At 36.2% G+C, this 72,089-nt stretch overlaps 1 protein-coding gene across 3 annotated transcripts; it reads right to left on the bottom strand.

Annotated features, from left to right (window-relative positions):
- Positions 1-44,441: 44,441 nt before the first annotated feature.
- Positions 44,442-71,053, bottom strand: LOC131682111 (zinc finger protein 260-like). Of its 3 annotated transcripts, none has more exons than XM_058963333.1 (4): positions 70,938-71,053; positions 63,919-64,016; positions 62,752-63,853; positions 44,442-45,474 (listed from the first exon to the last, which is right to left on the bottom strand). In XM_058963333.1, the coding sequence occupies exons 2-4, from the start codon at positions 63,948-63,950 to the stop codon at positions 44,584-44,586; spliced, it is 2,025 nt and encodes a 674-aa protein (XP_058819316.1). In that variant the 5' UTR covers positions 63,951-64,016; positions 70,938-71,053; the 3' UTR covers positions 44,442-44,583. The 3 variants fall into 3 exon arrangements, with proteins under 3 accessions (XP_058819316.1, XP_058819318.1, XP_058819317.1); XM_058963335.1 differs by lacking the exon at positions 70,938-71,053 and adding an exon at positions 70,563-70,735; XM_058963334.1 differs by lacking the exon at positions 70,938-71,053 and adding an exon at positions 64,080-64,173.
- Between the last annotated feature and the right edge of the window lie 1,036 nt (positions 71,054-72,089).

Below are 72,089 nucleotides of genomic sequence, written 5' to 3'. Positions count from 1 at the left end.
GAGTGACATCAACCTTTTAAGCAAAGTCACTCCCAACGTTTTATTATAACCCCCTACAAACTGAAACGGTCGGTACGGTTGTCCTCGTTTCTTCCTCATTCAAGTTTCAAAAACGATTCGTTGCTTGAATTGTTCATTAAATGATTAATTCAATTGCCGTATAATATTGAAACATCTTCAAACTCAACTCTGCACAGTAGGCCTGGCCGTTTTAATGTTTGAGACATATTATAATATGCTTCAAATATTAATATTGACAAGAAAGACACTAAAGAATAACTGCAGTGTTTTCCAGGATGCTTTTCAATACTGGCTGTGTAAGGGTTAGAATAGACAGAAATAGTCGCGATGTTACAACGCAGAAACAATCGAAACTGAAATCAGGTAAAAAATATGATCGGTAAAATATCGGCGAAAATCTCTCTACATCCACAATTCTGCACTCAATAACGACTAATTTTCTTCAAAAAGTTGAAAAATTTAAGAATGGTTTCATGAAATAGAACTTTTTCTAAAAGTCAACAATTCAGAAACAATTTTTTCGTGAAGTTCAGCTTACTTTTAATTTTATATATATATATATATATATATATATATATATATATATATATATATATATATATATATATATATATATATATATATATATATATATATATATATATATATATATATATATATATATATGTATATATATATATATATATATATATATATATATATATATATATATATATATATATATATATATATATATATATATATATATATATATATATATATATATATATATATATATATATATATATATATATATATATATATATATATATATATATATATATATATATATATATATATTGCAGCAATTTGTCGAAATGTCAAAAGTTGGATTACATAACTTTTCAATAATTTCTACACTACCAAATCGAGAAAAACTATTATGGTATCAATAGAACAGAACAAAAATGTCCTTCTGGTGTACAAGCCCGCGGAGTGTGTCTTTATTAAATTGTAATCAACTGAATAAACTGACACTCATCAAAATTTATTAAAAACGTTAATTTTTACCGAACATACCTCACCCCGCCAAATAATTATTTTACCAATAGCTGTTAATTTTTTTCCAAAAAGTTATTTAATCAATTCCAGCTTTAACCTCATGAAGCATTATAATTTTAATATACTATCGTTTATAATGGCGAATTTCAAACTTCAAGTTTTCCAAAAAGCTTTCCTGAAGTGATACCCTGTATTTTTTTTGAAAATGGTAATACAATAACCATTAAAATATTAATTTGTCAAATTTTATTGGAATTACACTTGATACTATCAAAATCAAACTTTTACTAAAACATTGCATGGCAGAGGTTTTTATTTTGAGTAGAATGTCAAATTTCTTGCTAATCTTGCGTTCTGAACCACTGTGCACCGTGATTACCGTGCTAGCCTAGAGAATTTGTTGTCCTCATAGTTGGCAGATTACGTTATATTTAGTGAAACGTGTATACGTTGATATTTTTATACGGCTGACACAGTTATGTAAGCCTTCCAAGACGAGTCGAGCCGCGAAAATCTAAAACACGAGCGACAGGCTAATTCCCTAGTCGGCTGACTTTACGATTCGCATGCGCACACATTCAAACACATAGAACGTGTACTTATTACGGTTTGAAATTTAGTTCAATATCAACGTGGTTTTGAAATTTCATCCTCCCCTCTCATCACCACCACGGTTCGTTAGCGCCGTTCGCGGTTATGAATTTATCTAGGTGAAGCATATCTTCTTCGTCTGAAAAGTAGAGCAGTAGATATGTGCGGAGAAGAAAAAAAAATAAGGTGCCAACAAAACAGGCAGAGACGATAAACGATGACCTGTTTCGGCGTCCGTCTATACATCCTTCCATCCATCCATCCATCGTTGGCGGATCGGTTACTCGCTTGATGTTTGGAGTACGCGTGCGAATTTGGGAGCACGCGGGAACCATTCGTGTGAAGGCCATTGCCGACTGCCGTTGGGTTTTCGGTACATACTATGCTGCATTGCACAAGGAGTAGAGTTAATCGCTTTGTGGCGAAACGAAACAACCGGTGGAAAATTAATTTAGGCCAGCGGAGGAGTTTTCGTAACAGGAAGAAGAAAAGCGATGTTTATTCAGTTCGTAACGATTAGGCAATTTGATGTTTTTGGTGTGACATTGAACTTTTAAAATGTTAAGTAAGTGTATATGAGGCGTTCTACGCAAAATTTACGACCGCAATTTCTTTTCCATATGAAACTTTTTTTTCGGTTTCGCATATTTTAAACTCTATTATGGAGGATGCCGCACTATTTTATTAATTACACTAAAATCGATGGAATGCGTAAAGATGCATAAAGGCAGCAGAACCGTGCTTCGTTTCTAAGAATCAATTTAATTGCCCCAATCATCGCACTACCAGTTGATCCAATGTATTGAACAAAAATGGCAAACACTGCTCTACGGCCTCAAGTGGATAGGGGGAAAACAAAAACGGAGGGAAAATAGGCTCATTATCATATTTGCTTCAAATATAGTAGGCGGAATGCTCGAAATATTTTGTCAGCATGCATGAGCATGAGTATGAGCAAATCGTAGCTGCTACTCCGTCATTAAGCAGAACCAGCAAAATTGCACAGACGATCAACGAAAGGGGCCTGGGAGTAGCTATCCATCCTCAATATACACGTTTCGAGAGTTCTATTCTTTCAACGGCCAATAACGACACCGGCCACTTCTTTACAGTCATCGGGGAATGGAAGGAATGTTAGTGGACATTATCTCTAATACACCCAGCACTCGATGGTCACCCATATCTCATGGTCGTACTGAGCAACAGAGAGTATCAGCAGTTTGTATGGAGCAAACTGCAAGACTTTAGGCTGACTACGCAAACTATAGAAAATCTTATTCTCAGCTGCAACACATCGTTATCACACGTCATTAGTGTTTCAAGATATACGGATACATCGACAACCGCGTAGCATAGTGGTACAGTAGTGTATAATATTATTTTAAGAAACAAAAATGGATTTTCGTTTCTCTTTCAAATTGAAAGGTTTGGACCGCTCAGGACCTCTAAAAAAACTAACCGTGAAACGGAAGTGGATGCACTGAAAATATGAATTAGTAAATAGAATGAAAACGATCGTGCAATACCCGAGTCATTCGGGTCATTCGTCGTTTTCTGCATTGAAGTATTTTCGTGTACAATAAATAGTACACCGAGCAAAATTTACATTGAAGGTGCCCATTTATGAAAATTGCTGACATTTATAAGCAGAAAACATAGTAGAAACAACGATTTCTATAGAACAGTCTTATGAAATTCATCACAATTGTCGAATGAATGCCACAAGTTTTCTATTTATGGATAATATTGTGCATTTATAAAAAAATAGAACATGGCTGACATTTCTCGAGCATTCTTAGTAGACAAAAAATCAACCTTGAGAGGATATTAGGTTTTACGCCATCCGACATAACCCCACAAAATGAGCCGGATGAACTTCGTTTGACAATTCTCGGTGGTTTGTTTACATGGGAGTTGCGTGAGTTTGAATGTAACAGATAGGCACCCGTTGCACTCGAACTCACGCAACTGGTGAAGTGGACAAACCACTGAGAATTGTCAAACATGAACGTCATTCATCATGAGTTCATTCGTGCGGTCGTCTTGTAGAACTCAATTCGGGACAAATTAACCTCCAAGTGTAGATCCCTTCAGAGCATTGAAGAGAAAACTCTCATTAAATATTAAAATTTGTACACATTTCGTCAATATTTCCTGGGAAACTGGGCTTAGACAACTGGGAAACTGGAATTGACGACTGAATGATGATTGTTACTTCTCAAATGATTTTGATAATTATAAAATACGCGTCAGACACTAATTATATGCACAACTTAATTAATTTCAAATAATCGGATATCTTCTGTAATAATCATAAACATGTAAAATGATTTAATGCTCACAGTAGTTTATTAAATAACATAAAAAAAATTAAAATTTTGTTGCAATTTGACTAAAAATCTCACTTCTTTTGTTTCAAACAGCGAGTAATCAAAAGGTGCTGGCCTGAAACTATTAGCTCCTGGTTGGCCGTCCAGGCCAGTACTGAATTCAAAAGAAACAATTATCAACTTTTCACAAAGATGACGTTTATAAAAAAACAAAATACAATTTTATAGAATCAATAACAGATCTCATATGGGTTTCATTAGAAAAACTTATGAAATTCTTAAACGCATGTATTGGAGCGAAGTCATAAGACTTTTTCATGAAATACATTTTTTGTACGTCTATGGAGTGCATGAATAAAGATAAATGAATTCATAAGCCTGCCTATGACATTCTAAAGCGTTCAATGGCATCGTCAGAAGGCTGGTTCATATTCCGAGATTTATGAAATTCTCAGATGCTTTTTGCTCGGTTTAATACTACACCGAGCAAAAAGCATCTGAGAATTTCATAAGTCTCGGCATATGAACCAGCCTTCTGACGATGCCATTGAACGCTTTAGAATGTCATAGGCAGGCTTATGAATTCATTTATCTTTATTCATGCACTCCATAGACGTACAAATAATGTATTTCATAAAACAGTCTTATGACTTCGCTCCAATATATGCGTTTAAGAATTTCATAAGTTTTTCTTATGAAACCCATATGAAATTTGTTATTGATTCCATAAAATTGTATTTTGTTTTTCGTAAACGTCACTTTTGTGAAAAGTTCATAATTGTTTCTTATGAATTCAGTACTGGCCTGCACGGCCAACCAGGAGCTAATAGTTTCAGGTCAGCACTTTTTGATTACCGCTGTTTGAAACAAAAGAAGTGAGATTTTTGTCAAATTGCTACAAAATTTTAAATAATTGTTTTTTATGTTATTGAATAAATTACTATGAGCATTAAATCAGTTTACATGGTTATGATTTTTACAGAAAATATCCGATTATTTGAAATGAAATAAGTTGTGCATATAATTAGTGTCTGACGCGTATTTTATGATTATCAAAATCATTTGAGAAGTAACAATCATTATCATTCAGTTGTCTAAGCCCAGTTTCCCACGAAATATTGATGAAGCGTTGCTCATTATGTATAAATTTTAGTATTTAATGAGTTTTCTCTTCAATCTTCTGAAGGGATCTACACTTGGCGGTTCATTTGTCCCGAATTTAGTTCAACAAGATGAACTCATTATGAATGGCGTTCATGTTTTACAATTCTCGGTGGTTTGTGTACTTTGCCAGTTGCGTGAGTTCGAGTGCAACGGGTGCCCATATGTTAATTTCAAACTCACGTACTCCCATGTAAACAAACCACCGAAAATTATCAAACGAAGTTTATCCGGCTCATTTTGGGGTTATGTCGGTTGGTGTAAAACCTAATATCCTCTAAAGGCTGATTTTTACTGTTGATTTTTTATCTACTGAAAACGCTCGAGAAATGTCAGCCATGTTCTATTTTTTATATAAATGTACAATAATATCCATAAAAAAACTTATGACATTCATTCGAACATTGTAATGAATTTCATAAGACTGTTCTATGGAAATTATTATTTCTACTATATTTTCTGCTTATAAATATCAGCAATTTTCATAAATGGGCAACTATGGCGTTCATTCGGACATTTTCATAAATTTCATAAGACTGTCTTATGAAAATAATAAGAGATGGATTTGGAAAATTTCCCCTCCAAACCATAAGACAAACTTATAAAATCCATTTAAAATCCTTATGTCTGAAAGTCATAAGACGTTTTTATGGAAATTCAAAGTAAATTTTGCTCAGTGTAGCATAACCTAAACGAATACGCGTCTTTCCCCCACCATCCATTTAGTGCGCAGTGTTGCCAAATGCATTTTAAGCTTTTCATCAACAAAATTTCAATAATATTTTCAAAGAATGTTGCAGATTTGAAAAGAAGAAAAATAGTTGATGATGGAAAAGAATTCCCAATTTGAATTTTTAATTTCTCAACCATAATTATCATAATGAATCATTTAAAAAATTTCCATTCAAGCGTGATTAGGTTCAATAGCATTAGATTTGAATTAACGCCCCTAAGTGTAGTCACGACACTCTGGTTATGTCGCAGATATTACCCACAGTTTATAAAGAACAGTTGCGCAAAGACTGAAGCAAATCTACTTATCCAACACTCAAAATGTCTACCTATCGGACACGAAGAATGAAATGCTCGAGTGGGGATTATCGTTAATATGTGATTATAATTTCGAGAAAAAAAATTCGATTATGTAATTTTAACATTATTTCAAACCAGGAATATTTCGATTAAAGATAAAATGATTAAAAAATATATGTGCACTGATATTTAAATTTGGCACTATTCCAAACACCGGAACAGCGCTCGGTAGTGTTAATAATCTTCCACTGACTGTGGAAATATAAATGTATAGTTAAAGTGCAGCTAAAATTTTCACAAATTTGTGTTTGCATCCCACTTATATATACAGGCCATATTCGATTATCCGTAGTCTCGATTATCCGTAAACTCGATTATCCGTAGAAAATGATTCGATTATCCGTACCCGACCACCCGAAGAAATTGTTTTGATTATCCGCACATTATTTTTTCTCAAACTACATTACAAATCCATAATTTTCTATTTGATACCAAATACAGTTTCTGAAAGAATAAATATTTTCTAAAAAATAATGAAAACTTCGTAGAAATACAGAAATTTTACTTATTTAGCATATAATTTTGAATTCGATGCAACACATATTTTCACACACCAATCAATTACAATTGATACTAACTACAGTTTCTGGAAGACCAGAATTTTATGTTCTCAAAATATATTCACAAAAATACGTATAAATACAGAAATTTAACATTTGTAGCAAAAAACAGCTTTTTTCTACCCCAATATTTAAATACAAAAATCGATAGAAATTGATATCAAGTACAATTCCTGAAAGCACAGTGCTCTTAAGCTCTCGTAAAAATTACAATAGTTTGGAAAAATAAAGAAATTTCATTTAATCAACAAATATTTTAATTCAATGCAGTTTCCTATAAAGTTCTATACACCTATTCGATGGGCTACAAACTATAATTTCCTGTTGACGCCATCCATACTGGAATACAAGGACCGATTTTGGCAGCTCCATTATGCATTGAAGACTGATAAAAACTGAACATTCTTGTTTCATATTGATTGGGACTATCTGAAGTATGACATAAAACTCTACACAACTCTTCGGAGTCGGTCTATTATCGTATCAGTTTAAAAAAATCGAAACTTTTTAATCACTTTAAGAACAGTCTATTTTAAGACATTTTGAATTCTTAACACACTTTAGCAAACGGCTTTTATTTTAATTCCTTCATGTAAGATAAGAGAAATTAATGAGAAGGAATTGTTTTAAATTTGACTGGAAAAACGGGGTTTTGACCTGACAAAATTTGTTGTAGAAAAATAGTCAGTACATTGCACTGCTCTGAAAAGAACAGCGCAAATAATTCTTTACGAAGTAGATGCACTGAACAGCGTTTTAGACCAACGTTAGTCTTTTGTTGTACTAACGTTGAGCGACGCCCAGCAGACCGTTCAGCAGGTGTCTATTATTGGACTTGTGTTGCTTGGTTTTGAAACAAACTTTTGGGATTCTCAGTGGAATCTAGCGTGTAGATTTTCTTAGAGGATACCTGAAGTTTTGTTGTTACATACAAACCAGTGGTGTGTAATCTTAAATTCAGTTGTTTTTTTTTGCCTGAATTTACCAAAACCAGCATTAAGTTGCCTGAAGTTTCACGCAAAGAATTTAGTTTTATGCGTCTTGATTATTAGGCCAAAGTATATTAATCCAATTTAATCGAACACAATGATTTAAAATAAAATAAGTTGGCTGCATAACTTTTTTATCTTGCGCGTCTTACTATCACTTTATAGAACATAAGCTGATCGATATTCGTTTCACTTCTTTGAACGAACAAAAAAAGTTCCATAAGTCAAACATTGATGCATGTACCTTAGATCCTGTTTTTCAAAATATAACAAATATATTTAATGAAGATAAAAAATTGTTTTGGTTCGATTATCCGGATGATTCGATTATCCGAAGCGAAATTTTTCTATGCTATATTTCACCCCAAGGAGGAAAATTTGGTAAAAACCAAAATTAAGTTAGTGTCGGTTTCTGATGAGGCGAAGCCGAAACGCAACAGAGTATGAAATAAGGATTTGTGCCCTCCTGTACAAAGGCTGGTTTTTACCAACAAATTTTCACCCTAATGAGAAATTTTGGTTTTTACCAAATTTTCCTCCTTAGGGTGAAATATAGCATAGTGCTTTCGCATAGGCCTGCTAAGCCAAGACAAGTTTCGGCTTCACTGTGTCTCATCGACATAAACAGAACTGCTGCTCGAACGGGACATCACGTTTGATCAGTCGTTCTATTGAAACACAAAGTGTGTTTTAGTTTTAAGGGATTTGCGTCAAGCCGGCGCTAATGTATTCCGACAATAAGTTAGTGTCGGTTTCTGATGAGGCGAAGCCGAAACGCAACAGAGTATGAAATTTTTCTGCACCCATCGGATAATCGAATCTGGTCTGTATGTACTTATTTAAATTTATCTTACGCTGCTGTTTTTTGTCACTGCCCAATCAGACGGCAAGCGGCAAAAATCAATCCATTTCGTTCTTAGTTGCGGATCAGTTGAGAACCGGAAAAAGCTTAAATTCTTTATACGATATTATTGATCGTACCGATTGTAACAAAATAAAACTAAACACTTCATTTTAAACTTTTAAACGCACCAAATTAACTTCTAACTGCGGGTGAAGTCATTTAATTAAAAATAAAAGGTTGCCAAAATTTAAAAAAATCTAATGATTAATCCAATGTTGTCAATCTTCTTTGCGCAACTCTACCATTAAAAACTCTAACATTACCTACCCATATATTTTTTAAAGCTAGAAATGAGAATTTTTCGGAAATTTGTGATCGAATAAATATCGGTTTTTGTTTTGCAAATAGAGAAAAAGATGGGTAGATAATGTCAACGACATAATCGAAATGAAGTAGCATACATTTTAAGCTATTAATACGAATGCTGCAATTTTTACTAATTTCAGAAAGGTTTTATTGAAATAAGTTATTTCGGTGTTTCTAATGGAAATAGCGAAATAACGGTACAAGTATATCCGATTCTCTGCTGTTGCCAAATGAATTGTTTCACTCTCATAAAATGCTCTTTTCAAGGTTACCATATGAGGGTAAATATGTTCGAATATTTTAGGTTTCGATGTACGTGTACCGATATTTCGGTATTTTCATTAGAAATAACGAAATAGCTGGTTTTAATACAACTTATCAGAAGCTAGTCAAAATTGTAGCATTAAGAGGTTATATATGTTGAGAAGCGGGAAAAAAGGGAAAAGTTTGAATTTTTATAAAGGTATGTAGCCATATTTTTATGAAATACTTGTTATACGTTTAGCGTAGTACAATGTCCAATTTGCAAAATCCACTTGAGAAAATAAATAAATATTAATAATTTGCCGAAGCTATAGCAATTTCCGCAAAACGCGTTTTTTTTCAAAGAGGTTTACCGTGACTAAGATTCCAGTCCAACAGCTCAACAAAAACCATCAATTTAAAAAAAAATCATTGATATATGTTCCTGTGGTGTTCTTGAACGATCGATTAAAAAAAATCTTCTTTTTGGAAACGGGGACGATTTTTCCAAAAAAATCACTATTTTCACCTGAAAAAAATTATTAAAAAATTCATAACAATACAGGTCGGACTCGATTATCCGGGGATTCGATTATCCGGGGATTCGATTATCCGTGATTCGATTATCCGGGGAAAATGATTCGATTATCCGGGTGTTTTGAAAAAAAATCAAATTTCAACTATTATGTCTAATTATAGTGCTAATTCGATCATTGCAGTCAATAGAACGTTTTTTTCGGGCAATTGGGGGGTCTAGGGTTAACCTCCTCTCAAATATTAACCTACCTCAAAAATAGCTTATATATGAGTTATTCCGCGTAAAGTGACCTAAAAAAACAAAACTTGGAATCGACCATCATGGATTGGAACCAGTTTTGAAGAAATTGTCCATTTAGAGATAATATATAATAACCTAAATTGTTGTGTCGTTTAAACAGCCCCTCAGTCCATGGGAACACTCTTAACCGTTATGTGTCCGACGCGGTACCCGGATACCTTTTTAGGTTACAAATAATGATATTCCGATGTTTTATCCGTAGCTGAATATTGAAACTTTGTGACATCTTAGAACTTCACTAAGTCAAGCTTTTGGGGATAATAATGTTTTTGATATAGTAAGAAGGGAGTGATGAGGGGCTCCGAATTTTTTACTATGTCACAGGCCGACGTGGATACCCGGATACCCCCAAAACTGAAATGCCAATAACTAAGGTGATTTTCAACCGATTTTGATGCTTTTGGGTGTTTTGGATTCAAGAACTCATCCACTTTTAGACTTCGTCAAAATGAATCGGGTTATTCCAACCGGTTCCCGGGAATCCGGATGTCCGGAAGCATGTTCCAGTGCTTGGCTACTATTTGTGAATTTCAATGGAATACTAGCAATGTGGGTATCAAAATTCTTGGCATAGCATCAATAGGCTGTACCTCGTGGTATTGGAACCATTTGGTGATTTCACCCCGAAACAGACATTCCGGAGCAGGCTCCCGTAGGGCCGTGAATTGCCATTCCATTCCAATTCCATTTTTCAAACTACCATAGGATCCCGTAACAATAAATAACAGACTTCCGAGACAATTTGAAGAGTTTTGATACTCTTTTTGCTAGGGCATTATTTAAATTTACAAATCATATCCTAGTACTGGAACATTACTCCGGAAAATCCGGATTACCAAGAACCAGATTCATTCATTGGGTTCAATGTTACAGAATCCACGAGTGGACGAGTTCCTGAATCTAAAACATCTAAAAGTGTCAAAATCGGTTGAAGGAAGCCATAGTTATGAGCATTTTAATTTGTGGGTAGCCTGGTACGCTCGTTGGCCTGTTATAGGTGTTTTTTATGTTGGACACATAACGGTTAATTAATTTCAACAAATTGTTTAAAAAAAATGTTTTTCTTCGGATTATATCTCTGGTACTATTTGCACTAGAATCAATCCGCAAGATATTTTTTTTAAGATTTGTTTAGTGATTCCAAAAAAAAAATGAAAAGTTTTTAATGCCAATATTTTTAATTTTACACTAAAAGTACATTTTTCTCGTAATACATCGGTTACTGTAGGCCACATAAAACGCCATTATACCTACATTGCTCGGTCGGTTTCTGGCTATCTCTTGGGATAATGATGACATGCTTCTCAGGATTCTGTTTGGGATACTTTTCAAGATTCTGATCGAAGTTTTCTTAGCATCCCAATGGAATCTATTTCAGAACTTCGATTCAATATTTATCCGTATTTCTACGGTTTTTTCTCTAAATTTTGATGCAGGATTTTAGAGAAAAGCATCTTAAATGTCTAGTGGAATCTTTTTCGAGATAGAATTCCGCTGAAGATTATGCTTTATTCCAGATACTGACAGAATCATGGTCCTATTATCATTGGAATCCGGTGTAATGTTCTGATAAATATCCTGCTTTGAGTTCCAGTGGACTTTGACACAAACAATATTGCTCTTCTCCCATTATCCCCTTCAATAAGTGATTTCTGCTCAGAATTCCAATAGAATCTTTAACCCGTTCGTGCCCTTCTGGTTGATGAACAACCATGTTTCTATATGACTATAACTTTTGGTTTACACAACGTCAAGTAAGGCGAATAACTGCGACTAAGATCTTTCATTTGAGCGCTAAAAGTTATAAATATTAGCATTAGAACAGAAGTTATTACAATTAATCTGATTGGGTTCCGCTGAAGCAGTGCTGCCAGGAATAATTGCTGTTAATTGCTAAAATGACATTTTGGAATATTTTCTTAGCCTGGGAATATTATTGAAAACTGCTAAAACTTTCTAATTTAGATTGCCCTCAATTACCTTTTTTATTCAATTGCACTAGATCGGAAGGTAAATATTGAGCAGCTGCAAAAGAAGCACCTATCTCTCTTAAAACAGGTTTTTCGTGTTTCTTGACGCCAACAGTTTTAATGAAAAATAATTTTGGGACCCTATACGTGGTAGAAAAAGTTGGTCAAGAAACGGTTAACGAGATTCTGAAAAGAGACCCGGCCGTCACTGGAGGTGATTTCAATTCTAGGGTAGCTCAAGCAAAGATGGATGATAGGCTTTGTAAAGAGGGCGCCAGCAGTACTTCTCGCTGAGGCGCCCGGGAACCTGGTAGTCCTTCGCTAGTGACTAGTGAAGTATGAGTGGGACAGTTTGCGAAGACTACACGCGTAGTTATTACCTGACAATCCAGTATTGGTCAACTAAATGATGCTACAAGGACAAGGATCTCTTTGTGGGTGCGAAACACGCACTCTTCTAATTAGAATGACTAGACATGTTAGCTGTGATATGTGTCACTCCACGTAAATTAAACTGGAGCCAAGAAACAGACGACCCCCAGTTTACTTACTGACTTTATGTTTTCTGGTATTGGAGTAATCGAATCAGTTACCTCGGAAAATCTAAGCCCTGGGTAATCGAGTTTGACTTGTATTGCAAAAGACACACCTTATTAAAAAGTTTATCTTAGAATTCTTGTACAAATAGCTATAAACAACTGATACATATCGTTAAGTCGTTACCAATATGAATAATAAATGAAAACCAACTGAAAATGCAAATCACACCCTGAAAGTCTGAAAAATCGACTAGGGCCAAAATAGGTACATTTACCATAATAGGAAAATTTGCCCTGGTCATTTTATTTCCAATTTCTCCACGAATGAAGCTTAAATTCATGAAATAACGCAAAAAAAAGTTTGATTCGATTATCCGGGGTGAGATTTTTTTAAAATCCCCGGATAATCGAGTCCGACCTGTAATATGAAAATTTTGACGAAAAAATGGAATCGTTCATGGACACGACAGTTAAATTACGAACAAGTTGAAAAAAAAAGTTTTGAGATCTTTTGAAAACTTCTCCGGCAATCGTAGTCACCGCAAAGACGCTTTTGGGAAACTTGAGGTAACATTCTTAAGAACCTAAGCTTTACGATCGAAGAATAAAAAAAATTTCGATTTTTTGGTCGACCTCAACATATATAACCCCTTAACAAACTAAAATGTATTCTACTTCACTCCGGTTATGTCTCCGACAGCACCCACCAATCTTTTTTATTATATATAAACCTGAAAACCTTCAATCTGGGTACTTTTAGAATAGAGATGGTGCCATCTTGGATTTCAAAATGGCATCAGACATCGATTTTTGGCATCGACTCATAAAAACCTTGTCGAAAATATTCATATTGATTGGGATATAGATGATGTCAAAAATCAATCTCTGGCATCTACTCGTCAAGCCCGTTCCGAAAATAATCATATTGATTGAGTTATATTGAATTCAGAATTTGCCACAAAAATGAGGTGCCGACAACCAACCATGTTTGAGTGACAACAACCGATTTTAGTAACCTTTTTCAAAACTGAACAGAAAAATTGTGACGAATATTTCGTCGCCATTCAATTTTGAACCACAATATAGAATAAATTCACTTAGTCTATATTCAGTGCGCATATTTTTTCGATCGATTTACTTGTTTTTATAACACTAAGGAAATGTTAAAAAACTTTTGAGTAGATTTTAACTTGTTCAAAAAATATTTTGGTTGTAGAACAGAACATACGAAACTGTTTGCTTCAGCTATTGGCTCAAAAATAACATGCGAATATAACACACAAATAAAATTTGTCAGTATGACCATATTTTATTTCTGTCAAATGTTACATAGCGATACCGGCAACCGACCACTATTTTTTGTTCGTGACATTTACGAAAAATGTTTTTGAAAGTTCGATGCGGTCTTGTAGAAATTATTTTTTGTGAAAAAATATTGTGGGAATTTTTTGGCAAAAACCGTGAAGAGCGTAAAACAAATTTCATCGATTTCGCAAGAATTTTTTAATAAAATTCTTACACGATTATTAAAAATGACATTACTGCTCAATACATTGCTTATGTCTTGTGAAGGGTATCGATGTTTTAATCCATGGGTGATAAAATCGATTTTTCGAGGAACTATAAATGAATTCTGTGATCGACTAGATTCGATTCGATAGAAATCCGATTGGATAGCGGCTAGTTTGTTACATTTGTGAGCAGAAGGGAATGGGAGTGTGCAATCATAATTCATGCTATGCAGCTTTCTAAGTGCCTTCAGTGATCAGGTTCGAGATAATGACACTTATTGGGTTGTGGTGCAAAAAAGCTGCATAGTATGACGCGCACATCCCTATCGAACTCCTTTCTTCCCTCCTTCTCCTCCTTTTCGGATATTACGGCAAGGAAGGCGATCCACGGGTGGGGCATGGACAAACTGCGGGGAGGCCCTGGAGCTCATAACAAAAACGACGGGGACCCACGCTCGAGAACTTTATTATCAGTTGAAATATTGGCATTGCTCCGGCAGAATATGGAACGAGCTCGGGTTCTTTGTGGATTAGCCCGGAAGAGAGAAAACGCAAACTTATTCAGATCAAAACCATCGAGCAATTTGTGAACCCGATCGAGTCCGCGCTGCACCGAACTCTGAATCAACTGGAAGCGAAAGAGGTTCAAGAAATGTTCCTGAAATCGGCGGACACGGACGATGTTACTGACTATTTCACCATCGTGATGATCAACAATTATCTGACGCACAACAACAAAGACACTATATTCTACCTCTATTGAAGCTCTTTTGAAGTTGTTTTTATTTTCATTGGTTATATTATGAAAGGTGCTCGTAAATATTAAAAAGATTTTCGTATAGTTCATCGACTAATTCGTTTGCCTAATGAAACTGATTCGTAATAAGCCAACGAAAGTCATTTCGTGGTTTTTATGAAAAATTCGTAATGAAAATAAAAGTGCTTCAATAGAACTACGAATGATTCATCTTATGTAGGAAAAATTCGTATATTTTACATAAATTTTCTGTACGAAACTAATTCCTATCGATTTACCAATATATTTTCACAGTGCCTAACCTCTTAACCATTCAATACTATTTTTAGAAAAAGAGACAATGGTATAAAATGGTGTAATGGTTTTAATATTTAAACGTTTTCAAAGTGATCATCAATCATGTCGAAAGTCCCATTCCAAGCAAAACAAGCACAACCTTTTACCTGCTCGTCAGTTTTACAATAAATCTCCCGCATGGCCACATTATTCAAATTTCTCTACCACTCCGGAAAAAAGGGGCGATCACTCGAAAGTGGGACACAAAACATGACTTTTATGGTAATATTATCCGCTGCTCCACTGCCTAAAAGCAGCAACAAAAGGGAAAAATAAACAATTCCATAATCATTCTGTAATAACATTAGTGGTAAAATGAGAGAATTGGTGAAGGCAAAGCGGATTTTTGTAATTGGCGAACCGTCCGCCTCTCCCACCGTTTGACTCTCTCTCTCTCTCTCTCTCTATCTCCACACTACCAATCTGACATAACGCGTTGGCTGATTCGTGTTTATTGCAGCAGGCTATAATGATGCTTTCTCTCTAGCAATGCGCTGCGTAGGTAACCGCACATGGCGGTTTATTTCTGATCCAATATCAATGGCTGACATTAACCGCTACCATGGTCGCTGTGCGTTGGCCGTGATGATTGTTTTTTTTTTGAGGTCAAAGCTAGCGGAAGGCGAAACGCGTATGAAGAAGAAAACAAACAAAACAACAATCCCAACCGAGCTTGCTTTGCTTCATGCACATTTGGGCTCACCCGAAACCGGCGAGGCTTGGTGCGAAATTACACCATCAAAATTAACGCACATTCCCAGCGTGAAAGAGAGAGAGAGAGAGAGAGGTAGACGTTGACCCAGTGTGATTGACCTACAAAGGAGGGTAAAAGATTAAGCGGTGTGCGATCCGAGTAGCTAAGGCGGGTCAAGTTTCAATGTAATCTATTATATCTATGTTTATTTTATATGATGCTGTAATAAATTTCTTATTCGATTGTACTCTCGGTCCAAACCTGTATTTATATCAAATTGAGAATTTTTGGACGTCATTTATATCTTAATAATATTTTTGAAACCGCTTACCCATTAAACCTAATTATAACCAATTTATGCTATAGTTTAGCATCGAGAACCACCCGAGCTTCGCACATAAATGCTGAAATAGAGCATCAAATAAATAATTTACCATACACACACTTGACCCAATTCCGCGTCTTTCGGTCTGCTTCTCTTTCTCTTTGGCTGGTGTTGTTGATGTTATTTTTGTTCGAGTCGGAAAACCGCTCGACCCAGACCGTGATGCCGACGATGACGGATTCGCTTCGTGCGCTCGGGTACTGTTTTTCCCCCCGTCCGGTATACATCGTCGGTATTAGCACGGCATCGCATCGCCGGCAGGCGCTTTTCCCCCCATCAACCGATCCCTCACGATCTATGTTGCCTTATGTGCTGGCCGTGGCACAGCAATGATAGTGAATGGGTGGCGTTGTTTTCTCTTATTATGTACGCCATGTACGCCAACGTCATCGTCATTAGCCCAGTCATTATCTGTGTTGAGATAACTTTCACGGTCCCCTGGTTGGCGCGTACTTTTGCCGTAATCGTAACCAATCCGCAGCACTTTCTCTTCTGCCTCTGTGGGGTTGGAAAATAGGTTATGATATGTAAGCACGGGAGATGCGGTTTTGTAATTTGATTCTTTGCTTCTGACCTATTTTTATCTCGGATTTACTGGGAACTTAGACCTCTGAATTATTTTGTGTCTCAGGAGCTTTCAAATGCACCGCCACTGATTGTAGGATACTCAATTTATTGTATAAAGTGTATTTTATGAAGGTTTTTTGTGTGATTAATAGTAATACAAAGTAGAATTTTTTGTACTAATTGGATTATAGCACTAGTCCTAAAATTCTCCTGTGCACTAGTCGGTTGCAAATTTTGTCGGATTTTTGGTTTGCTGTGAGATTTAAATAAATCATAAACACTTCATTGGCGATGGTTATAGATGAAATAAGCCGAAGTCTAATAATGTTCCATTGTCCTTGGTTCTTAACCGATATGTGTGTCCGATAGGGTCGCTGGGTACCTTTTCGGATTTCAATCCTTGTAATTCCAGGGTTCTTCTTCAAGCTGGAGCTTGGTATTTAGTGACATCTTAGAACCTCACTAAGCATAGCTTTTGGGGAATAAAATTGATGATGCGGTAAACGGGGCCCTGAGGAATGGCTTCAGATTTTGTTTAGCCCTAACAGGCCGAGTACCTGCATTTTAACCAAATTGTGCATTTTTTGATGATTTGGATTTAGGAACTCATCCACTTTTAAACTATTTGAAAGTGAACCGGAAAAATTTATCTGGTTTCCCAGGGGAATTCGAATTTCCAGAAGTAAATTCCAGTATTGGAAAATTACTAAATTTGAGTGGAATACTGGTTATATGGGTATCAAAATTGTTGGAAATGACTCAGAAGACTGCATTTTTGGCCTTAGGACCATTTGGTGGTTTGATCCCGGAACGGACATTGCAGAGTAGGTTTCCGTGATTGGCCGTTCCGAGATCAATGTGGTCCCGTAACGATAAATAACAGACTTCTGAGACAAATTTTTAAATTTTGCTTCCTATATAATTAGGACGCTGACGCCGGTTCCAAGCTCGTCTCATATCCCTCTTCATTCTTTCAAGCTCAGCCTTCCGCCAAGGGGTTCCCCTAGTCGATTTAGCAGTACGAAGTAGACAATCTTCTTCGTAGGATAATACTATGAATGAGTTTGTCGTATCCATGACGTCATTTAAGGGGTTATATACATAGTTGTGGCGAAAAAGTGAGCCAAGTTCGTGATTTTTTTTAAGTGTATAATGCAAATTTTATTTAAAAAAGCGGAAAACAGCTCGTTAGTAGTACTATCAAAATTCGAAAAAAAACAGGTTGAAGTAAAAAAAAATATTCAAGGTTGGTGGAGTTATGGCCTATCCCCCCAAGTGTGTTTTTTGGCAGAGGTTTACGCTCTCCAAGCCAAACCGCTCAACAGAAATAAAAAAAAAGATTATTGAAGAAAAATGTATTGTGATGTACTTGAACGGATCGGTTTCCCAATAAAAAAAAAATTCCTGCAAAAAAAAACATGTTGACCAAAAAATTGAGTTTTTTGGTGTTCAAAATTTTAAACAAATATTCATTGTGAAGAATCGAAAATTTTTGGTTGAAAAAGGGACCGTTGAAGTGCACGAGAATATAAAAACAAACAATTAAAAAAAATTATGAAGATCGGATGAATAGTTTTTGAGATATCACGTTCACCGCAACGGTACTTTTCAAAAAACTTAGTTCCGAAATAATTGGGTTTAAAATTTGTGTTAACTTCATTCGCGGAAGAACCTGCGCGCTGCGAACGGCTGCAGTTTGAAATATGGCGCTCCGATCTGGATGAAATTTCGCCCAGATATTTTCAAAATTATGTACTTTCAAAATATTCAACAAATTTTTTTCGATTTTTTGAGTTCCAACTTTGTATATAACCCCTTAAGTCGTCTAGGTGACTAATTGTTGGAAAAAAATCTATGAGGTCACAGTTTGTAGATTTAGGATTACGATATGTTACCACATTGAGGGTGACATCAACATGAGCGAAAAATATTCATTTATTTAATTATATATTTATGATCGAGGATCGTGCCATTTGGGCCAATGCATTCTTGATTTCTAATGTAGTGCCGATATTCGTCGGATTTAATTGTTTATATCATGTGATTAATATTCCTCTCTTAGTTACAGATAGTTAAATTTGTATTCACGAATTTTGTAAAATTATTATTTCTCTTCTAAATAATTGAATGTCATGCTAGATGTAGAACAAATATAAAGATTTTGTATAGACTTTAATGACCAAATAGAGCACAAATAAAAACTATAGCTTTCATTCAAAATCAAATTCATCAACCAATTTCGAATAATCAGTAAATGGAATTTACCATTTCGACAAATTTCAGGCAGTACCGTCTTTACACATGGGCACACTGGGCCCAGACCAGAGGCCCCGCGATTTTGGGAGCCCCGCGATTAGGACAGGCGTTAAAATCATATTGACTGTCTGTACTACTGGCGCTATGAAAATATAAAAAAGAAAAGAGAGCCGTCTAATATTTGTTTGATGAGCATTTTTGGATTAATATACCGATCACAAGTAGAATATTCTTCAGCAGCTGATTTCAGTTTCGGTTAAACCAAAAAAGTTCAACCGCAAAGATAAACTATGGTCACGGTGACGTATACTCGGCAACGAAAGAGTCGTTATTCCTTATCCTGCAACAAGAAACGCGAGGCTTGAAAAAGAATCATCCTGATTCTAAAACTTTTGAAAGAGACTCGCCGACACAGTATTGATTGATTGCAAAGCCTTCTGTTCGCGAAAAGGAAGTTTATTGTAAAACTAAATAGGGCTTTTCTCAGGCCACATTATATCCAGTTTCATCACATCAGGAACGTGGTACTGCTCTGGTTCAATATGTTAAGAATAATTGTTTTGTTAGCCCCGTAGTTTAAAAATAGGGATTGATTGATTGATCGTTTAAAGACATCTTCGTGTTGAAATCGTAACCAATGCACAATTTAACAGTTGAGTTTTATTGCCATATTGTTACTTGGTTTTCGTAGATTGTCATAATGTAACATCAGCGCTATTTTAATGCATGCTCAAACGAAACAGTCAAACGAATCCTCGGTACATGCACTTCTGGTTTCAAATAGCTCAGAAAAACGCGTCAAACTTAGTAGTATTGATGTAGTTTATATCGTGTGTATTCTAGTATATCTATATATATATATATATATATATATATATATATATATATATATATATATATATATATATATATATATATATATATATATATATATATATATATATATATATATATATATATATATATATATATAAAAATAAAATGTTTGCCTTGTGTTATCGTATAACTCAAGAACGACACGAAGGATTTATTTGATTTTTGCTTTATTTTGTAGGTCATTCTCTGTGGAAGGTTCTTTGGTATAAAAACAAAATATTGGAAATTGTTTAACCCACCTATCAGTGCAATTGTGCTTTTCTCATATATGCACTTTTTGCTGGATATTTCTATATTCAGTTAAGACCCGTTTTTATCAGCCCCTTGGTGAATTTTAGACTGATAAAACGAGGACATTGACAAAATCGGAACATATATTTTTCTTTCTTTTTAATGGTTCAGTGTATTCCTACCGATTAGTTGTTTAAATAAATCGCTCCAACTATTTTTACTTTTTGACGAGTTTTGTGAAGTTTTTATCGTTGTTTGTCGTGTTAATCGACTCAGTATTTTGTTTTTAACATTGTTATTGTGCAGTGTGAAAGTGTCTCCTGTTTGATTTTGTGTTGCGAAAAAATCAGCGAAGAACGTAATTGAGTGAACTTCTGTGACTTAACCACCAAACTTTCCACCGACCGCAGCGCCATCTATATTTCATTGTTCGCATTCTCAGATCGGCACGCATTATTGCAAGTGCATGTGATCACTGCGCGAAAACCGTCAAATCGGATGACGACTTTATTGAATGCATGGGTTTTTGCAAAAATGTGGTACATATGCAATGTGGGAAACAACTTAACAAGCCGTTTTTGAAAAAACTTGCGGAAAACCCAAACTTATTTTGGATGTGCAATGAATGTGTCAAGCTGTTGAAGTTTGCTCGCTTTCGCGACACCGTTTCTTCACTTGGATGTGTTATCGCTGCTATCGCTGGGAAAACGGATGACGTCTGTGCTGAGCTAAAGGCCGAGTTATCCAAAAATAACCAGCAAATTTCGCGCCTGGCTAGAAAGGTTTCAACAGCTACTCCAGTCCGGCCAAACTCCGGTACCTCTCGACCACCTCAGAAACGTCGTCGCGAGGATGGCCCTGATCCGAGCAATATTCTTGTTGGTAGTCGAAAGCTAGTCGATAATAGCAACATTTTTACGGTTCCACCTCCCGCGCCGTTGCTCTGGATGTATCTTTCGCGCTTTCATCCTAGCGTTAGCAAAGAGACTGTCGAAAAAATGTCTAAAGAAGGACTAAATTGTAACGAGGAGATAAAGGTTATTCCGCTTGTTAAAAAAGGCATAGACGTCAGTACTTTGAACTTCATATCCTTCAAAGTTGGAGTTCACCCAAAGTACCGTGATGCAGCTCTTAATCCTGACACATGGCCGCAAGGCATACTGTTCAGGGAATTTGAAGACAGCCGTACCCAGAACATTTGGAGTCCGCCGACTGATTTTCCACCGCCTCCAGAAGAAGCATGTACCTCTCTAATGCAACCCGGCCCATCAATGGTCCTGCAGAGGACTCCGCAACGATTAGCCATGCCACTATACCAAGCCACCCCGCCCTTGTGAAGGAGTATCGATGCCGATCGCATACTGGGATGCAACGCAGTTGGTACTATGGAAGCCCTCGATCCCCCCGCTACAGTCGAGCCCTTGCCGCCAGCGTTCATCAGTCGTCCCGGTCCTGTATGTGTGGGTGGGGAAAGGGTCTTCCAAGCCGCCTTTCTCGGCAAGTATAATAAAAATTGTAACGATACAACGGTTGAACCGATTCACGCTTCTAGCTCATCGTACGAATCTCGCCGCAAGCTGCTACCACCCCGTTCCTGCTCTCCGCATTCCGCCATCGGGTTCCAACGCATACTGGGACGCACCGCAGTTGGCACTATGGAAGCCCTCGATCCCCCCACCACAGTCGAGCACTTGCAGCCAGCGATCATCAGTCGTCCCGGTCCTGTGTGTGGGATGGGTGAAAGGGTCTTCCAACCTGCCGCAAATGGCAAGTATACATCTGTTCCGAACACTTCAAGCGCTGATGTATTCTTCGCTTCCAGTTTTTTGCCTTTTGCTCCGACATCTTGTTATCAGATGCCAACCATTTCTCTTGACGACGACGATAGTCGTATTTTGGGGCGCGACGCAGTTGATTCGGGATGCCTCGAATCCCTCACCACAGTCAACCAGGCGACCGTGAACCGTTCCGATACTGTTCGTGAGATTGACGAAAGGATCTTCCTACACGGCAACATGGCTTCGCTCTCTGCTGTACCTGATCCGTCCTCCAACAACATCGAGGTTTACTACCAGAATGTTGGTGGCCTAAATTCATCAACGGACAGCTATTTGCTCGCGACCACGGGTTGCTGTTACGACGTTATCGCCTTGACCGAGACGTGGCTCGACAACCGTACTCTGTCTCGCCAGGTCTTTGGTTCAACATTCGATGTCTACCGCTGTGACCGTAATGCCCTCAACAGCCACAAGACATCAGGCGGTGGTGTGCTTATCGCCGTTCGGCGTGGTATAAAAGCACGAGTGATCAACGATGACCGGTGGGCGAGCTCCGAGCAAGTGTGGATATCAGTGAAACTTGCCGATCGCAATCTGTTCCTGTGTGTTGTGTATTTTCCACCTGACAGAATTCGTGATTCCAGCCTGATCGATGTACATCTTTCCTCCGTTTCTTTTATCGCCTCGATCGCCGCCCCGTCTGATGATATCGTTATACTGGGCGACTTCAACTTACCTGGCTTGACGTGGTGCCAAGCAAGTAATGGTTTTCTAAGATTGGATATCGAAAAATCTGCGCTTATTAACAATGCCAGTTGTATTTTGGACAACTACAGCAGCGCAACTCTTCGGCAAATTAATAATGTCACCAACGAGAATGGACGTACATTGGACCTATGCTTTGTAAGTGCCCGGGACTGCGCTCCGTACTGCTGCACTGCACCGACTCCTTTAGTCAAGCAGGTGCGTCATCATCCCCCACTACATCTTGTATTCGCTGGTAACTTAGGAGTGAATTTTGAAAACGTCTCAAGCTCTATCGTCTACGATTTTAAAAACGCTGACTACGACAGCATCGTTAGCACGCTGTTGGATATAAACTGGGACGAAAATATTAACAATGACGACGCGAACGAAGCAGCGATGACGTTTTCTAGTATTCTTAACTACCTTATCGACCGCCATGTACCAAAACGAACAATTAGTACCGATGAACACCCTCCCTGGCAATCAACCGTCCTAAGACGTTTAAAATCTGCCAAACGAGCTGCATTTAAAAAATTCTCGAAGCATAAGACACTTGCATTACGAAATCACTACTTTCAACTCAACCACGAATACAAACAACAAAGCAGACGCGCCTTTTTTAGACACCAGCGAAACGTCGAGCGTCAACTGAAATCCAAGCCCAAGTCGTTCTGGAAGTATGTTAACGAGCAGCGAAAGGAATCCGGTTTGCCATCTTGTATGTCGTTTAATGGAGTTTTAGGCACCGACACTAAGGAAATTTGCCAACTGTTCTCCGACAAATTTTCAAGCGTTTTTTCCAACGAGCGCTTGCCACCACAACAAGTCGCTGCCGCCGCTAATTTAACTCCTTCTCTAGGACGAACCATCAACCGAATTTGTGTCGATAATGCTGCCATTCTTGCAGCAAATGCCAAACTGAAAACATTTTGTTCCCCAGGTCCAGATGGTGTTCCCTCGATTTTTGTCAAAAAGTGCATCAGCGGGCTTCTTGAACCACTTCGGCGAGTCTTCGAGCTATCACTCACTACTGGTACATTCCCTTCCTGCTGGAAAGCAGCGCACATGTTTCCAGTTCATAAAAAAGGAAACAAATCGAACATTGACAATTATCGGGGAATCTCGTGTTTAAGTGCTGTATCAAAACTGTTCGAGCTGGTTGTGTTAGATCCTATTTTCTTTCACTGCAAACACTACATTGCAGATGACCAACACGGTTTCATGCCTAAACGATCGACAACGACAAACCTGCTCTCGTTGGCAACATATGTAATGGATGGATTCGCTGACGGATTGCAAACCGATGCTATTTATATGGATCTATCTGCGGCCTTCGACAAAATCAACCATGATATCGCAATAGCGAAGCTGGACAAACTCGGCATTCATGGACAACTTCTGCGCTGGTTTCGTTCCTACCTCGATGGAAGGCAACTCCAAATCAGCATTAAGGACTGTCTATCTGCACCATTCTTCGCTACATCCGGCATACCACAAGGAAGCCATCTCGGTCCAGTAATATTCCTCCTCTACTTTAATGACGTCAATTTCACATTACAAGGACCCCGCCTTTCTTTCGCCGACGACATGAAATTTTTTCAACAAATACGGGATAAAACCGACGCCGAGCTTCTTCAGAGGGATCTGGACAGCTTTAGCACGTGGTGTGATCAAAACAGAATGGTTTTAAACCCGAGCAAATGCTCAATCGTTACGTTCACGCGGAAACGCCAACCGACTCAGTTTAACTACCATTTCTTCGGCTCGAGCATTCCAAGACACTCTCACATCAAAGATCTCGGAGTCATCATGGATTCGGCATTAACATTCAAACCACATACGTCATACATCGTGGATAAGGCATCACGACAGCTTGGGTTCATCTTCCGAATAGCGAAAAACTTCAGGGACGTATATTGTCTTAAATCGCTTTACTGCGCGTTGGTCCGCTCAACGTTAGAATATTGTTCAGCTGTTTGGAATCCGTACTACCAGAACGGGATTGACAGAATCGAGGCTGTCCAACGCAGGTTCATACGTTTCGCCCTTCGTCATCTCCCATGGCGAAACAGATTTCAGCTGCCGAGCTATGAAAACCGTTGCCAGCTTATACACCTCGATACACTCAGCATTCGGAGGGACTGCTCTCGAGCCCTGTTCGTCTCGGACTTACTCTCTGCCAGAGTGGATTGCCCTACAATCCTCAGACGTCTGGATCTTCAAGCCCGCGTTCGAGCTCTACGTAATAACTCCCTTCTGCGAGTTCCGTTCAGGAGAACCAACTATGGTTGCCAGAGCGCTGTAACCGGACTCCAACGAATTTTTAACAGTGTGGCGACGGCCTTCGACTTCGACCGGACGCGGAATGCTATAAAAGCGAAAATGTTGTCAATTTTAAAATGTAATTAGTTTAAGCAACCACCATTGGGGCCAAGGGGCTTGTTGGTGAAGGTAATAAACATAAACATAAACATAATGAACCGAAGCTCTTAAAATATTCTTCCTTAGTCCCTAGATATAGTTTCATAACCTTTCCTGATTATTTAGTTTAAACTTCCCCTCTGGCAGTGCAAAATTTAAAAAAAAATATTGTTGCATATTTCGGATCTCTAAGATAGGAAAAATATGCTTCAGAAAGGATTTACTCAAAATCAACTTGGTTCGTCTGCCAAAGTCCATCAATCTACCAACTATCAATTTTGGCTGACAAAATCGGGTAAAAATCGGCGGTTGATAAAATCGGATGCTTATAAAATCGGGGCTTCAAATGAAATGGTTTCCGTGTGTTATCGCATAATTCAAGAACGATATGATTGATATCTTTGATTTCTGCATTATTTTGTTGGTTACTTTCTGTGACACGTTCTTTCGCATAAAAATTTAATATTGAATTTTTTTTAATCCACCTATTTGTGCAATTGGGTCAACTATTAGTTTGGGATTGTTTGCATAGTTTGTCATAATATGGATTTTCGTAAGAAAATGTCGTTGGTGTGTTATTGGTTTTCAGTTTTGCCGCCACGGTACTTTTTTTGTTAAAATTCCTACTTTATGACATAGGGTAATTTCGGGAGAGACGCCTCGTCGGATAAGATGCCGCACTTTCCATATCTCGTATATAGGGTTACTTTTATACGGTAATGTGATATTGTGAGTTTGCCTTTCGAAGAATTACATTACTGGAGATTCTTAATTAATTCTTTTTTATTAACTCATGAAAATTTTATTAATGATTATGTGCATCCAATTTCATCACGGAGTGCCGAAAATTTTTCAGCACTACATTAAAATTTCGTTTTTTTAATTGTTCGATTTTTTTGGCAAATCATGTATCGGTTGAATAACTGGGACTTTTTAGAAGGCATTTTCATCATGATCACGGGCATTCGATGGAAGACGATACGTGGCTAAAATGTTTTTTTCACCTCGGAATGTCATTAGACGATCATTTGCGTCAGTTTAAAGTTTCAGGCACTAATTTTCGTGAATGCTATGATTTGTAGTAATGTCAATATTGGAAATTTGCAATATTTCAAAAAAAAATCAATCTTTCAAGAATAAACCTGAGTTATATAAATTAATTGTTGGGAGAAACAAACGAAGGCTGCTTTTAAGGCACCCCTACCAACACATAGATATATATCGCTCGTACAAACATAGATAAAAAGTACTCTTAATTAAGATACTCCAACTTAACCATTATACAAGGTTGCAAACGAAAAATATTTTTAAAATGTTGAATAAAAATATGTTTCTAGAAATAGTAGTACCCCCTTAAGAAAAGTGAAGGTGCTAGCCGCAACAAGAGCTAAAAAATACTTTTGTTCGCCATCTTTCAGTTTGTGACCATGGTGCGGCGTCTCACTTGCACATGCAGCATCTCTTCCGCAATGGCCGTTTTTTGTAAAATTTTCGTGGAAATTTGATAAAAAAAATTTCATGATAAAAACCATTTCACAGAATTTTAGAAACTTGTCGCAATTGATAAAAATGATTTCATCAATTATTGAAAGGTTTACTTTGATGCAGGATCGATTTTTAAACATGTGCGGCATCTCTCCCCGAATTACCCTATCTTGCTTTCATGCATTTAAATGCGGTGAAGGTGTTGATGAAAAACGTGTATGAAGACACTATTCACAATTCCCATAATTCAAACGGATTCAAATGCCGTTGCGACTTTGATAATGAAAATAAGTCTTTGTAAAGCTTTAGAAAAAATTTAGAGTGTCGTCGATTTTCCTACGATCTTGTTCATATATTGGTAAAGCATCAGCACTGTTACTGTTTATAGGAGAGGCACAAACAAAAGCGTTGTTTATCAGTATATTATAGGACTTTTAGTAACATTTCGTTCGTAATTTCGTTGAATTTTTCAGTAAATAATTATAAGCAGGACAACGTCTGCCGAGTCAGTTAATATTAGACAATTTTTAGTTTTACAACCAAAGGTGGTCCACGAAATTATTGCACTACGTAGAAACCGTGGCCAGAAATTAATTCGTTATCCAAATTAGGAAAAAGATTCAGTTTGTGATTTTTAAAATTTCAAAACAGTTTAGAAAGGTAAATTTTTACGGAGTAGAATCCGTAACTTATTTCACAACTATCTTCTACTGTTATTAAATTTTCATTTCATTTTTAGCGAAATCGGATTTTTAACTGTTACTTCGTAACTGCCCGGTATCTTTCAACACTTTGGCGTATTGTAGTCTTTGGGCACAAAATTTAGTTTCATGTCTCTACTCTACAAAGCTACAACTGATTTTGCATAACGCCACGATGTCAAATTTGGCTAAAACGCTGGAGAACCACTGCCTTCTCAAAAAGAGGTAGTCGACGTTTGTGAAGGCACTCTTTGTTGTAAGTCCTTTGTCCTGGTTCATAATCCCGGTTGTGACATAAATCTGCCATCGTTTGCAACAAACTGCAGATTGATTGCCAGACAAAAACAAATCCTGATCAATTTCGAATTATTGTTTGTTCGTATGTTCGTATGATTTCAACGATTTGTGATGGGATCATTTAGAAGTCATGCGATGTGTGAGCTGAATTTTCTGAAGTTTGCTTCGCTAAATTTAATTGTGTTAATTTATAGAAAGAAAACTCACCAAATTTCTTAAACTTTTCAAAGAGAAGCAATGTTTTCGAGGATAGCATTAGGAGTGGGAAACCCTAAAAATCTGAAGATAGTATGAAGCAATAAAAATCAAAATCGATTAATATGAATTGTTCCCGTATTATGTCCGTATTTATAATGTAGTCTTATACTTCAGCGGTAGATTTCTAAACTAGTAATGTTCGCCCATCTATCAATGAAGATTGGCATCTATTGACATATATAAGGATATATAATAGATGATGCAATATTCACACAGTTATATATAGCTGAGCGCAATGTTTACGAAAACAGCTATAAACGTATCATGAAGTACGAAAAATTCTATTCAACTATAGGGGCCCCTTAGTTCAGTAGTGCCCAGGGGACCCGAGTGGTGTTAAGGCGGTCCTGTTTTGAGGTTCCATTCAAAAAAAGAACTCAATATGAGAAAAGAAGAACTGAAGCCAAGTTTTGCAAAATAGAAACCCAACTCAATATTCAATTTATATCTGAATTACTGAACTACCGAGAAAATACAACAATTTAACTTCATACGTTTTACCTTCGGTAAGTATGAAAGTATGGAGAATCGGTTCTCCGTGTCTCGATTAAAGAGCATTCAAAATTCAGAACACTCTCAGAACTAACAATACTACAAAAACGAACCGTTAAGATTTTTCGAACACCATTGGGAAATCAATCAGTAGTATACTAACAACAACCTGAATACGTTTGTTGATTTTAAAAGAATATTGTGTAAGATTTCGTTTTCAAAGATGGCCGTTTTTGAGGATTTCTCACTTCAACTCTACTACGGAGCAGGTATTGTAATTCTCACTCATTCACGCGGAATGAGAATCCTCCTATGTCCATTTTTTCCGAAAAAATAAATCGTACAATTTTTCGTTTTCACAAATAGTATGCGAATAATTTGTTTCTAATCCCGTATAATATATAATCACGCGAAAAACGTGATAAATTTCTACTTTGTGGAAGAAAACAGAAAATTAATAATTGTCTAAGTTGTCATGTGTATTTTAAGCGCCAACAAGGCAACCAGTGATAACATGCTAAGCTTGTTCTCCGATGGATTGACAAATATTTCATCATATTTTTCCGAAGAACTTGTGTATTGAAATAACTGTGAAATTGAGAGATTTTATTTTCGGAGTGGCACAGTTAGTGCATTGTACTTTGCTGGAACCGTTGTAACCCATGTTGAGAAAATAAAAATATATAACCTAGGCGAACAGCTAATAATTGAGACTGGATGTCTATAAACAAAAAAACCGTGCGTACAACTGTACATATTCCTACGATCATTCACCTGAAAGGTACAACTCCATTTCTATTTTGTCCCCAATTAATGATAACGTTATATCATTGCTGTTTATCTGCAACGCTCCAATGCAGTTTAGGTACATCGAAATATTTTATTGCGCAGAAGATGGTCAATGATCAAAATTGCCATGAACCCATTTATCGCGGAACCGGTCGGTGGTCATCGGTGCGAATAAAATTTACCGCCCGCTCTTCTGGCAAAAATAGGGCGAACTGCATCGTAGAACAAAGACTACCTCAAAACTGGCTACAGTTCGGACGGTAACATCTGTCCGGTAATGGTGTTGTTGCTTCGTAATTTTTTTCTGCGTTATATTGCGCTGTTTTCCTTCTTTATTACATCAAACTGTTTGTTTGGCCCATTTTCCGAACAAATGCAATCATTCTTGCGTCCCATTCCTTTGTTTCGATTAGGTACTTTCTGCAAACTGGGTGAGTTGCGAATTATAACCGACACAGAAATCCACACAACCTTTCGCAAGTGCAAGTGCATTGGGTAAAAAGATAAGATTCTTTTATTCCTACCAATGCCAATGGGCACACCTCGCATGGCACAAAATTCGTGAAGGAAATTTCCATTCTGCTACAGTGCAAGCGAGAGTAGAACAGCTGCTGCTCTTGTTGGGGGATGATAGGTGGGGGTGCAATAAACAACAAGACAGGAATGCACAAATTTAGCGAAAGTTAACTGAACTCTCCGTGTAGGTATACGTGATGGCCCAGGATGGACGCTGGCTGGCTGATGTAACCTATTTTTTGGTTCAGCTGTTTACCGTGCTATTATTGTATTGTGGAACTGCGGCGGTTCCAGTGTAGGTTGAGAAGGGGCAGAACAACAACGGAAAAAGTACTCGGAACAATGACCGATAATGCAAACACGATGCAACTGGAGCTGAATGTTATAAGCACAGTTTGAGTTTGTTGTGTTGTGTTTGTTGCTTACACATAGAACAAATATGACTAGCTAATTTGGAAGCAATGCCTTTTGGAATGGAATGAATTTTATATGTGTACAGTTTATTGCATTTGTCGCCTTAATGCAAACATGGGCAGTTAGCTGCAGGTACGGGCATTTTGCGTAACAGATTGACGACATTGGTACTGCACACTAAGTCATTTTTTTTGCGTTGTGGAACCTGATAAGCATTTATAAGATTGGAAAAAATAATTAATCATTAACGAAATGTTCATAGAACACACATCAGAAAGTAAAATAAACACTAGGTTTGATCTAATATTAACCGTCAACTGCCCAAATATATTTCTATGAGATTAAACACAAAAAAGAAACGTTGCCCAGAGTCACTAAAATATTACCATTGAAAAACTGAGATTGCAGAAGTAGGCGCCTTGTGTTAATTTCTCATCTACAAAGGTAATGCTCTCAAAAACGTCTCTATAACCGAGACTGAGTTTCATATATCATTGGACCTAGGGTTCGTCGCGGTGCGGATGTGGGCGGTAAATGGATTGTCCGCACCGCAACCGCAAAAAAATAATAAAACCGCACCGCTTACCGCAACCGCACTTTATTTACCGCACCGCACCGCGCGGTATGCGGAAAATGCGGTAAAATTTTTATATTTTTAAAATTGGTGTCGAAAAATTGTACATTTGTGTAACCATATATAATAAAATGTTATTCTTATTCACACGAAATTTAACTTTAACAGACTCCTAAGAATGTAATGTTTATGAAAAAATCAACTTTTGCATTTTCTATTAATAAAATTCCATGCATTTTAAGGCAAACATTATACATTCAAAAACGTTCAGCTGCAGTAATATGAAAACTATTATTTTAGCAACTATTCAGTTAATTGAAAAATGTGGAATAAAAATATAGTAAGAAATGAAGTTGCATTTTTTTTCTTTAAATTTTCATATTTTCAATGTTTTTGACATATGAAAATGAAATGGATGATTTTCGCATTTACGTAGTAAACCACCTTTCATTCTTAACGGAATTTCTCCAAAAAAAAAATTTAAAGTCGAAATACCAGTACTTCTATATAGTAGTGCATATATTCCAATACAGTGAAATAAAAACATATTGTATTTCATTAATAAGAACGACGCCATATTTGACGAAAAAAAATTATCTATACATTACATCTAATCAGGAGTCCGGTCTCAACCGGCACACAATTATTGAACATTAGAAAAACTGCAAAAAATGTATGATTTGTAGCATACAGCAGAAATGATTTTTAAAAATAGGGGGTTTTACGGACAAAATATCCCAAAACTCTAACTTCCACATTCTTCAAGAAACAGATGTATTATCATTTTAAAACTAAGATTGCTCCCTTTAAAATGAATTAAGTGTAATTTTCTAAAAACTGGTTCGAAAGTTCTAGCATTTAATATATTTTCCTCTAATATTTTGCCAAAGAGCCAATGGCAAAAACTTCAATTAAAGTGAACGGGAGTCAAACTATGTGGTATTTGGCAACAAAAGCTTTAAAAAAGCTACAAAATAGTCGACTGAAAAATATTAGGACCTAATTTGGTGGAAAATTATAGTAAATTTGAATGGAAGTACGCGAAAAAAAGTTATGTAGCATTATGCTATATTTCACCCTAAGGAGGAAAATTTGGTGAACACCAAAATTTCTCACTAGGGTGAAAATTTGTTGGTAAAACCAGTCTTTGCACTTGAGGGCACAAATCCTTATTTCTTACACAGTTGCGTTTTGGCTTCGCCTCATCAGAAACCGACACTAACTTTTTGTCGGAATAGATTAGCGCCGGCTTGACGCAAATCCATTAAAACTAAAACACACTTTGTGTTTCAATCGAACGACTGATCAAACGTGACGTCCCGTCCGAGCAGAAGTTCTGTTTATGCCGATGAGACACAGTGAAGCCGAGACTTGTCTTAGCTTAGCAGGCCTATGCGAAAGCACTATGCTATATTTCACCCTAAGGAGGAAAATTTGGTAAACACCAACATTTCTCACTAGGGTGATCACGTTTGATCACGTGTTTACCAAATTGATATCGAAAACGATTCATAATTCCACGATTTCCAACAGAAATCGAGAGAAGTGATTCACTTTTAAATTGGATTTAAGAGTAAACATGTATTGTTTTTAAATGATTTAATAATTTTGTGTCTATTTGGATCTTGCATTTTATGTATTTGAAAAGGTTAGTTTGTGAAGTTTTACTTAGAAGTATAAAATAACTAGTCCAAAATATGTAGTAAAAATAATAGCGTCAAAATATTTCGGACACAGCTAGATTTTCTTTCATTATCAATTATAATAATCAAAATTATCACTTTATCATTTTTTTGCGGTGCGGTTGCGGTAAAACCGCGCGGTAAAAGCTCTTTCCCGCACCGCATCTGCGGGATAAAGTGTCTCACCGCACCGCAGATTTTGCGGTGCGGATGCGGTAAATACCGCGCGGTTGCGGTAATTACCGCAACCGCGACGAACCCTAATTGGACCAGTGCCGTCTTAAAACCACTCGGAGCCCCTGGGCACTATTGGCCTAAGTTTGTACGGGAAAAATCATCAAAACTTGTGGAGAAAACACATGGTTATAGATTCCACCACCAGGTGGTCTTATATATCCAAGATGATCTGAGTTGATTCAAAAATTTATTGGAAAGATGCTCTATTATGCGCCAGCAGAGAGGGAATGCACCTCAGAGCAAATAAGGAGAAGAATAAAAACGCTCATTGTCACTATGCACAGCGGATCCACTCCATACAAAAGCTGGACAAAACCTCAAATATAGGGTCAAAGGGTAATTTTGGTGCGCTGAACTCGATTTTGATTAAATTAGGACGCTAAAATAAAAATTAGACAGTCTAGGGTGGTTCTAGAAGTTTTTTTTTAAATTTCGCAAAAGTAAATTTTATTAACTTCTCAAAACAGATACTTCGCAAGTGAAAGAAATATTTTGATTTCCTAGGGTAGCCCTTAGTAACGAGTTAGCTAAGGTGGTTCCAATTTATCGAAATCTGGTGAATAAAAAATGATGTAATTTTATACATTTGTTTGTAGATCTTTAGTCCAATCTGAATACCATCGTGGAAAAAATCATCCCTTCATAGCTCTTTAAGAGATAATCCTCATGTACTGATTTATGAACGTATGCGTTTAGAATAGTAATAAAAGATAGCATATCTTAAAGTGTTTGAAAGAATGCCTTAGATTTTTGTTTTATTGGCTTATTTATTTATAGTTATCGCTAAAGCTATTAAAAGATGACAGGTTTATTTTATTTTAATGAAGATCTCAAATCATGTCCTACTAGGCTCTATTCACAGTTTCTCATACGATGCATACTGCAGCTAAGCCGCTCAATACTTTTCCGTTGACTTTCAATTACAATGATGATATGAATATCTCTCCTTTTGGGTACTGACTTGGTTTTTTGTACGAAAACATCCTGAGCATACTTTGCACTGTATGTGTATGCTTTGAAATAGAGGCTCATCAATTTGGAAGTGATTTATTGAGGAAGATTTTGAATTTGGTTGTTGATTATGATAGATTCAATAGGGAGTTTTCACTTGAAAATAAATGTTGCATTACTGGTCAATAACTAAAAATCGGGTAAAAAGAATACATCCCACACTCACGTGCTTACCTTACATAGGTCACCAGTAAAGCTAACAACCAATACCTACCAAAGAAATAGTATTCATGGAAAGATATGATAATAGTTGCAGTTTGTTTGCCTCGTTGGCTGGTATTTATTTGAATTTTTCTATACTGCAGATAACTGTGAAAATGTAGAAACACGAGTCATAGTTGCAAGACGGTTAACGCATACTTATATTTGTATCGGGGAAATCGCCCCAAACGCGGAATTGGCAAGCAGCGTTCAGGAAAAGAAATCTACCGGTGAATAATAATGCAAAACTTCATGAAATCAAAAAAAAAATACCATGCGTCTCCATGAAAAAATTAATTTTACAAATGTCCAAATATCAATCTTCGGCGCAAAACGGCGCAAGATGGCACTATGATTTTTGAAAACTAGATCAAATTCTACGTCAGTTAAGATCCTTCAACACGCTTTTACCGATAAAGAGATGACACTCTGAATGTAAATATGTCCGCGTTAAACAACATAGTTATATTGATTTTATTGGTAACTTTTGAAATACTCATTATTTCTCAAATCGAAATACACCATTGAATTCTTGAGATGATTTTCTATTAGCAACGCCTATATGTGTTGTTAAATTATCATTGTAGTACTTAATAAAGCGAGATGAATTAGAACGAACAAAAACTTTTTGTCACTCAAATTCTTGCAGATTTTGAAGAACTTGTACGGTTCAAAAAAATGTAGGACTTCTATTTTTCAATCGATTAACTCAATAATTTGGCGACTACAGCTTTGGGTAATGTGCATTTAGAAAAAAAATATAAAAGGTGTGAAAATCGACAATAAATTTTGGAGGTGTTGGCCGGCCTGGCCCCACTGTGCTATGTTTTAATTGCCGTAAGGTTCTACTGTATCGATTTTGTTGGCTATTTTCGGCGAATTTATGACTAAGAAAAACCACTGGCGGCTCCAGGAAGGGGCACGTGCCCCCCTATTCGACAAGAAGATAGTAAAAAGATATTTGCATTTCATTCAATATTCAATATACTGATATTTTACAAGTAATCAATAAATGTGATCAGTTTGTTTCCTTCGTTATAACACTATCTAACCAAATAAAAGTAAATTAATTACATTTGGTAACAAAAGCAATATCAAATTTGCTAGCAATAAGCCAAGTATTGTTACTATTAGGGTAGTGGAACTGACAATACTGGCATCGAAAAGCCGGAGAATACAAAACCCGCTTCTGGTACCGAAGTACTACTACAGAATAAAAATAAGTACCTGTATTGTCGGTAGCATGCCAAACTTTTGATATATTTTGATATATAGCTTTATATCTATTATATGATATATCTAATTTAGAGCTAAAACTGGACACTCGGAAGAGTTTGTACTCTAGGCACACCAAGGCGACATGCAGTTTGTATGGGATATCTTGTGATATCAGCGCAAAAATGAGAGAATAATAGACCCACGTAGGTAAATAGGCGTGTTTCGAAATTCAACATTGCTCAACAATTGGTCATCGATGACCAAATTGTTGAGTTAAACATGGCCGCCGCGATTTTTTTCGGTGAGCAAAAGAGAAAGTTTTGCTCTGTTGTGATACAAAACTTCGGATGCAACATTACACGTTGGAGAGCTGCGACACCCATTCCCCTCTCGCTGCTGAGCGGCAAAGAGAAACTAAAATAAGCTGGTACCAGTGATGCCACATTTTATATTATTTACCGGGAATAAAAAAAATCGCACTACTTTTTCAAAAAATTTGTACCGAAATATACAGCAATAAGTTATTGCAAACGTTTTGCTAGTTGAATAATATTTGATTAATTTGGGTGTTTTATACATCAACCTTTCCAATCTCGCTTTATTTTTCCGTCAATAATAAATAAAAACACTGAGTTCTTAGTGCAAAAATCATTTGTTCTATTGTTAAGGTTTCAATAATAAGTTCATTCGCCAGCAAATCATTTGTTTGGAGTAGTCAAATAACAAAATATATTTGTATTACACACCAAAGAAAAACAGTTTCCGTAAATTTATATATCCTATATACACTTTCTCAATATTACTAGGTATTAGAAATGTCAAATAAAACAATTGTTTTACCATTTTATCTCCAAAAATATGTACCATGCTGTAGTTTGCTTAGACATCATTTTAATCTGTACCTATACAATTCAAATAATCTGCAGCTTTATAGAAACATCTGTACTTTTGGTAGCACTGCGCGGTACGCATACAGATCTCTCAATCGCGCTTCTCATTCGTTCTTGAAATGATGGGGGGGGGGGCATGCAGTTGGCTGAAATGAATTCCCATTCTCACAACATGTGGTCGGGGTGGTCGGCACCCAGACATGCTATCTCTTTCGCTTCTTTTACCTGTTGTATAAGCTTCTTTCAAGAATGCGTGTACCACCGTCAACGAAGTTTTGGCGTCAGTGTGCTCTTGGGCTCGCATCTGGTAGGATGGTTGCTAATTGATGCGCGCAGTTGTATGATAAATAGGGCATTCAAGTTTTCATTGCGCTCAAATACAGTTTTTCACTATTCTCGGGTTATTTTTGCTATTATCAGTTTCTCGGTTATGGTTTGCTATTATCAGTTTCTCGGTGATGGTTTGGCAAATTATCACAAATGCCTCAAATTAAAGCTTTGTTTATGTTGCACACTGGTGTCACAGCGCGTCGCTTTACTCTCCCGCAACAAAAAGTCATCAAAATACCGATGAGTTGCTGGTGGATTTAAGAACGTGCCTAATGTAATGATTGTTCCGCTGTTGAGGAACCGTGATAATTTGAGCGGAGAGAGAACAGTTTGTTCAGTTATGTGGGTTTTCAGGCTTCGTATAGTATAGTTGAAAACTGGAAACTAACATTACCCCAAATATTTTAAATAACGGTTCAAAATTAATTACAACGGTCTTGTGAATGGAAAATATGATTTTTGAAGCCGATTTCATAGGCAAGGTTCAGATTAGTTTCCATTATTTGCTACATGTAGACATGATTAGTTTGTGGAGTCACGTCTGGGTTTGCTGTTTAATTTTTATCTATAAAAGAACGTACACCGATTCAGTACATTTTTGTTTTGATTTTTGTTGTTGATTGTTGAAGGGGGAAATACAGTCGTGATTCGCTGGTTGGACACTTTTTAACTGGACCGCTTTTTAGTTGGACCATTGTCCAACTAAAAAGTATCTGAACGTCAAAATCTCGTGTCGAATTAATCAAAATCTCGTGTCGAATTAATCAATCTGACAATATTTAGAGATGTGAACAGATGCATTTACACTGACAACATCTCCTTTGGAGAGTTTTTGACATTTGTCAGTCGGTCCAACTAGCGAATCAAATTCGTTAGTTGGACAAGGTTGTGGCCCAACCAGCGAATCACGACTGTAGTAGTGCCGTCATAAAGTTATTGAACCAAAAAGCGCGCCAAGCCGCGCAATCAAAGAAGGTGCCGCATTAGAAAAAAATTTCTGGTACAATGTGAGATACCTTTCCAAAGCAAGTAACACATTAAAAATGATTTGTTGATCAGAAAACTTGTTAAGTAAATAAAATCTTATCGATAAAATCATGATTTTGAACGTCCAAAGCTCCTAAGCCATCTCTGATATCCCAGGACCACATCGGTGATAGTGAAACTCATCCGCATCTCAAGAGAGATCATGGCCAACTTTTTTCTAGCGCATGTGGGATTCCAACACTAGTTTTCTCCAAATTCGTTGAGCTCAAGAAGCACGAAAATCCTATTTTGGTCAAGATGTCAGTACTCGAATCTTCTTAGTTTTTTCTTTCTTACGCTCAATGTACTTCTCCTTTCTAATTTTTGCAATAGTCCAATTGCATCAGAAAGGTTGCTGACAATCTCCTTAGTTTACGATAGTACATAAAAACAACGATGATATTTCAAAATTTCATTTTCTACCGTTAACTGAAACTATCACTGGCAGCTCTGCTCCAGTGGAATCTAATCAGAGTAACTGCAATAACTTCAGTGCTACACATAATACTAATAACTGTTACTGCTCAAATGAAAGTCTTTGTTATTAGTCTAACTGGTTTTTGTGAGCCAATCTTGTTTAAACCAAAAGTTGTAGTAGTTCTAAAACTATGTTGTTTATAAACAACATGGACATGAATTGGTTAATTCCATGTTCAACAATACATCTCTTTGGTACTAGAGGCAGTCGTTGCACTGCTCGGAAAACAGTGGTGTTTGAAACTTCAAATGGCGTTTAAAAGCTTTATATTGATATGGAGAGTAATAGATGACATTCAGAAGCGTATGTGCAGGGCTTTCTTGAAATGCTGTCTACCTACAGTATTGACTGGTATACGTAGCTTGTTCTGAGCAATAACAAGCGCTTAGCATTTGATTTAACCAGGCCTGATAGTAAGTTACTGGTCAGGCTTGTAGCTTGCTCATTAGTCGAAGCACCTTTAAGAACATCTGGGAAGAAGTTCTTTCAAATCTTAAATCAACTCTCTTTAGTGCGACATCTTTGTTACCAAACTTGTACCCACGAACAGACGGATGGGAACCTCAATACTTAACGTCAAGCACTACGACGAAATTCCGGATAGCAGGAATATGACGCATTGTTCTTTGTTTTCGCTCAATGTACAATTAATCAAACATCTTAAATCTTTTGCGTTCAGAATTCTTATCTGGCGAATTTGAAGCACGACTAATTTTAAAGAGTGAGTTATTGTATGATACATGTTTTGTATTTTCGGATCAGGTAGGAAGACCGCATACTTACCACGTGATCACCATTGAAACATCTAGGAATAATCTTATCCATGTATCTTTGGAACTGATTTAATTTTTCTAAATTACAACAAGATACTTTTAAGGACCATAATCAAAGTACGAGATACCAGATCGTGTATTCGAATATCGATTATGCTTTTATCCATAAACATTAAATATGGTTCATACGCTGACACGACCAGCGACGTGTTGTCAGTTGTTATGTAAAATGATTTAGTTTCCTGGGACAATCTATTGCACATTATCATTCAGAGCTTAAAAAAATGATATCCTTGCATGAATTTGAAAGAGAACCGAAATTAAATTCATGCCCGCCGCAATGAATGAAATGTTTACTTCGTTTCCCTCGTCATTCATTCTCCCGATACAGCACATTCGGTTTCGGATATGTTCGGTTTCAGAAGCAAACTGAATTTTGTTTCTATGCTAGCTTTGAGAGGGATTATTGAGCATAAGTGCTCCAGCAATCAATTACGCATTTCACTTATGCTCGAACATGTAGAAGATGCCAACAAACTGTCCATGTAATAACAAATGAATGCTTGGGTTGGCGAAGGAATTTATATTTCCTCTGCACTCAAGCATTCATTTTGCATGAAATTTCAATCAGTTGGAAAGTTAATGAATGAGGGAGGCGTTGAATGTGAATGTACGTTTCATTAAATACAAGCAGAAATAGGTAACTGATTTTGAAATTTCACAGTACCGTTATCGTTTTTGAATGCCTGATATGATGGAGTTGGATAGAGGTGATTTTCGTAAACCTAAGCTTTGAAAGCATATAGCATATGTTACACCTGGCGAATGCTCAGTCTAATACGGATGGAATCAAAGTCAATGGCCAGGATATGTAGCTAGAGTTCTTCTTTTTGTCTTGATATTCACACATCTCGACACCACAGCCGCAAGAATCGAAGCAATAATTTCCTATATTTTTCAGACAATGCACGGCGGATATAAGTAATTTCTACTATTCGCTATATCACTAGTTACGTGTTTCACATTTTCACTTGTTCAGGAAATATGGTTGCCAGACCTTCACGTTAGACTGGAGACTCTGGATGTTTGGGGTGAGCTCCAAATATCCGACTTTTACGTCGTCTCCGAGCCTGGTAAAATATTTTCATACTACTTGGGCTCAGCTTGAATTTACATGCGCTTTTTTATTGACATTTTAAATTGAGTTTATCTGATATTCTGTCTAAATATATACCCAAAATAAAGAAAATTGACGATGAACAACCTGATGAATTTTTAACGATGTAGAAATCTTTAACAAATACGCTAAAGCGACGGATCGTTGCAAAAATCGTAAGTAATATCGCGTAATGCGTTATGCAGTAATATTCGAGGGCGAAGAAAACTAGTTGGTGCGTAGAGTTTATTTTGGGCTAGTAGGTACATCGGAAAGATCGTATTCACTCAGCAAAATCTTAGAGACGAAGGTAATCTGCGAAGCGTAACTGCGATCTTCAAATGGATGTAGTCTTAATAGCCGACACTGCTCATCTTATGGTGGCAAGTTCAATAGATCATTTCAAGGTTTCACGTTGCATGATAAGGGCTCCAGACGCGCAAGAAGAGTGAAATACAAATTAATTTGATTGCAACGGCGAAAGCAGTTGGTGCTTATGGCTTGTTTGCGGTTAACCGAGAAAGCGAAAGGGAAAATGTACTTTTGCATATAAAATATTTAAAATAATCCATAAAGAATTGTAAAACGATCCATAAAAAAGTTGTCAATGTTCCATAAAACAAAACTGAAAATCCATAAAACTGTGAGAATGATCCATAAAAAAGGGTGATTTGATCCATAGATTTGGTAAAATTGAACCATAAAATGGTCTCAAAAGAGCACTAAAATAGTAATAAAAGAGCAATTAAAATGAAGCAATGCCCCATAAAAATATTGGAAATGTTCCATAAAATGATACATTTTGCGCCATAAATTAACTGACATTGATCCATAGAATATTAACAATGTACATTAAAACACGTTGATATGTTCCATAATATCGACAAAAATGTTCCACGGTATTACAAAATGGAGCAATAAAATGTCAGAAAAAGTTCCATAAATTTGATGAAAATGTTTGCTAAATAATTTTTCTTGGTCCATAGAAGATGTAAAAATGAACATTAGAAATGATTCATATATCGAACGAAATTATGATTCATGGATATTTACAAAACGATCCATAAGAAAAGAAAATGTAAAACGACCCATTAATATGTGCTTATGCATTAGAAAAAATAAATTTAATGAATTCATGCGAAATTTTATGGTAAACTTAAAAAATAAGTTGTGCTTAATAATTCTCATAACAGTGACAGTGTTTTAACAAGTGAGCTTATACTGGGAGCTAGTGTGATGCGGCTTGGCCGCATATCCGAGGCCAAGGATCCGAAGCGGCGCAAAGCCGCTGAGGATCCGTTGGACGAGGCATTGATTAACCCGTAGCTGGAATTGTAGGCAAACCTGTGGTTCTCTCGTTTGCCCGGTTTACTTAAACATAGGGGCTATAGCTAGTTAAAAACCGACTGAGCGGCAGCGAAGTCGGACAGTGCACAAGAAAGCGATGTGGCGTAGCCACATTAGTCAGTGTTCGTGTATAAAGTGTCCGTTTTCGCTTCAGATAGTTATTCAGATAGTATTTGCGACTCATGCCAGCCTGTATAGGTGGTCTAATAACACTCAGCGCTCTAATATAAATACCCTGACGTTTAAAGAGTTGCCATAATGATTTCAGGTTAGCTAAGGTCAGTTAGCTGACTAGTTGGGTACGGAAGCTGAAGTTTAACTATAATGTATGCATTGTTTGTTGTAGTTTGACATTACAACCAAATGTAATAAACTTTATTATTAGTTCGAATAGCAAAAATTTCGCATGAATTCATTAAATTTAATTTTTCTGGTGCATAAGCACATATTAATGGATCGTTTAACATTTTATTTTCTTATGGATCGTTTTGTAAATATCCATGAACCATAATTTAACGTTCGATATATGAATCATTTCTAATGTTCATTTTTACATCTTCTATGGACCAAGAAAAATTATTTAGCAAACATTTTCATCAAATTTATGGAACTTTTTCTGACATTTTATTGCTCCATTTTGTAATACCGTGGAACACTTTTGTCGATATTATGGAATATATCGACGTGTTTTAATGTACATTGTTAATATTCTATGGATCAATGTCAGTTAATTTATGGCGCAAAATGTATCATTTTATGGAACATTTCCAATATTTTTATGGGGCATTGGTTCATTTTAATTGCTCTTTTATTACTATTTTAGTGCTCTTTTGCGATTATTTTATGGTTCAATTTTACATAATCTATGGATCAAATCACCCTTTTTTATGGATCATTCACACTTTTTTATGGATTTTCAGTTTTGTTTTATGGAACATGGACAACTTTTTTATGGATCGTTTTTCAATTTTTTATGGATCATTTTTGTTGTTTTAGCGGCGCAAACTTAGGGCTGCCAAAGCGAAATTCTATACCCAAGAAAACCGATAAAACCGTTGACATACGCGAAAAATGTGCAGTTAAATGTATACGATACAGAACAATGTTGAGCGTTATGCTTTGCCATAGTATAACCATAGACATAGCATAAGGTATGAAAGAGAGCATCCTCATTAGATAAGCGATGAAAGTATTTCAAAATGTCGATCACTTTGATTTGGTTGGCAAGATGTATCTACCAAGTATTTCGGATCTGCTACGAAAAACAAGGAATATAAAATAAACTTATGACTAATGTATTGCGCCAATTACTTATATCAAACCAAATGGTTCCAAATAGTTTAAATAGTTTAAATTCCTCTAATTTCACCAAATCACTTGCACTATTTGATGCTTTACATGCAACTGTTACTTGGTGGAGAGCGATCAATCTAATTCAACTAGTAGGCTTTACTTCTCGGTTGGAACCTCCCTAGCGACGGGAGCACAAGGAACCTGAAAAACACCGCATTGTGTTCTCCCAGCTTGCTTCACACTTCTCCTGTTATCTATGAACGAGAGCAACTGTCGTTCATCGCGAGAGTGGCTGGTGCTTGTGAATTTTTATGCGGTTAGCAGGGAATGTGAAACCGACAACACTGTACACAAACGTGAACAAATCACAGCCGAATGCGAACTACCCAGAACAGTGGTGTGCATAATGCTTTGCTAAATCTATTTCGTTAACCTTTGCCTAACCTTTGCCAAATTAATACCTAAACGAGTTCCAGTAGAAATGAAAGAGTGCATACTTGTTTCATTTTAAGCCAGTAAAAATAACCGAGTCAAAATCTTACGCTGTTACAGTACCTCTTACAATATTTGGAGCACAACGCTCAAACTTTGCACAGATATTAATTAAAAGTAGACTTATCGATTAATCAAACTCAAAAAAGTCGAATTCAAAATCGCGTAAATAAACGGTTTGAAACCAAAAAATACATCGTTTAGTAAAATGTCTATTAAACACTTTGTGGCAAAAATCGGCAGGAATTTTACTGTTGACTTCCTTACTGGGACTTTGACTTATCAAATGATATTGAAATTTGTGGTGAACAATCGTGAGAACATAAATCACTGCTCAAAAAAAATATTAGGGAAATATTGTGCAATATGAATCGTATGCAGCTTATAAATGAAATAAATTAATCAAAAAAGCTACCAGATTATGTAGTAGCTAACGATGAAGACTTTTGTGATGTATTAGAAGCCATTACATTACTTGAATTTTCACATTTAGTAGGCTTTTTGGGTCAAATACTGTGCTCCCGTTTGATTTTTGCAAGTAAATGTACGCATTTCGATTACAAATCAAGAGTACTTATTCAAAAGGTCCTAAGTGACATTGAGCTCGAACTGAGAAAAACGAGGCTGAAGATTCATGGACCTAAAACAAATCCCTATTAGAGAACAAATATGTGTTTTGATGGAACAATTATGCCAATATAGTATAAGGACTATGCTCTTTGGGTAAATAATACTAAAAACATGAAATGTTTAGTGCTAATGTAGTTTTTAAGCGATTTAGAATGATGCGTCCTTTTGAAATTATTGGACCTTTCACATAGGTCTTTTTTTCGGGCCTAAGAATCATACGACGCTGCACATAAGACTTTTTTCAGCAATAGTAGCTCTTACGACGAATATTGAATTTCTTCAAAGTTTTAGACAAAATGAGCACCGGAATACGAATGTTCTTCATTACTATGATAAATAGTTGCACTGGATTTAACAGAAGTCTTGCAGAAAAAAATTGCGGGAAACTTTAGTTTATATTAACAAACCATTGGCTGGAAGTGTTTAAAACCAACGAATGGTATGTTAGTTTAGAATAACCAAGCTTTCCAATTATCATTTTATTTATTATACTTTTTTAATTCAACTTCGAAAATAAGTCGCATGAACAGAAGAAAATAATTTCTTTTATTTTGATGCTTACGACGTTTTTACAAGGTACCTATGTGCAGTGGGAAAAACATAGAATGAAATGAATCTTGCGTCGTTTTTGCATGGCGCCTATGAGCAGTTGCAGAGGTTTTGAAATGTTTCACGCATAGGTCCTTTCAATTCAAACGGTCTCAAATGCAAAATTTCAAAATATGATCATGAAAACTTTGCGACTTTTTATATAATGCTTGTTATTTTGATTAATACTGGGTATAATGAATCCTGGTTTTCGGTATTCGTTAGCTATGTTGTAATTACATGCTGCGCTGCAAATAACTCAGTTTGTTTACATTTGTCACTAAGGACCATTTGAATCAGCACTCTTGAAATATTTGATTTTATCCAAAGTAACACTATTGTGCTTACCTGGGAAATATACATGCTAAGAAATCAGAACTTTCCTTTGGATTTGTATCAGTAACCACAAAATCCCCAAATTCAAAGTAATATTATTTTTTTATTTCTTACTATTAATATCGGAAGTAATCTAGATAATTCTGGAACTATTCAGGATAGACCGCTATAAGCACTACAGAGTGTTACATGTTATCCCCTTGCGAATCGGTCCGCTGACCCTCTTCAAGAGTAGTCAATTCCGTGAGCTTTCTTTAGGTGCAGGTCCAGTGCACTTTTGTAGTCGTATTGCTTGAAACATCGATCACACGCAAAGGCTCGAATTGCTTCATGTGACTTCAGATGTCGCCGGAAGTTACCCTTGGTCGAGAAAACTTTGGCACATATCTCGCACGTATACGACTCCGCGTCTCTTGGAGCGTGTGTCTTAGTGTGCGCATACAGCTCTTTCTTGTCGGGAAATTCCTCCCGGCAGTGATAACAGTAGAAGGGAACCCGCGAGGTGTGATAGTGGAAATGGTTCTGAAACAGTTCGAAAGATTGTAAAGTTCGCTCACAAAGGTGACATTGCGTCGGCTGGTTATCATCGTTCTCATCGTAAGTGCTTTTCGTGAAGTCGTAATCTTCCGCAAGCGTAGGCTTGCATTTATCACACTCCTCCGGATTGGAGCAGAGATGTGTCTTGTGATGCTCTTGTAGGGCTGGAATATCATCAAAGCGACTAAAGCACAGTGGACAGCGGTATTTGCCCTCTACTTGGCCGTTTTCCGGATCCTCGTACTGTTCCAGTGATTTGAGATTCTCCATGAAATCAGTCGTGTTGTTTGCGACGTGTTCCGCTTCGTGTTTCTGCAACGGATCCTCGTCGGTAAATGTCTCCGGGCAGTAGTTACACGAAAAGTAAAGCACATTGACGTCCAGCGAGGAGTCGTGAACACCCATATGCATCTCCAGGGCCCGCTTGTAGTAGAACCTTCGATCGCAGACGTTACATTTGAACTTGTTGCGTCCACTGCCTTCGCCCTCTACGACACCGCTGACAAAGCGGTCTTTCTTCGATCGCGGAAAATGGATCTTAAACATGTGCTCCTTGTGGCTGGCCTGGTAGCAAAATACCTGGAACGAAAGTTTAGATATATAGATTGTTTGCCGTTTTTAAAAGACATAAAAGAACGTTTGGATATTTTTTGTAGCGTGAATTAATACACTGTTAGCTCCAATTTGGTGTGAAACAATTCAAACCACTGATTACGAAATACGGTTAGCTGGACTGTTATGACGAGATATCGGACATGAATTAGGAATCTCCACCCATATCAGTCCCACTACAGTTTTATTAAAATGACATTTGGTTTTCTTTCTTTTAAGCCTGATTTGCATGTTTGCTCCGAAACTATTTTCCTAAAAATATAGCCTGCTATATGATAAAGTGTATTCTGTTCAGCGCGATCCAAAAATTGCTCGGCTTCTATGATCAGTGCTTCGTAGTCTACTTCAATGATTTCCTTGTTATCGTTCACGTCCGATGCGTTTGAACTTTTCGGTTTCATCTTACGGCACTGTGACCAATTGAATCATACCAATTAGATGTTTCTGGTCGTCAGCCACGTACAAAGCATTTGGTAATGCAGTCTTGTACTGAGAAAGTGTCACATTTTTTAAATTTCGCCGGAACTCAAGAGAGGTAGGGCGGCGTTGTTTAGAACTGAAAACAGTTACTCTAACCAGTCTTGAGTGAAACGCGACGTTAAAGCTTCCTTGGCTCCAATATCGAACAGGTGGTCTGAAATTTTCATAAAGAATATAGCAACTACAGCAACCGATTGTGTACCAAGCCAATATATAAAAATCTTAATTTTTGTGTCAATTGAACGACCCCTCGGACCCTTCGTTTTGATGATTTGCCGAAATCTTTTTCTTTTTTTTATATCTCCGGTTCTATTTACTCTAGAATCAAATTGCAAGATGTTTTTAGAAAGAAATTAATTTTTAGCTATGCTATGCATTAAAAATAATAAGTTCGTTGTTCTCGCAATACGTATGTTTTAGACTATTTTGAAAACTCTAATGCCATCGTGATCTCAGATATTTTAACACAAAAATCTCAATATAGTTTGAGCTATAGACGCTCATAGTAATAGACCAGCGGATGCAAAAACTGTAAATCTGGCAACTTGTAAATCTAGAATATTAAACCGGCATCACTTGAAAATGTGCTAGCTCGAATGTGAATGTTTTGCTTTTGTTATAAACATCAAAAATGTTTAGTGGTTGTTGTTTATCGATTCGCTAGTTGATTGAACAAGTGAAAATGAAATGTTTTTTTACGCTGTGCAAAAATAATTCGCAATGTGGAATGCAAAATATCGGTTTCTTGCGATTTCGAGCAAATGAACAGGATCGAAAGAAATGGCTCAAGTTCTGCAGACTACCGGAAGAGTTTGTAATGTCCGGGAGTCATAGATTGTGTAGTGTACATATGTTGAGGAAACCCCATTGCACATAGTGTAGATTTAATTCAAATTATTTTTCATTCGCATAGTTGCACTTCGGGGAAGACGATATAAATCGTCTTCCCCGAAGTGCAACTAGCAGTGGCAGTGGCAAAATCAAAAATGTTCCCGGAGCGATTCCGCGATACGAAACTGTTGCGCAATTAAGAACACCGAAGCGGATGAATCGTTGGTATGGTTGCCAGGCTGAAACGGAAAATATAGAAAACTTCACACCAGTGGGCACGGAGGTGTACGTCGACTCCGCTTCTATGAAACCAAGATCGAACACAGATCCTTTTTCTGATTGAGGTATTGCAGCGTCTTATGCAATCGCGTCGAATGAAGGAAGTAATCAGATTCTGCCTCTCGGAATAAAATCATCCGATAACCGGAATGGAACGACTAAATCGATCGAAGTGGCTCAGCAGAAGCACAGAAATTGCACGGGGTGTTCTGATTCACAAAGGTAATTTGAATGTCTCCGGAAAGTAGTTTTAGAACGATTTCACCCACTTTTCATTTGATCGTTCCATTCTGTCATTTTTCTCGTTCGGAATGACTCCGGAAGTGCATTTAGATAAAAAGTAACCATTGTGTTTTACAGGGAAGTTGCGAAATGTAAATATGGGAATGACAAATTAAAAAGAAAATTGGAAGTTTGCGAAAAACTTTAGGTGACGATCAATATAACCTGTTGACGACTGGATTAAAGAAACCTGCTAAATGGTCTGATCAAAGTATAATCGAAGGACTTCAGACCAGATTTTCTTGCGGATCCGCGGCCCATGAGATAGAACGTAAAAAGCGCTTATTATTAAGCACCAGAACCCTCAACGAAAGACTTCAACATCTACATTTTGAAAGCGAATGCCTCGATAAAGTGTTCGAACTTCTAAAACAAAGACTGCAGCTATGGTTGACCATTACAAAAACTGCGTCATTGTGTTCGATGAAATGGCTATTCTTCCAGGCAGTAGCTATTGCGCAAATTTAAAAAAAAATGTTGCAAAAATCACGCTTCCCGGGCACGTTGGTATCGCCAATCATGTTCTCGCTTTGATGTTAGTAAGGCTTTGCACTCGTTGGAAACAAATAATTGGATACTTCTTCACAGGAGACACAATCCAGCATGGTTGTCTAAAATCAATACTCTTTGATCTTGTCGAAAAAGCTGAATCAATCGGTCTACTCGTTCACGGTGCCATTAGCGACTGTGGCGGTACGATCTCAGAATGGCCTCTGGGTTAAGTATGGAGGACGTAGACTTTAGTAAAGGACTATCGAATTTCGATAAAATGAAGGTTCAAAATGCAACTAAACACGTCAACAATACTGTATCAGCGGCATTGCAATTTTATGCCAGTGAAACGGGAAGAACTGATATATTTACGACTGCTTATTTCGTCTATTGTGTAGCAGCTTCGTTCGGAATTATGACTGCGAGGACCCCCACTTTGGCATTGAGTCTGACCAACAAAGCTACCTATAACAAAGCAGTATACGCGCTGGAAAAATTTCGAATTATGGTTTTTCGTTGCAGGGTCGGTAAAAATGGACTGTGGAAACCGTGGCAGTCATCGGCTATAATGTAAACCAATTGGTTCCTACGTCTCAGCGATTATCTGCTACATCAACAGGGGTTTCAATTTGTTTTCGGAGGCACATTTACAAAAGACTGTCTAGAGAACGTTTTTTTCCCAGCTTAGACGACGACAGATTCGCCCTTCTGCACTTCGGGTCAAGGACAGTTTAAAATTGTCTGTTTCTCTGTACTTAAATACAGTAACAAACTCTTCCTACGATTGGGATTCTTGTGATTGGTTGCGGAATTTTTCTGATCATTTACAAAATTTAGCTAAAAACGAGAAAACGGAATATCTATGTTGTCCTTGGATTGAAGAATCTAAAGAACGGATCATCGATCATGGTTTAGCAAATTGTCAGTGGGATTATTTAGTAGAAGACTCGGTAAAATATGATATTATCGTAGACGAATGTCGAATAATGCAATTATCTGAACAGAACGTGGTATTCCATCTAGCTGTAATGATATTGCGTCAAATATCTGAACGAAAAAGTGTATAGAGTACTTGACAATCTGTAACTGTATTAGTGTATTCAACGATTTGTTTTCCTCCACCAGGCATAAGTGGAGAAAAACAAATCGAAAATAGCTTTTCGGTCGGAATATTTTCATTATGGATCCTAACTACTCAGTATTGTACGTATCCGGAATAAGTTTTACGGCGGCATAGATCATTAAAAAACCATTATAAATACTTTAAGCGACCCGTATAAATAAATACCATTCCAGAAATCTTCAGAACCATTTCCAAACTATTCGTATAATACTCACCATATTGGGAATACTGCTGATATATTTCACCATTATAATTGAACTGTTATACTACCATACCCATTTTAGTTACCATTTCCAATATCTTCCGTGTATCCTATATTGGAGATTTGTATACTACATTGTCCTTTGCCAGAGGTTATTATTGCCTTGGTGGGCTTCGTTATTCGTATATCTGTTTACCCTGATCCAAAAATCTGTAGTTTAAGATGGTCAAAAATCCTCGTCTAACAATATTACGGAGGTAGCTCAATTGGATAAAGTGTCAGTTCACTTAGTGCCAACGAAGCATTCTTCAGAAGATGGCAAGAGCAAAATAACATTTCATCAATCGATAGAATTGAAATGTTAAGGGGAAGAGATTTGTTTCTCCAGCTAATATTTTATCCATCGCTAGACCTAAAATATGCATGCCACCATAACCTGTGTGGTTCTTGAATGGTATGTTGTCAAAATGTATATGGAAAACAGCACATTTTGGTATGGTGACTATTCTTAACAACCCGTTGTTCGTATGGTCGAGTATGGGTAAACGACACTGGTTATGTTCGATATTATACTAGGTAATGGTTAATCTATAGTTGAACGAACCATATTGAAAATGGTTTTGAAACGATTGATGCAATGGTTGGCATATGGTACACATTTATGCGGGGAGCTATTTCAAATGTTTAAATTGACTGACAGTTTTATATATGACAGCTGGAGGAAAACAAACCCCCAATTAGTGTGTGTGAAATGATTTGCATAGAACTCTATGCAATATCTGCATCGACAGTTGTAACAGCAGCAATACTACGCCGAAATGGTACTCAACATTTACTGAAATAAAAGATTTTACCGGTGAGGCGTTAAAGTACGTTAATTTCGATACATTTAATTTTTTTGCCCAGTTGGAAATTATTTACAAGCGGAACATTGAACACTTTAAAATTTGGAACAAGAATTTGGAGGAGACTTTTTTCGCTGATGTTGCAAATCCCAGGATCTCACTTGTCTACATGTCATCAAATCAAAGAAAAGCTTATTAAAAGGTACGCGATGTTTCGTCTCAGAGTGAGTGGAGAAAAATGTTCTCGTGAGAAAAGATTCGACAGCAAATCAATGGCTGTTTAGCATATGACCTTAATAGTATGACATATTACCGTTTCAATAAAACTTCTATAATAAACGATCCCTTATTTAAATCTTCATCATGCTACATTTTTTCTTCGTATTGGTATAATGCAAAGCCTTGAAACAACATCATGTAACTGTCATTTTCATTTTAGACTGAATTCGTTCCTGATTTTACAAAACATTTATTGCATAAAAGTAGTATATAATTTCTATTAATTTATGGAAAGAAAAACTTATATGCCAATGTGACTTTCAACAGAAATGATGTTCTAACATTTTAAAGGGTACTACGTGAACAAATGGTCTTTTTTGAAAAAAAAATCTTCATTTCGGTATTATTTTTCTTTGGCTAATTACAATACTTATGCTTCTGGTATGCATTTTATGACGTCATGTTCGTTTGGCTCCAAATTTTGACAGTTCGTTTGGCTCGCTAAATGTGCCTCCGCAAGTCTATTACTATGAGCGTCTATAGTTTGAGCTAATCCAGAAATACAGCGGTTTGAAATGAAAAACTCGTATTTTCCGAAATAAAATTTTAATTGTATTAGCTAATATTGAGACAATCTTCAAATGGAATAAAAACCGACCCTGATCTGCTAGAGGCAAATAACAAAAGCGTAATTTATCATAATTTCTCGTCTACTTGACGATAAATTGTGTGTGAACTCAGCATTCTCAAGTTCGTTTTTTGTCGTTGTGCGCTTTCGTTTTTACATGAGAAATAGTTTTTTTGCTTCAAAACGATATATTTCAGGATAGGGTAAAATTATATTGAGGTTAAGTTTTTTATTTAGAAATGTTGCTTCAACGACATTAGAATTTTGAAAATTAAGATATTCGTATAAGGAGAAAAATCATCTTTAAATTTTTAACTTGAAATATTGCGGTTTCATTCTGCAGTAAATAGACCCAGAGATAGAATCAAAAGAAAATCAAAAGTTTTGGCAAATTTGTAAAAACTCTTTTGTTTCCACTTGGCCTAAAGGGTGGTTCAATTTGCGAAAAAAATTGGAAATTTTTTTTTGCTGATTTTTGAATGGAAAAAGTTAGGGTTAGTGCCACGGATCAAACCTTCTTACCTTTATTTTGCATAGTCTCGACATTGAAAAAAGCCTGCTCGAGCATTTTTGTTCGCACATTTCAATATTTTGTGTAGTTTAAGTTTGCATAAAAAATGTAAAAATCTTCAATAACTTTGAAAAGAATGATAAATTAAATACAAACTTCAACAATATTATGTGGTTTTAATGCCTTCATGGCTGTTTGGAACATTTTTTCCCGGAAATTTCACAGTGGAAAAAATTATATTAAAAAATAAATTAAGGGGAATGGCCATAGAAAACGTTTTATAAATCGATAACCTTTAGTCCTACAAGTTCATGTTCTCCAACAAACTTCTTCATTACAAGCATTTATAAAACTTTGTCGAAGACACCCTCTTTCTAGCTCGTCAGTATAAAAAGTTTTTTTTAGTTCGATCATAATAAGCCATGCCTAATTTAATTTTTTATCGGGTTGTGGGGAATATTCATACGAATAATTCCTCTAAAGACACCATGTGAGTATGTACGATGGTTTGGTCTCTAGTGAATTAAGTTCACATTTTGGCAAAAAATAGAACAAGAAATATAATCGTTCCAAATCTTACACGACTTTTTTTCTTCCAAAATTTGGAAAATAGTGAGTATTGTTCTATGTCTCGATATGTTGCGTACATAGAGCTCTTATATCTTAAACAAAGTTGTTTTTAATACCATTCTCAACAAATTTTTAAATGCTCATAGGAACCGTTCCCGACATAACAGGGACAAATGAAAAACGCCTTTTTTCACATCCCTTTTTCTTTCACTAATATGCTTTGTTTTTTTGTCGAACAATGTGATAGCTATGCTAAGGGCTATGGTCTGGAAAAGATTGAATTCACTTATAATTATCTACTCAGTAAACCAGTTTCCATGTAGAACTAATGATTCATCTGTCACCATCAAATGATATCAAAGACAAATTTGCAGGGAACTTATGTTCGAAATCTCACACAGTTTTTTTAACCGTTTTGTGTCTGTGGTACTGTTTGTGAATTTCAATGGAAAGCTAGCAATATGGGTATCAAAATTCTTAAAATCGTTACTAGACTATATGATGAATAACCCTGGGAACAGTTACGGCCCGGAATGACCGTTCCGGGATCGTCCATGTTGCCAGGATTTCTATGAAATTCACAACAAGTGTCTCAGTGCAAACTGGGCCAGAAAGGGAAAATAGCAAGACAAAACCTCTAGCGCTTTGGGTGCGCTAATTTTTTAGGTTCTGTGTTCCGCGAAGTTTCTTGGTTGTATCTGAGCCTTATTTTTTTAAATGAATCTGCTTGAACTTTCACTGCATTGTTGGTGCTAATTTTCTTATTTCGTATTCTAGAAGTTTAGTATGTTCAACAAATTTTTAGACTGAACACGTTGTCGAAGGCAGCTAAGTTATATATGTACTAGTAACGCAATTATAACTTTCACTGATGTTCGCATTTTTTGTAATTTTTTATTCATATTAGTTACATTTATCAGTGTTAACATTACGTATCGATCAGGAACTGACAATTTGCGTTTTTTATGGCAAAGTTTTCGAAATTTCGATACATTTTAAGAGCCCAAAAATTGAAAACAATGTTATAACTTATACTTTGCACTTTGTTACATTTCTCCATAGTGGAGAACAATTTAGGTAAAAACTATTGTTTCTCCATTGGAAAAAAAATATTTAAAGACCTTTTTGCGTGTGAAGAGCACAAAACCTATCCAACTTTTTATGTGCCATGATGGCGGTTAAATTGTTTAGTTCGTAATACGTTTAATTGCCCTTTTATGGCAATAATCGTTTACGTCAAGCGCCCAACAAGAGAAAGTCATCCTACGTTAGTCCAATTCGTTGGATGTTTATTCAATGAACCCCGACATCCTCAACTGGTTGCTGTCAAGCTGGCGTAAACGATTATTGCCAAAAAGGGCAATTAAACATATTACGAACTAACCAATTTAGACCGCCATTATGGCACGTAAAAAGCTGGATAACTAAATTAGTTATGGACTATGCGTTTCGACTTCGTCTCATAAGAATCCAACACTAACGTAGTGACAGCACAAAGCTAGAGCCGGATTCACGGTCACTAAATTAGTGTTACGCGACTTTGTTCTAGAAAATCGGAAATTATTTATTGTTTGGTTATACAGTAAGCCGTTGTGAAATACAATTGCTGCGAAGACATAAGTCTGAAAATAGCAGAGCTCGCAATCCACTTGGTTCCAAAAAACGCTTTTAATCCACCTAACAGTGTGATGAGACATTTCTTATAACTCTTATCACTCTCTTCGGATATTATATCGTTTGAGAACATTTAGAACGTGATGCTTCGCGATGTTTTTGATAACACATACTACATGGGATAGTGGCAGGACTCAAAGAATCGCTCAAATCAGCATAGGACAACATCAGTGCTAGAAATCTCAAACCAAATCAATGGGAAAGCGAAAAAATGGCCCATAAAATATCTAAATATCTAAATTGTGGTGGGAAAACTAAATTTATATATTGTACTGAGCCAAAAAAATCGATTTTTTTTTAATCGATTTGAAGTTTATGCTTTACTCAAATTTCCAACGCGACTGAGAACTAAGAAAATTTAATGAAATCGCAGCTCCTGATATCACGCTATCTCTGAAGTGCATGCGTGCATAGTTCCAAATTTTACTTCGACATCGACTTTTTCTAAAGGTGACTTCCCAGTAGTATCCTTGATTTGAATTATTATCGCTAATCCTAATGCCAAAGAACAAATAAAAACCTCTCGAAAACGAACCGTTTGGGAAAATCATCATCATTACTGAAATTTTCATTTTCGCGAAACTTTTCGATAACCTTCCGTCACTTGCGTTAATACACTGGGTGCACAGTGCTCTGAAAATCTAGCGAAATCGTCTTAGGGCACCAGCGGGTCTAATTCAGAGCTATCTGCGCGGCTAGTTAAATCTGTAAAGAATACTAAAAATTAATTTCTATTCCATAATTTTCAGTTCAGCAATTCGAGAGATCGTGCTCACCGCAAGCCATGAGAAATAGACTACGTTGTGAAGCGATGGTCACTATTTATTAAAAAATCACGGTTAAATAAAAAATAAAACTATTTAAAAATTTCAAATAGTTTATAATTTTCACAAACTTATTAAGAAAAATTGCTTTCGTAATATTGTGTAGGAAAAAAAAATTCAGTATTTTCTCTATCTGCAACATATAAACCCTTAAGTATACCGATTAATTGGTATACGAATTGGAATAGGTTCGCCAAATTTTGGAAGAACCCCTTGAAAACTACCTAAAAATTGTTGTAGTTCGATGCAATAAAAAAATCCCCAAAAGTGAAATATACCTATTAATGTGAAACACAGTGAATAATACATGCAATAAAGACCCATTTTTATCAGTCTCATGGTGTATTTTAGGCTGACAAAATGGGTACATTGACTAAATCGGGAAATTTTTTTCTTTATAATAAACTGAAGCTGTTAAAATATTCTTCTCGTCCCTTGATGTAGTCTGATAACTATTTCTGATTATGATGAACTTTTTACTTTACATATTTCCATCTCCATGATAAGGAAAACGTGCTCAAGAAAGGATTTACTCGAATTCAGTCTTGTTCGTCTGCTAGAGCCCATCAAACAGATGTTCATATTTGGCTGATAAAATCGGGGTTTTAATGTATTATAATAGATATTCAGCATTCGAAGACGTTTCTTGTGAACGAGTCTAGAACGACTTTGTTTTTACTTACTGGAAGTCAGCGGTGTAGCCAGAAATTCGGTTTGGTGGGGGTTTGGTGAAAATCGATCTTACTGTCCAAACGGCATAATTCCGAAACCGTAATTTTTGAAGTTATAAAATTATGCAGAATTAATTTTTCAGAAAATAGTAACAGAGTTCGTGTCTTTAGCGAATTTGTTGAGACTTGTCATGAATATTAACCCGAGAAAATTCACCATAAATACTTCTTGGACGATATATCGTCAAAATTATTTTATCAAATGATGCGCTGTTTAACGTTTGTAAAACTCATTGAAGATACTAAACTTCCGAAATTGGCGGTTTCAAAATGATGCTATCTTGACCTTAAATTACTGTTTTTGAACATTTGACCTATACATATAATTGGTCATACAACAAAAATCAAATGCCCATCAAAATCGATCAGGACCTGCTAGAGTCGAATGGAAATCGTCATTTTTCATAAATTTCTCTCTACATTCGGAAAGTGTTATCATCGTTATTAATCATATTACGTTTTCGTCTCAACTCGACGCATTCCCAAAATAAAAACCTGTTTTAATCCACCTAGTGGTGCAATTGTGCTTGTCTAAATTGTCCAGACTACGATTCCATGGCTGGTTATGTTCAATACAATGGTGGAAATGAATATTACATGTTCAGTACGATTTGCACATACATACAACGGATCGACAGCTACGATCTTGAGATACTATGTGATACTAAAACATCGCTTGAAACCAGCGGCGGATTATGGAGAAAGATCCGGGAGATCCGGGTCCTGCCGAAAATTTTCAACTTGTTAACAAATTTTAAACTAGTTTTAATTTTAAGTAGCAACCCCTCACTGCATATTCTCTCCGGGCCGGTATCATCCAAAGTCCAAAAAAGTCAATTTTTGTCATGCATTTTAATGTTTCATGCATTTTAAAGTCATTTGGCATCCAAAATACAAATTTGATTTTGAAAAATTTTCATTTCAGTTTATATGGGAATTTGCTGTGTGATTGCACTCTTCAACTCGTAACTCCGGAACCGGAAGTCCAATCAATAGAAAATTTAATAGCAGCCGATGGGTTGTACCTTTCATTTGAGACTAACTTTGTGCAAATCGGTCTAGCCATCTCTGAGAAACAGAGGTCAATTTTTTTTCCACATATACACATACACGCATACAGACATATACATACACACAGACATTTTCCGATCTCGACGAACTGAGTCGATTGGCATATGACACTCGGCCCTCCGGGTCGGGATTAGATTGACGAATTTTAGAGTGAATGAGAAAGGCAAGAACATTTTTAGCAAATGTTGAAAGTTATGCAATGTTTTGGTGAGCAGTTCAATGTTTCATAGACATTAAATCAATTTTAACTTCGCTTTCTATTAAATAAAGACCCTTATTACAGTACATCTCTACAAAAGCGAGCTCAATTTGAAAAGAAATCTGAGGATTATTATTGATTACAGAACTCTGGAATTTTCTATTGGAATGTTTTCAGGCAGGAATTTGATATTGATGCTATTAGACAACTGTGAAATCAAGACCAATAAATCAGTTATCAGTTACATATCAGGACCCCATTCCGACAATTTATCAAAAGTCCTCATGATGTTTACAACAACAGGTTATCAATCTACGGATCAGATAATTGTTATTGTATTATTGAATTAAATCAGTCTGCATCAATAAATTTTCAACTTCAATCCAATATTTTTTTTTGGGTGTGGTGGGGGAGGGGGGTTGTATGGTGTTAAACTCCAAAACCTTCTCTTGGCTATGCCGTTACTTGGGGTTATTTATTTCGCTTTTCTTTTTTCGATATGTTTCAGATCGATCCGATGGTTATAAGTTAGAAAAATTGCAGTCAGAAGGTTCGCACAAATGAACATTTTTACACTGATAAGTTATCAAGTTCCTTCCAGACAACTTGGAAGTGTTCGGTGATTATTTCTAGCGGTTGTAGATAGAAAAATGAAATAAAAAATTCGTTTTATCGAAATAATGTTTGGCTTATTTCAATGGATTATTACTATATTGAACAATAAATAGCCAACAAAGAGTAAGCAACAAACAACAACCCATAACTTTTAAAGTATTCAAAATAGATATTTGAAGTCTTCAGTAAAGTTATTCGCAAAAGTAAGAGCTACAAATTTGCTGAAGGCATCATTTAGATATAATCACTTCCAAGAAAATTTGTGAAAATATCTCACTCATAGGGGGATTAATCAGCAACAGCACAATACCAAAAGAAAGGGCATATTACCTCCATTAAATTATCCGAAGATACAATTGACCTAAAATAAGCCGTTTTGGCGTTAATAATAGATTATATGTTTTTGGTCATATTTCTGGCAATGGGAAATGATAAAAATCTTTCGCCCGTATTTAATGTTTAATATCTCTTTTGATAATAGTCCGATTTCAACAATCTATAGCTTGTTCGAAAGGTATTCGTTAAGGCTGTCTAAAAACATATAAATTGTAATTCTGTCAAGTCAGTTTCGGCAGATAATTGAAAAAAACTGCAAAAAACGCCATTTTTACGCATTCAAACATTAATATCTTGGAAACTAAACATCAGAATCAAAAACAAATTAATAGCGTTCATACTGTTTTTTAGTTCTTTCATTTAAAATTGGTTTGGATAAGATCGGTTCAGCCATTGCTGAGAAACACGAATGAGAATTTGTCCGTTACATACACACACACACAGACACACACACACACACACACACAGACATTGTCCCAAATCGTCGAGCTGAGTCGATTGGTATATAAGACTCGGCCCTCCGGGCCTCGGAAAAAATCTTGAAAGTTTGAGCGAATTCTATACATTTCTTTTATAAGAAATGTAAAAAGGAGTTTACTTACAAACGAATGGTAAAGTTTTGCGTATGCTTTATGCCTGAATCATAGACTTCTATAGATTGATAAGAAATATTCTGTCATTATGTTATCGAAAAAGTTGTAATCTTTTGAAAAATAACTGAAATTTCCAGCACTAATGTGTCAACAGTGGTCATACCAACAGTAGACTCGACAGCTTTATCGCGAATTATGAGAATATCCGGGAACACACGGGGAGAGAGAACATTCCTTATCTAAAAAACAAATTCCTGAATTTTTTGAATCTGCTGTTTGATATGTCACATAAAGTTGCTGTCATTATTATTGAACACGATAGATGCAAAACAAAGCACATGATAGCTGAGTACATACGGTTCATAGAAGACTAGCGTGCACTTCGCAAAAATGTAATTTGGAGGTCTGTATAAAAAGGCGCACCATAGATGCTCTTGTCTTCAAGCGTTAGACCTACTAACCCAAGGAAATCAGCAGCGGCAGTACATACATGAGGAATATAAGAGATGACATGCTGGATGAGGAAGATGAAGAACAGGGCAAAAATCTTTTAATCATTGACATTGCTTGGGTGGGTAGCATTTAGCGCATAAAACGTTCTTCTACTATCTGTCACTCCATCTGCCGCGCAACCCTTTCAAAAGCAGAACTATATGCTATGGGAGACCGTCTTAATCTCTCAGCTGGTCAATGAAGATGGCTTATGGCTTAGATTTTTTTTTTGTGAAGGTTCACTTCGTCTTGATGATGCTACCTTGTCAGAAAAAAGTACTTGGACAGTAGGTAAGGAAGTTTGGAAAACCGTAACAGAAGCAATAAGAGCAAAATTTGTTCCACCTAAGCATGTGGCTCTCCGCCGGGTAGCAAACTTCTAACTAGATATTAAAAAATAAAATAAATGTTTTAAAGGCTTGCTTGAAACTATTGGCGCAGCCAACGTAAAATTGATCATCGAGTTCGCAAAGAAACAAGTTAAATTTACGTGAATAAAAATGTGTCATCTTTTATAAGCATATGCCAATTGAGAAAATTGTTTTTAACCAACTTTTGCGCTTTAAGGGCACAAAATCTACAACTAAATTGGTTACGGAATTTGCGTTTCGACTTCGTCCCATCAGAACCAGATACTACCTTATTGACAGGACAACTATACGTGAAAAAACTATTTGTGTTTCTGAGCAAAGCTCTAGTCCTCCATGATGTCTCGCAAGAAAAGGAGTGCTGATTAAGCTGATGAGAATCAATGAAATCGTAAAACCGTAAAATGGGGAAGTTCAGTCTCTTTTCCGAATGATTTTCCTGAAATCAAATAATGAGATTGTTTGTATTTAAAATCAAGTACTTGTAGACAAATTAAAGATAAATTTGAATGTTCTAATTTTTGGACGTGATTCCCTTCGTTTCATTATAAAAATAACACATTTTTTGCGAATTTGGCCATTAAGCCATATGCTGTTTTTGATTTTATCCGATGCAGCAGACGTTTAAGATACGTATTTTTTCACTTTTTTGTGCGCCTAATAGCAAATAAAAATTTATTCGTGAAACTAAATTATTACGATCATACCTTCCATTGAACTACTTTGATTCCTACACTTTTGCTGAGATAACTGTCAAAAATGCTAACCCATGTGGCTAAATTCACTATCAAGGAAGACCGACAGTGTCAAACGAGGACGTGTTCACATTTTTTTTTTAGAAAATCGAAAATTATTCTGAAGTTTTAAAGGTTGAACATATATATTGTTATATTTAGAAAGATGAGCTCTATCGGTTTATGAAGTCAAAGGAGAATTTTTTCTTCTTTCAATGACCCATTTTTCTATCTTTGCTGTCGGGGTAACTTAAATCAGTAGAATCATTGGATCGCAAAGAGAAATGACGTTCGAAAAGCAATGTTATGGCCGATTTCGCTACTCAGAAAAATTGTCCAAATTAAATAGTTAACATCCCGGTTGTGTTTTGTGGTTTTTGGAGAAAAGTATGATTAGTTTACTTACTGTGGCTTCATTCAGTAAAACTAACAACCGTGGATGTAAACTGGCATCACGGAAGATCGCATAAGCTTTGCATGGACTTCCTCTTATACTTCCCCTCACAAAACCCACATACTCGTTTGGATGCACTTTTTGATAGCCCGGTTGGCTGCAATTTCTGACACTTCGCTAGTCTGTGTATAAAGTGTCTGTAGTAAGAACGATATGTCATTCTCAATTCTAGGACGATTTTTCAGAAGGGCGTAAGAGCAAAATGTAAACAAACCAGTTTTATGCTTAATATGGAAGCTAATGGTATAAGTTACCATAAAAATTAAAAAAAAATATAGTAATAAGCATTTTAGATCGCATAACTAAGATTTTTTAAAAAGGCTTATTTCAATTTTGTGGGATGTGAAATCGAGTTGTTGTTACGCCCTCTCTGTTTACTTTAATGATTCTGTCGATATAAACGAGGTATTATACGTTTATTTAAATTAACAATACTCGTAATAGGTCACTGCAACCTAACAATCTAATAAATTGAATAGATTGAAATATTACTTCGAAATTAGTCTGAGGTTAACATTGGAACGGCTTAGGCCATTATAATCGGTTAGTCTTCCATACGCCGTGCTTTACCGACCGTTTTTCATCTGCCAACATTCATGCGCCTCTCTATAACCGGCGTAAATTAAAATGTAATGCTGTAAAGCCCGTCGTTTTCATTCTCGTGCGTGCTATTAATAATTTATTTTTGGATGAAACAAACAGGAAAGCATCATATATTTTTGAATAGTATTTCGGAAATATGGATGTTTTACTCAGTAAGTATGTTTTAGTTTTAAATAAGGGAGCAAAAAAGTATGTTTACTATTTTATTTTCAGAAGCTGCGGATATGTTACAAAGCGATTTGGAGGGACGCCTGTGTTCGGTGCCAACAGCTGTTTGGTTCGAGGTGAACAGGTATGAAACATTCCACACCTCCAATACGGAACCTCTGAATTTGGCATTGCCAGCAATACATAATGTTGGTAATGCTGATCGCGAGAACAACATTTTTTTCCGACTGATCGTGAAGCATTGAACCTTGTCGGCGATCGACACGAAGCGAAAACAATAGAACAGGTCAGTTCTTCGAGACAGAGGCAGCGTTTTAGAAACAGACTTACGGTTCTGTTTATCCTCACGGCGAAATGATCACTCGACACGCAATCCACTGATTCCTGTTATAGAGAATGCAGCATCGGGATCTCAAATATGTTTTCGTGTGTCTCCTCGACAAAAGACAGTCGACCCACTGTCGAACGATCACGCTATGCACATTGTAGTCACTCGTTTCGTCGACCGCTTTTTCCACCTTTGGCTTCAGGATCACAACTACTACTGGACCAGATTAAACGGGGAATATTGACGAGAAGGCTGTTTGAGATTTGTGTTTATAAGTTAGTAAATTTAAAACTGACGTTACCTGTGCCACTGGGCGTTCATATCGTTTTATGTTTTTACAATACGTGAACTATGAAAAATCACGTTATTTATTAAATCTTCATCTTACGGATCGCAGTTATGTATCCTCTCTGTAATTTGCTTCTTTGCTGACCATTTATGTTATCGTATTGATTCTTATAAACGAAAAGATTTTGGTGCGCATTTATATGCATTCCATCGATTGTAACAGTCTGAACATTTATTTGAAAAAACGGTAACATGCTTATGTATACAATTATCATTCAACATATAAATTATTATGAAAAAAAGCTTTAAAAACGCCAAATTATGTTTATTTCGCTCTACGTACCGCCGTTCCTTCCTCCTTAGTTGTTTTCATCTGTTGAATTTCCATCGTGTCCGCCTAACACATTGTACAGTGCATTTAATTCCCCACGCACAGCTCCAACAAATTCCTTATTTATACTTGTGCATATTTTTTTCTAAGTACAATGTGTTTGCGACATTTCCCTTTCCAGATTTCAGCCAAGATCAACAAACAAAATAAGAGGCCGTAAGAGCGGCACGATTTAAAAACAAGACTCATGTCAAAAGCCGCAGCAACACCAGCTGATTGTCAAAGGACGATAAAGAAGGGCGTTATGATGTACTAACATACAAAAAAGGCGTAATACATATTTTCCCTTATTTAAGAACCAAAACATTTTTTTCTTAAGAGATGCATGTTCATAATGATGCATTCATAAACCTTATTTCTTTTGGCCTTTAAATTAGATTTCTAGCTTTTTGTGTTAAAAACTGAGAATTGAAAACGTTCCGAAATATTTTAATGTTGATTTTCTCGAAACCATGCAATTGTTGTAACGCCCTTCTGAAAAATTGTCCTAGAATTGGGATTTGTGTTCATAAAGAAAACCAATAAATGAAAAAAATAATCGTTGCCAATAGATGGCGAACGTGTTTAGAACCGACTTTTGTTTTTTTTTTTGTTTCGATGACTTTTTGGGAGTAATATTTTTTGGTACAGTTACTGAAACTAGTCGCATATGATCAGTTTCCTCGGTGATCAAAGATATCTTGTTTTACAGTTATAATCACCCCAGAAGAAATATTTAATGATGAACCAAACACAATGTATAAGAGAAAGGAAGAAAATACCAATCGACGTCGGAACAGATTGTGACATTTGAGCGGGTATTCACATTAAACCATTCATTATTCCGAATCAAATTATGGATGACTTGATTGGACTCGTAAATGATAAAATTTAGAGCGATTTTGACATACGGTTGGATAGAATAGGTGCTTACCTTGTCGCACATAGTACACGCGATAACGTGCGGTTCCTGCAGCTTCTCGTGATACTGCAGCTGACACTTCTGGTTGAACGTCTTGTGGCACCGTTCGCACTTGTATGCGTTGGAGGCAATGTGTACCGTCTTCTCGTGAGTGCAAACCGTGCTCTTGTGGTTGAATCGTTTATCACAATACGAACATTTGTAAGGTTTCTCTCCGGTGTGCAGTCTCATGTGAATCGCCAAACGTTGCTCGTTGTCCAACACCTTGTTGCATCGGTCGCATTTGATGGCCTTTTTGATCGTCTCGTGCGTTCGTGAGTGAGCTATCAGATTCGACTGGTGATTAAAGCACTTGAAGCAGATTTTGCACTGATACGGTTTTTCACCCGTATGCAATCGCATATGGATGAGCAGTTTATCTTCCGACTTGAAAACTTTCCCACAGGTCACACAGGAGAAATTATTATCCACTCCGTTCTCCCCATGCACCTTCTCGTGGCAAGTGAGAGTGCTCTGGCTACGAAATTTCTTCTCGCACATCCGACATTCAAAGGTCGGTTCTTCGTTGTGAATCCGATAGTGTTTCTCCAACTTTGCCTTGGAATCGAAAGTCCTCGCGCAGATCTCGCAACCATAACTAATCTTGGGTGGTGGAGCTACTGGAACAGCCGCATGATGCTGAAGAATTGCTCCTGGCTGGCCAGGATGAACCGGCGCAGGTTCCACACTGTACGATCGGTGCTGATCTACCCCCGAGCTAATCGTCGACGCGTTGGAGTGATCATGATGATACTCGTGTGCCATATGGAACGAAGCGGGCTGCTGACCGGTAGCGTTCTGCTGCGGATGCGACAGGTAATGATTCGATATAAGCTGCAGATCGAGTGGTTTCGCATAATAAACCGGCTTCGTGTCCGGATGATGTGGGTGTTGCTCGTAAATTGGGGCATTTTGACTGTAGTTCACGGGTGGAGTAGCAGTTCCACTTTGTGATCCCGATGGTACATTTTCCTGCTTCAGAATGACGCTGGGATTGGGCACTTTCAGAAAGCCGCCGGAAGAACTTGGCTGGAAAAACCCGGTACTAGCAGGTACCGATGAGTTTGAGACGGAGCTAAAATATAATGATATGCAAATGTTAAAATTACATCAATGCACTAATTTGGTTCCGAAACTTACTAGTGTTTATTGCTGAACGTGTTGTAGTCCATATCTGTATACCCTAGACTCGCTAGTGTGATTCGTCGCAACAAAAATTTCCAGTTATTTTAAACGATCTGCGATTATAGAGGGAATAAGTCAGAAAAATCAAAACCAAATTCGAATTAAGAAAATATAACTTTATTTATTCTATTTATAAGAAACAGGACAGCGAACACTATTCCTCGCATTACCGCACGAAGATAAAAATTTTCTGCGTTTGACAGACTCACGAAAAACGAACTGATCGATGAAAGGCTTGTCAACTGCTTCTGCTAGTCGACATAAACATTACAGGTACACCCCACTATAGTTCACTCGCGTGTATGTTCTATCCGAGGGGTATCTCAGCTGCAGTAAATTGTAAGAAAAATATCTGCACTGAGAAACAAAAATAGACAGAGTTTGCATATTTTCTATTCTCGTCTCTTTTATTCTGCTGTGATATTTATGTATTTTGTAGCATATATACTTTTCAAGTGGGAGAGGGATAGAGAGGGGATATACCGAATATGTTCAATGCGTATAATTTTCAACAGTAGAAACAAGAGACATAAAAAATATGGTACCGATGACTAGATAAAGTTCTCCCTGTGCACGCCTTGCGAAAAATGAGATGACAACAAGCGACTAATGTTGCTAGATTAATTTCCCATGCTTTCGGCTATTACTGAGTATAGTTGCGCCTCGAAGATTTCAACTGAACCAAACACTCCCAAATCAAACTTTAATTAAAAATTGAATATGGAGCTTCCACACACCATTTTTTTGTATTTTGTTTCTAGTCTAGTCTAGTCTACACATACACAGCCAATACATGTAGGGATCCTGGAAAATTGCAAACGTTCGTCCACAATTTTTCTTGTCATTATTAATGTTTGTGGCACATATTGAATATGACACAAGCATTAAAGCGGCCAGGCCAACTGTGCAGCGTACAAAATAAAGATGATACAAAATTATACGGCAATCAAATTATTCATTCAATGAATAATTTTATCAACGGATTATTTTGAACCTTGAATAAGGAAGAAACGTGGACAACCGTACACAACCGTTTCAATTTGATGGGGGTTTGATAAATCGTTGGGAGTGACTTTGCTAAGAAGGTCATGTTTTTTTTGTATTTTGTTTCAGCAAAATATACCAACAATTCTATTTTTTCCAGCAAGGAAAAATTCAGCAAGATTTTGCTGATATTTGGCAATCAAAATTTAGTGTGCAATACTAGATCTTGCAGCACTGAAATAAAGTGTGCGCAACTCTTCTACAAAATTTTCGAGCGCTCTTGATAGTTTGTGTATTATACAGAGGAATACAGGCGTACAGAGGAATGCGCAACACAGCCCAAAATGATGCCATCTTTTTTGTTCCTGGCACCCACTGTTTTTGCTGTAACTTTGAGTGACTTCAACCAAGTAACACGATAAATTAATACGGAGTAAATTAAAAAGTTACTGTTTCGTAGAGTACTTTTTTCGTAATACGCTGCCATGTTATATATTTTATATTGTTACAAATAGTGCAAGAAAGTGAATGAAGTGTCTTGTTTACTTTGCACGATAGGTAGCCATCTGACTGTTCGATAGGTAGATTTGGCTTCACTCTGGGCGAACCTTTAAACAAAACAACTAAATAGCGGAGCTGGATCAATATTGAGGTTAGAATGGATAAAGGTGACTCGCGATTGTCGCCTCTACCAGTAAACTGACAACAATACTAAGAGTAGAAAGGAAAAATGGAAATGTCGATATACATTCAAATGGTATTGACATTTATTTTTACATTGTAAGTTCTCCGATTTTTATCTCATAGTATATTTAAAGTTTTGAGTTTATTTGAGTTTTATGAAGCTTGTTGTCTTTACGATTTTAGGTCACTCATGTCGATGTGAAATTCGCCAATGCTTCAATAATAATGATCATGTCAGCAAAGACTTGATATAGACATGCCGCTAAAGATTTATTATTCATTCAAAATGAACTCGACAACAAGTACCTCAAGTTTCTGCAATCTTCAATTCTTCATGATGCTTTATTGAAATCAAAGCACGGGCACTGATATTTAATTTTTTTCATCTCTTCTTATTCGTGATCTAAAGCTGGATGTCGACCACCAATTGGCACGAGAATGCAATGATGATGTTTTTATTCATTTGTCAAAACGCACCGAAAAGTAAATTTTGAATTTTATAAACTCGATAAATATTGTAATGAAATGTTATTGAATTCTAATAAAAAGTAATTTTAATAAAGAAATTATGTTTCCTACATCTGAAAAATATATAGAAATGAAAATCACTGGATCAAAGATTGCAAATTCTTAGTGAACGTTTTTCGTATCTTAACCGTTTATAAGGCAGTGGCAGCTATATTGCCACCAACAATTCTTATTTTTATCAATAACTACGCGGCAACAATTTATTTTTTCTTCACTACAACCATATACTTATGGAGTACCTCCTTTCTGCTTACGTTGCTGCCAGTTTTCCGGATTTTGTATAACTACAATCTGGAGTTGGTTCAATATTGAAGTTAGGACCAGATCAAACTACCTCGCGATTGTTTTCACTTTTCTTATGTCGTTTTCGCTTGAAGCAGAAACTAATTCAGTTTCAGGCCTAACTGCTGTCAAACCGTTTGTTTGAAGCTAGTTTCGAACCCAGGTTATGGGCCACTGAACTGAAAACCGGGTTGGGTTTTAACCTGAAATATATTTCGGGTTCGCTCAATCTATCGCTGTTTTGCGAGTACTCGACTAGGGTTCGTCGCGGTGCGGATGTGGGCGGTAAATGGATTGTCCGCACCGTAACCGCAAAAAAATAATAAAACCGCACCGCTTACCGCAACCGCACTTTATTAACCGCACCGCACCGGTTTGCGGTAAAATTTTTATATTTTTAAAAATAGTGTTGAAAAATTGTTCATTTGTGTAACCATATATAATAAAATGTTATTCTTATTCACACGAAATTTAACTTTAAGAAACTCCTCAGAATGTAATGTTTATGAAAAAAATCAACTTTGGCATTTTCTATTAATAAAATTCCGTGCATTTTAAGGCAAACATTATACATTCAAAAACGTTCTACTGCAGTAATAGGAAATCTTTTATTTAAGCAACCCTTCAGTTAATTGAAAAAAGTGGAATAAAAATGTAATAAGAAATGAAATTGTATAGTTTTTTCTTTAAATTTTTATATTTTCATTGTTTTTGACATATGAAAATGGATGATTTTCGCATTTGTTCAAGGCTTCTGTCTGTCACGTTACATTTTTACGCATATTTCATACGATAAGTCAGCTAAAACGATAAAACCAGATTATATCACAAATGCACATTATTGATGTCACTAATCAATTTATTGTCATTTTGATACGTCTGTCACGTTACACAATTTTCGCAGTTAGTTTGAAGGTTGCCCGACTAAATAGAAAAAGTCTGTTCCGTTGGCCCCCAAATTTGCATGACCACAGTTTTAAGTTGAAGTTTAGAAAACAAGGAAGAGTTTAAAATATAGTTTTCCTGAAGAAAAACTTTGTTTTCGATTTCTTAGAGTACTCTCAATGATCTGTCACGGTACAAACAGAATCTGTTACAGTTCCGCATTTTGATTGAAGCAAGGATATCAAGACAATCGTACACAAATCATCCTTAATGGGGATAGGCGTAGCGTAGTTGGTAAATCGATTGCCTTGTACGCAGTGCAGCTGGGTTCGATTCCCAACCCCGCACATAGGGTTAGAAATTTTTCATAAGAGATTTTTCTAACCCGAAGAAGCGAATGACCTTAAGGTTAAAACCTCTATAATCGAAATTAAAAAAATGATCCTTAATCTAGGATCTTAGTATTAACGGGAAATTTCATGTTTATTTTGAAAAATATAATGGTTTTGATGAACAAACGTGAATAACTTTTGAAAAGGTCGTAATTTCATAAAGTAACTTATTATATCAAAAGAAAAGCTAAAATTACTTAAAAACATCTGTATTCTGAAGGATAATTTGTCATGAGCATTTTGAATTGAAAAACAATTTTGAAATACATTCTGTAACTTAATTATTCAAAAAAAATTAAATAAGAATTCAAAATTAAAAGAATTTTTGAAATATGTCAATACTTTTTATTGTTATTTTCTCTACGATGCAATTATATTTAATTTTTTTATTTGCAATTAAATTTTAAACGTGTTATTTTTTTTGCGTTTGGTATTTGTGAGTAATTTATTAAAAGGGCGTACTTTCACTACTAGATATTTATTGAAAAAAAAATCTAAATATTTCAGAAAATTTTTCTTAAGGCATTTTCCTTCGAAAAGATATTTAGTATTAATTTCGTATAAGAAAATTATATTTAAGACTGGCAAATACTAAGAAATTTAGAATAGCTGAAGGAATCAGTAGCGTCTGGCTCAAATGGCACGTTCCCCATGTTGGTCGAAGATTTGTGCAATTCCAGTTTCTTCAGTTTTTAGGGTTTCGTTATCAAAAAAAACATTGTTTTTCTGTAATTGTATTTTTATTTTTTTATTTTCAACAATATATTTGTATTTTTAACATTCTGTTGTAATTTTTAACATTGTTTTTTTTTAAAATTTCGCCAAAAAATATTCACAGAAGAATTAATTCCCTAGAACTCGCTATGATATAGTTTTGCTGCACAAATGGCGATTTTCGAACAATATATATTGAAAGTAGTGAATTCATACGCCCTTTTTAAATATTACTCTTGAATAAAAATTGTTGGGTTAATATTGCAAAATACTAAGTCTCCCATATAGATGAAACGTAAAAGGTTTCATCAGTATCAAAGTTGGTCACCATCATTGACGTAATTGAATCAAACTTGATGGAATTGATTTACAGCAGAAAACATCTGTCACGTTACATAAGACCAACTGTGTTTTCTTAAAAATGAATAAAACTTTAAAGTTTTCACAATACAGTTCCAAAAGGTAGACTCAAAGTAGTAAGAAAAAATGCAGGTTAGACATTGTATGCATGCTGTTGTTGTGGTCCACAAAACTGTTTCGAATTTTTGATCTGTCACGTTACAAGTTATTTGGTTTCCATTACTTCACAACTGAAAATAAGCAATAATCCATATTAATTCAAATTGTTCAAGCAATATCATCAAATTTAAATTAGACTACGATGAAAAAATGTGGTTGCAAGCAAAAAGTTGAAAATATGGATTTTGTTTACCTTTTTATCTCCTTACGGTCTTTTAGTCATTTTCAGATTATGCAAGTAGCATCAAGAACGAAGAACGACGCAATATTTGACGAAAAAAATTGCTCTATGCATTACATCTAATCAGGGGTCCGGTCTCAACGGGTACAGAATTATTGAACATTAGAAAAACTGCAAAAAATATATGTGGTATTTGGCAAAAAAAGCTTTAAAAAAGCTACAAAATAGTCTTAACTGAAAAATATTAGGACTTAATTTGTTAGAAAATTATAGTAAATTTGAATGGAAGTACGCGAAAAAAGTTATGTAGCATACTTTTTGAGAAAGAATCCAATAAAATTGACTGTAGAAAAATTCACAGTGAATTTATACAACAATCAAAAAAGATAGAAATACGATGTTGATGAACGAATGATAGAAGTGATAGAATAATGATCCTAATTTGGACCCTTCCTTATTTTGGACGTTTTAATACATTTGTATCCTTTACTGCCAATTACTCAAAGTTCGTTTGGTTTAATGAAGATAATTATATTCTTTGGGTTGTGTTTAAGTCCCCGCATAATTAGTTCATCTCCAATTCCTTTAAATTAGTCAAAATTAACAGTTGAAAAATTGATATCGAAAACGATTCATAATTCCACGATTTCCAACAGAAATCTGGAGAAGTTATGCACTTTTAAATTGGATTTAAGAGCATAAATTTATTGTTTTTAAATTATCTAATAATTTTGTCTCTTTTGGATCTTGCATTTTACGTATGTGAAATGGTTAGTTTGTGAAGTTTTACTTAGAAGTATAAAATACCTACCAATATATGTCGTAAAAATAATAGCGTCAAAATATCTCGGACACAGCTAGATTTTCTTTCGTTATAGCAGTCTGTTTATCAATTTAGAATAATCAAAATTATCACTTCATCAATTTTGAGGTTGCGGAAAAACCGCGCGGTAAAAGTTCTTTCCCGCACCGCATCTTCGGGAAAAAGTGTCTCACCGCACCGCAGATTTTGCGGTGCGGGTGCGGTAATTACCGCAACGACGACAAACCCTGTACACAACTCAGTTCCATTGAAAACGTTTGTTTGAAGCAACTAACCTGGGTTAGTTTCTAGGTTCTCAATTGAAAACGACATTAGGCGTAAGTGACAACCTCGGAGTATAAATCAATATCTATTCTTCAAAAGGGCTGAAGACATTTGTTGTAAACAAAGTTATTTTGCCCATCATTCCGCTGCCCAGTTGAATTTCATGAAAATACACATTAACATTTTTACCCTTAGTAAAATCAATTTTAATTTTTTCTATGTTAAAATTATAACAAATTAAGAGAAATCAGCTAAACAAAAGTTCGTTTAAAAAATATTATTAACCCAATCGAAAAAATAATACGAAACTATCCTACTTACACTAATAAGTCGTTCGACTTACGTGCGAAACGCTTCCTCGTACCACCCGGTTAAACCACTAGGAAATCAGTTCGGAAGCCTAAATTTAATCGGAATCGGTTGTTGCATTCGAATTGGAATTATTGCATGATTACGAATCGTTTTTAGAGGAAGTTATCGAATTAACAGAATTGATTTCTCTTCTCTTTGTTTAGCACAAGAAAAGTAAGAAAATTTCTGTCAACATCTAGCACTGAAAATACCGGATCTATCCAACCAAAACAAATCAAACCAGTTAGTTATTATATTCATCGGATCCTACAATCAGTCAACAGCACTACAAATATTCACTTCTTTCTTGAACAAATCTAAACACTACAGATATTTTTTATTCAAATAAACACAAAAATCAACTAACCTTTTATAGATCGTAAAAACCTCAAACGTTAAATTCAAAGCACTCCGTACAATGTATGGTTTCGCTTTCCGTCATGCCGTAATGTTTACCTATAATCGGTCGACATGCGGCATGACATGAGTCGTTACCTGACGAACCGTTACGAACAGAGCTGCCAGATTTTGGAGTTGCTGTTTTGTGTGATATTCATTGTTTGAATGTATCGTTAAGGTGGCATAAAACGGTAAAATATTTGATAATGAAAAACCCCTGGATGAACATGTCACAAACGTCAAACAATTTTTGGGTTTTTCAGAATGTGAGCAAATAGGTAAAAATTTGCAAATTGTGGTTTTTCTTCAGTATTTAAAGGTTTGGTTTGAGCACCATGACAGGCGGTCCGCCAGCATCCGCATTGTATGAAACCTGAAGACAAAGAAATAGAAAAGCAGAATGGGAATAGAACAAATAATTGTTTTTTGGGAAAAGTGAGTTATACAGTAACAAATGCGATTTTTCGGTTTTCATGGTGCCGTTTTCCGAAACTCGAACTTTTTTTTATTTTTTTTTATTTGGTTCTTCGAGTAACTACAAGCTTCACAATTCTTATTGAATTTCATGTGACACAATTTTATCAAGGGTTTTCGCGTTCGTCGCGGCGCTCCTCGACGCGGAAATGGTTGAACGTCTACTCTTGTAACGCTCGTGTGCGTGGCTCTGCGTGACAGAAAATATTTTTTGTGCGCAATCAATCTATAAATAAATCTTAACATTACACAAAAGATCCATTGTTGCCTTGCCTTAGAAATTGTATAACAAAATAACTTTCGGTTTGAGCACTTTACATCAGACGCTCCCCTTAAATAGATTGTGTCGTTTCAGATTACTAGTGGCCACTATTTTTATTTTCGATGGTTGGAAAGTTATACACACAACGAAAACACCGATGTTTCACAACGGACAAAAGCTCGTTCGTGATTGGTTCCTTCGAATTTCAAGCATCGATCCGTAAATCTTTGGACAGAAAGAATTGTTATTTCAGTCGAATGCTGTTGTTAAAATCCATCGAGTTCTGCAGTGGTAGATTGTATATAAATACCGGGAGCAAAGACGATTAATAGGCCGCTGCCGTCTCGGTAGACTGGACTACTTTCTTTAGTTTGTCTAGTTCCG

The sequence above is a fragment of the Topomyia yanbarensis genome, chromosome 2, assembly GCF_030247195.1.
Source record: "Topomyia yanbarensis strain Yona2022 chromosome 2, ASM3024719v1, whole genome shotgun sequence".
Classification (NCBI taxonomy): domain Eukaryota; kingdom Metazoa; phylum Arthropoda; class Insecta; order Diptera; family Culicidae; genus Topomyia; species Topomyia yanbarensis.
The sequence above is the reverse complement of the archived record's forward strand: the minus strand, read 5'-3'. Positions and strand labels throughout refer to the sequence as shown.

What these genes read in the sequence shown, in the direction of transcription:
- LOC131682111 (XM_058963333.1), bottom strand. Translation starts at nt 63,950, where the DNA reads ATGGACTACAACACGTTCAGCAATAAACACTA. An exon ending in ACGTTCAGCAATAAACACTA is followed by an intron (nt 63,854 to 63,918) that starts GTAAGTTTCGGA and finishes ATTATATTTTAG; the next exon opens with CTCCGTCTCAAACTCATCGG. An exon ending in CGTGTACTATGTGCGACAAG is followed by an intron (nt 45,475 to 62,751) that starts GTAAGCACCTAT and finishes CTTTCGTTCCAG; the next exon opens with GTATTTTGCTACCAGGCCAG.